The sequence below is a fragment of the Sipha flava genome, unplaced genomic scaffold (assembly GCF_003268045.1).
Source record: "Sipha flava isolate LNK unplaced genomic scaffold, YSA_version1 64_pilon_pilon, whole genome shotgun sequence".
NCBI classification, from domain to species: Eukaryota; Metazoa; Arthropoda; class Insecta; order Hemiptera; family Aphididae; genus Sipha; species Sipha flava.
Window position 1 is genome coordinate 301674 of NW_020273604.1, and position 72089 is coordinate 373762.

Consider the following 72089-nt stretch of genomic DNA (forward strand, 5'->3'; position numbering starts at 1 on the left):
TATACTTACTCAATGTCTACAATAATTTTATTCGTATGAATTATTAAGTCGTTAATTTTAATATTTCTTTCATTTAATTAATCCAAAACGTACAAAAAAAAAATAAAAATAAATAAATAAAAAATACAAAATTAAAGTTTTCTAAAATCTAAAATATAAAGTTATGTAAATCGACGTACATAATATATAACTTTTTCTTTTAGCGTTAAACCGCATCGGCGACCCCCTGATAAAATTTGGCGATCCCTACAGGGATCCCCATGTTGCGCACCACTGCTATAAAGTCACATGCACGCATTGTAGGACGGTGGCTTCAAACATGTAATTGCCACTCACACGATTACTGCTGTGTTACATACTGTACCGTCGTAGGAGACTGGTAACACGTTTATGGGTCGTACTCGTCGGTATACAATCCCGACTGGAGTATAAGGGTAATAACTTATAACGAAGCTTTGGGCACGGACATACGGACGTTAATTGATCAACGATCGGTAAAATAATTACATGATACCATCACGTCGATGCACGGGTTAGCAGTGCCTGGGGATGTTTTCAACGTTTGATTTTATTAGTTCGTATTTTAATTTTCGTATTCTTAATTTTCGGCGTCGGTGGCGGATCAAACATCAAAACACAACATTTACTTAATCGTTCTTATTTTTTCTTTCTCTCGTACCAGATAATACTATCGTAGGGGTCACTCGTCAGTAACGTCGTCGTCACCCATCGTTATAATAATAATAATAATAATAATAATAATAATAATAATAATAATAATAATTATTATTATTATTATTGTAGTCACCGGTCGGAGCGTACCACGTGAGCGCGCTAGTATGGCGACCGGTCGCGAGGAGCGCGAGTTGCCCGTGTCTGCAAACCGCTAGTTTTCTGCTACTCGGTTGAATGGACTAGTAATTTAAATTTTTGCCCGGTCGGGAATGTAATCGTATTACGAACCAGTTGGCCGTTGGCGTTGGTTAGCGTGTAACGTACCGTTCGCGTCGCTCCCGTTTCAGAAAAATATAGTGTTTTACTGAGTTTTCATACCGATTTATTGTTGTTATTGTGCCCGTGCATAACCGTGATCCGCGTCAACAAATCGTCGTATAAACCGTGTAGCGTTCTCGTTAAATTTTTTGATTTTGTACGTCGTCGTCGCGTTAATTTTAATAATTCAGTCGAAGTGAGTTCATTATAATTTATTTTTAGTGGTATGTCATCTTCGTTCTCGTCGCAGACGAATCGTACATTTGGAATACTTAATAATATGTACTCACCGAAAAATGAATGTGACCATTGTAAGTAGATAATTAACAATACCGATTGAAACGAATAAAAACTAACGACTAATTGTGTGAACCGATTTCAATGATTTTTATTGCAATTTTGCCGGTATGGAGCTAGTGGACGTTGACTATAGACAATTATATTGGAAACGATAGTTATGCATGATGTTCAATTGTCTTTACTTAGGGACATATATATATATATATATATATATTACATTAGCCCTCCCTATGCCCTTTGGGTTCGAAATTCAACGCACTTTATATGACGTGATAAATACCCGTAGATTTCGCATTTGGTGTGTGAGATATGCAGTCGCATACCCTGAACGCTAAATTGAAATTTTTTTACAACCAAATTGCATAGATTTCTCATTTTTTTTATTCTTTATAATGATTTAATTATTAATTGTTAAACACGAGTGCATTTTGTTTTTAAACAACTTGATTTGTATTAATTTGGATGTTTTAAAACAATAAATATACAAAGTACAATATCATTGTTCTGTTTTCATGCATTATCGATATTTTTTAATAAAAAATAACCCTTCAACAAGAGATTGATCATTTTAATTTTAATAATTTAATTAATAATTTTGAAAAAAATTATAAGAGCTCAATAAAAATAATATAATATTAAAATTTAAATTATGTTACATTATCTATTTTATGCTTATTTACCAATTAAATCTTTATAAACCATAAGCGTGGTAAGGTGATGACTGACCCAAATAAGTGTTGTAATGTGTTGTATAGTATATAGTATTGTAAATAGTAGTTGATCAAATTAATAAAAATAATAATTTTGGCCAGGTTAGTCTGTAGCCGGGAAACTAGAAAATTTGGTCTCACGCCATCGACACTGATTCCTTAGTTGCTCAAATTAAAACCATAACAAAGTTTAATTATATGTATCAGATCATAAATACTAATAAGCTATACAAACAAAATTAAAATGATCAGAATATAATTCCAAGGAAATTTAAACTGTGATTAATTTTATTTTAATTTGTCAGATAATTAAGCGAATTACTGGATAGACTAAAATAATTAATTATTTTAACCATAGTTTATTGGTATATATATTTTAAAAATAAGTTTTTATATTTGTTTATTTTTGGTTATGACATGTAAAAAAAAAGTAAAACATATTTCCAGACCAGTAACTAAAATGCATTATTGTTATAGTTTGAAAGAACACAGTTATTATTAATAAATATAATTTTTCATACATTATTTTATGGAATTTCAAGTTCATGAACTATTACTGTTAATATTAAAAACATATTTTTAATAATTTACTAATAATAATAAATAACCTTGAATATTATGCGAAATAATTTCAAATTTGCTAAACTATGCAATTAAAATAACCGGATAAAGATATGTATATATTATATGAGTAACGACAACAAATTGCATTTGGTACAATCAAATTATAATTGATTCAGCGGAAATTTAAATTTTTATGTAATTTTTCCGTATTTTTTTCACTAAAAATATATTTAAAATAATTTTACTGTAATATTTCATGTTGAAAAATTATTTTCAGTTGATTTTTGACAGATAGATTTTTTTTTAATTCGATTTAATGCAAACACAAATCATTCTACAGAACAGTTATTCTAGCCAGAATACAAAGAAGCGTTCAAGTTAGTATAAAACTGAACAACTGATTTGTTCTTAAAACTTTTCTTGATATATTTTATTATATATAACCCCCTGTAATTTTCTCAAGCTTATAATTTGGTAAAAAAATAACTGTTGAAATTGAAACATCATATGGAAATCGTTTTTACAATGGTAATGTAGTTTATTAACACGGTAGATAATTCTAATATAATTAAATTGATATAAACAAAAGATAAGTTTTTAGTTCAATGAAAAATACTACATTATTTTTTCATATTCTCCATTACAATAATTACTGACCGATCTATGATATTTAATAATAATTACATAAGTATTCTCATTTTACTTGGAACATTGATTTTAAATCTGATTCAACATCGATTTTTCTCGTTTTATCACGAGCAACTTTTCTTGCGTAATGTTAAAGTTAATATTATATTTTACCAGGAGCTTCCGAAAATAAATACAGTCACGTAACAATTGTATAGTAAAACCATTTTGAAAATAATTTTAACCCAAGCGTGTGTAGGTAAAAGCGATGTGTATAAGGACGGGAGTAGGCGTTTGTGTATTTCTAGAAAAACCTTTGACGATTCCTTTGATAATGTTTCATGGTTTCGTTTTGAGCGATGTAATGTGTAAGAAACGTTTTACTTGGTTTTCGAATTGTCGATAGTATAATATTAAAAGGGTGTCGGATTGGAGAATCACTACCACACACGATTCTTCTTATTGATAATTGCAATGCGAGTGTGTGGAATTACGATTTTTGTTGCAATAGTGAGGTAATTGCATCAATAAAGTACGGATAATATATACACGAAATATATTCGGTATTCTTGGAAAATCAGCAAATTTGAAACAGCTCTCATAGAAATAAAAATATATGTTCATGTACATAATTAATTTATTAGGAGTACAAAGATTAAAAATATTATTACTTCAAAGCAATTAATTAACAATTAATGTTAAGTTTGATGTCGTTTTTAAAAATTTTAATTTTTAAGCACAAATGTATACGATCTTACATTCATTAATTTTAAGATATAATATTTTATCTGTGGACTCTTAACTAAGTATAATGAGGATTGTGCTATCAGGAAAAAAAAATTGTGTAAATCTACATTTTTTTTACTCCTGTGAGATTTATCTAAAATCTTCTCATTTTCCGGTAAACCCTATATTCACATCATGAGCGTATTCGTGCGCGTGTACGCGACAGTAACGTTGCAGTACGTCAGTACGTTGCACCTGTATCAATGCACCTGCAGTACGGGAAATTATGGAAACGCGATACGTTTTGGGCCAGAATATTTGTTTGGTTAATTTCGTGTGTGCCCTCAGTAGTAATTACGGTTTTTGCGGTTATCTTTTAGGGGAAAAGGTACTGGGTTGTTCACTTGTTTGTATGAATAGTGAAAAAAAGTACCTAATGCAAAAAACAATAGATTGTACTGAAAACTTAATAACTCATCATTTCCGGTGTCTTATGTTAATTTGCAAGTCTTGTTATGTGTTGGGAAAACAATAAATAATGTGTTATTTTAATAATGACCTTGATTTTGATGATCAGGAGCTATTTATGTGGAATCGAAGCGTTCACCTCTATATGGTACAATACCCGCACCACCTCATGTAATGGTAATTATGTTTCACCTCTCACTCTTTGTGGGATAAAACTAATTATTTGATTACCTCAAAGCAATATCATGGCTACAATAAAATGTATATATTTGTGGTTATACATAGGTACAGAAATGTATTATTTTATATTTAATATAATCAAATGTAGTTTTTTCTCAATTTTTAGCATGCGCGATAAATAGCTTGTAAAATAATTTTTTCATTTTTAATAATAATAATAATAATAATTAAATTTTAAGCTTTATTATACCTAATACAACATGTCATGTAAAATATCCAATGACTACAAATCGTAATATTTTAGCCTATATAATATTTTATAAGAATATTCATTGACACTTTAATTTTTTATTAAATAAGTGTAAAAATGAGACAACTAACATTTTAGATTAATATTATATTTAAAAACTATGTACAATTTACTTCGATATTATATGGAAATATTTTTTAAAATAAATTAAAAAGTTAAATATTAATTGGATAAGGTGTGTCTATATTACTGACATTGGACAACTTGAGAATCAAACATAAAAAAATTAATTGAGTTCAAGCTCAAAGTTTTTTTTTGAATTATGATTTTGCGTTTAACTTAAGAAAAAAAATATTTTGTTGGTAAAAATAATTTTTCTACGAATAAATATTTATAGTTTTTAACAGATTACGAGGTACTCATATTACAAATTTAAAATACTAACCTATATAATTATATAATATTTTTTAGAATACAAAGGAATTAGTACATTGAATAAATCGATAGGGACATACTATTATATAGTCCACACATAAAATAAAAGTGAAAGTCACTTTTTTCGTGAATATAATTAAGCTAGGTCGGGTTAAGTTAGATTAACTTATATATTCATAACGAAGAGATTAAATTAAAAAAATAAGTTTTTCATGTTTCTTAAACATTGGCATGGATTTTTGTTTTATTACGTGATATTGGTGGTAAAATATTTTCAATCATAGTATTTTGAATCTTGGTTAGAGTGACAAAAATATAACAATATTATATTTTTTAATAATTTATGACAGTTTAATTTTTTGTTGTTTATCCTCAATAATCTCAAAAATTAACGCAATCAAAAAACTTGTTAGAAAAAAAATTATTCATAATATTGTCCGTGCTGTGTTATAATACAATTTTTTTTTGTATTTATTGTCTTGAACAATAACTTTTTAAATAATTTACTAGTTTATGATATGACTTGATTAAACTTGAAATGTTTGATAATAATGTATTTATTATTGGTTAATAATAAACATGCTTCAAATATCTTAAATAAATAAAAAGTTAATGTACAAAAAGAATGAAAATATAATTAATCTAAGATCTACATGTATCTCAAAGCATGTTTAATGATACCCAACTTAGTTTATTGGTATAAATTATATATAATTTATTTTACTTCTAGGTCATACACTGTCAGAAATTAAGCTAAACCAAAGTTAAATATTTAAGTTTTGAAATTAAACCATAAAATATTACATTTTTATATAAAATATGAACATACAAATTACATTTTTTAAGTGTATCTTTAAAGTAGTCAGCAAATATTAATTGATAACTTAATTATATAAAACTTTTAATTAGATAATTATTTATAGCAGTTATATTTTAAACGCAATGACTATTTAGTTATCAATATATTACGTAGAAAATAATATGAATATACATACTAAATAGACAATTCATATTTTAATTGATCATAACATTCTAAAACTACATTATAAATAATAATTTTAAATATATTTCATTATAAAGACAGATATTTTTACTTTTGTATTCTTGGGATTGGGTGTGATGCCTTCCAAAATCTGGAAGTATATTTATTGCATTTTGAGAAATCTTTGAGATGAAACTACCGGGTGAAAAATAATTTTTGCATGTTCTCAGAAAATGATTCGTATTAATTATGTAAAATATGTGTAATATAATAGCATGTTAAGAAAAATTATTCACTCAAAAATCCAAATTATTTCAAAAAATATTTTTATAAATTCTTAATTTTACTTACAATTTAATATTATCTTAAGTTTTATGGAATAATTATTTTTCGAACTATAGTTACATTCATTGATACCGTTCTAATTAAAATCTAATAATTTATTTTAAATACCTCATGAATGTAACAAGTAATAATAATATCATAAGTATACAAAAACACATATTTTCTTTTAATATTACTATATAGACCTTTGTTTTATCAATCATACTATTATCATTTATTGTACAGCAAGTGATTTTAGTGAATATTTGTTACCTATCAACGAATTAGAGCATGAATAAATGTAGAACTCATAACCAACTTGTATTATGCAAGGTAATTTATACTATATTTACTATTATTACTGAAGTAACTACAATGTCAGTTTATAGCATATTACCAAGTCGAAAATATTCTAAAGAATGTTGTTTAGATTCATTTAAGTAATTAAATGAATAAAGAAGTAATTCTGTTATCTTCTTTTAAAACTATTTTTTTATCTAATAATTTAATGTAAATTTAAGTATGTTAAAAGTGTTGTAATAATAATGTTAAAAATAAATAATGAGTAGAGTAAAAAAAAAAAATAACTGAATAAGAATTATTACAATTTATGTATATATGTATTTATGTATATTTGACGAAGGAAAAATTAATTTCATGTTGTCATTTTTTTACTTTCATATTTTTTCTGAAAAATTAAAAAAATAAGTCTAGTATTTTTGTTATAAATCATTATTTAGAAGTATTAATACATAATAAAACCTACACTTTTCAATCAAATTATGAAATAAATAACACTAATTTTGAAAATCTAATTGTTGTTAAAACTTATTAAAATGTTTATCTAATGTCGACTAGTGCTCTTGATTTGATATGGGTAATACCCGGGTACCCGTTTATCCGGATAATACCCGATTATGTGGGTAGTCAATGTTTTCGGGTACACGATGGTTTTTGATATACGTAAACGGTTTAGCTAAGTTTTAACTGCTAAGAGGTAATCAGTATTAAATTATACTTTACACAATTATTCGAATAAAAAATATTAAAATATTTCCTTTTTTAAATTAACAAAATTATTTTTTAAAAAATAAAATCTTTAGTATTTTATGTGAGTGTTATTTGTAATATTATTCTTCAATAATTAGTTTATTTAAGTTTAATGTCGAATAACATGTTAAAAGCTATTATAAAGCCTATATTTAAATCTTGCAGATAACGGATACAGTGGCCTTATTTGTTACCTTTTATGTGTATAGTTACGCTGATAATAAGTAATCACAATCAGTGGCGTACATACAGGGCGGAGGAGGCGTTTAATCCCACCCCTAGGGCCAAAAAAAAAAAAAAGAAAATTGTGATATTATTCATGACGTGTAAAAAATTATTATAATTGAATAATTATATTGATAGGTGTTTGAAATGTTCTGTTAACTATGCTGTTTTTATAATACTATAGTTACTAATTTACTGTAATATCAAATTAAACAGTAAATTGTTGTAAAAAGTTGTATAAAATAATATCTATTTATAGCAGTTATTTATCTGTGCAACGAAAAAAAAATAACGAAATTTATCATGTTTTAGAAAAAATATGTATTTACATACAAATCCCAGATCTAGTAATGAGTATACAAACCATAACGGGTACCCGATATTTTTTAAATCGGGTAATACCCGTAAAACCCGGGTATCCGGGTATCAAGAGCACTAGCAAATTACATTATAAAATATTATTGTTCTATTATATTTCAACGAAATTCTCATAGAATATGATTAGACAAAATTTAGTTAGTTGTTGTATAGAAATTGTTAGTTAAATTTGAAGTATCGTTTGTACATTTGTTAACATATACTTATATTATATATATAAACAAATATTTTATGTAAAGATATATATAGATAAATGATTAATTTACGGGCCAGGTGTGTAAATCAATGATAGCGCGCCTGAACACTAAGTCAATTTTTTAAATTCTAACACCTAAGTCTTAAAAATATGGAAGACTAGCTAAGTGCGTAGTGGTGTAATAGCTCGAACACTAATGGTCGGGATTGTCGGGCAAATGCTGTCGAATTCGGTAGTGTATGTTGTGTTTATGTGTGTATTAGGATGTATGAATGTAGGTGTGTATTAAAACAAATATAATATAACTCAATGAATAATGGTAACTAAATATTAATATGATATGTGGCCCTTCTGGCTTAATAGAATAAATATTATTAATTAATAATTTTATATTTATTATTATTTCATATACTTTAATTTACAAATTTATTAAATTTTTAAATTTTTAAATTAATTTATTTACCATATACCAGTACTCTAATTTTTAATTAATTATTATGTATCATGTAATAGAAACTTAAAAAAAAAATCATATCTGTGTTCTAATTTATATTTAGATAACTGACAGTCCTAAGTCTGTAAAAATGAGAAAGGAAATTTTTGTATGGGTCCACTAGAGTAGTACTTGTAAAATCGTGGGACCTAACTAGAGTACTACCTGAAAAAAACTGAAACCTAAAGTAGACTAAATAAGGGTCTTCGGAACTCAACTAGTAAACGCTGCTCTATATACAATAATACACAGGTATTACTTTGGAGAATTAATATATTTGTATAGTACAACCGGTTTCGAATTAAAAATGTATCATCAAGTTACACAGTCAATATAATCACGAGTAATTTACTAATGTTAAATTTAATTAAAAATTTTTTTTTATTTATATTAAATGTACAGCTTGTCGCTGCTTGTAAGACTCACCAAGATGCAAAAACATTTTAGTCTATTACCCGTTGAGTTAATAAGACGAAAAACCATAAAAAAATTACACATTATTTTTTCAAAAATCTTATTCAATGAAAAATATTTATTAAGATTTCAGCTAATCATACAGATTAATATATATATATGTTTTACATTTGTGTAAATGATCTGTATGTATAATAATAACATAATATGTGAGTTAAAAAAATAATAATACAATAATGTATAGGATGGGTAGTAAAAATTAAAATTTGAATATGTATTACATTTTATTGTATTATGATACCTCCCTAATTCGTTTTTTATAGAAATCCATCCAATAGTCAATTATTTAATCTTCAAATGAGCCCATAAAATAGCTTAGTGAGTTGTTAACGTAGAGAGATAATAGTCAATTCTTTTTCCGTGTGTTAGTGCATGTGTATATTGGGAAAGCCTCTTTTGATTCCAACAGATTAATTAGAGTCGCAATTAACCATGAGCTCAATAAGCGACGACTGCTGTTTATATATTTATGTATGTAGTATTTGTCTATTTTGTTATTCATCCAAAACAAACTATGAAGCATCTAATGAAATGATATGAGTGCATTAAATAAACTATACGATAAGATTAAAATCATATTAAAGGGAATAAGAAAATGTAATAAAACTGTAAATAAATAAACATTGGTAATTAAAAAACATTTATATAAATTGTAGTCTTTGGTAATAGGAAATAAGTTAATTTCGGACGTTAATTTGTGTTTTGTACAAATACATTTTTTTTTTAGCTTTACAAGTTTCAACGGTTCAATAGTTTCGTGTGTTTAGAACGAGAAGAAAAAAATTATGGTACATTATAATATTATCAGAAGTACGAATTATTACGATTGTCAAAGAAACGAAACATGTAGTTAAACCGTAGAAACGTTGCGTTACAGGAGGAGAGTAGTGTAATAATTTCATAATAGGCGTTATGGCAAATTCGCACGATTGCAAAAACAAAAACAAAATGAGTGAACACAACTCGAATAATACGCGTGCGTTAAACGTATGTAGTTACACAAAATGACCTAATAACATTCAAAATCGTGCCGCTGTTGTTACGTATTAACCGTTTTGTTAATCGTTCGCAGATAACCGTTAGGAAAGGTATTGCACTTATACATATTTATGAATATATTTCGTTTCGACGTGCGGTCGGTGTAACGATTGTTCATTATTCAATTACTACCCCCCCCCCCCCCCCCCCCGATATACGCGTACGCGCACCATAACATCGAGGTGAAGAATTGTATCGCGGTTCCATCCGACCGTACATTTGCAAGTGGCTCACGAAAACGATTGGACGATAAATATTTACGTTCATCCTTGAGCGTTTCGGTGAACATCGTCAACTGGTCGTGCGTGTCCTGTGACGTGACCGAAACGGAACGGGGGCCCAGGGCCGTTATCGGGACGGAATCCTATCCAGGCACAACAGACAGCTGGTCGGTCCGCAGTCCGTAGTGGCAATTAGTCTCACTCCTGTCCGGGTACCGGAAGACAATTTTCGCGCACAGCCTACACGTGTTCATTTGATGATAATGATTTATGTACAACGGTCTCTAATCAACGTATGTCGAATGTATGAAAAACGTGGTTTTCGTCGATATGTCCTTAAAAAGCCGCTTCTTTAGTAGCTATCCTGAGACCTTGGATTTCTGTGCCGATCATGCTGCACGGAGCCTGAGTCAATCGAATCGATCGCTGTAACGCGCGACATCGAATCACGGTGTCCGGTCGTAGTGATACCGGAAACAAATGCGTTAAATATTTTTTTCAGTCATGCATACATTGAATTATTTAGATGTTGTGATTGTTACATTGAAAAACAAATTGGGTTAATGTCCAAGAATCCCTCGACGTACGATACACAGTACGTTTTGAACATTTCAGCGAACGCAAGAAAAAATATCGGGGATAGGGGAGGGTTTTTTAAATATAAGTAAAATGTTAACAGTACCACGCTTTATTATTCATTATATATACTATTTTATATATATATATATATATATATATATATATATATGTTGATTTAACGATAACCGTGGTCTTATGTACTAAAACAATATTTCTTTTTTTTTTCATTTACATCAATAACAGTTTTAAGTTATAACCAAATTAAATTTATTGTTTGAACATTCTGACTTTCCGTCGCCTTACGTTGACCCCCTGACACGTGACAATCTAATGTTTCAGTTAAAGACTTTGACCTATCGAAGACCGTGTTTGTTTTATTTTTGATGCCGACCTTTGCGTATTGGATCCGTTACATATTGCCAGTGTCACTTCGTATAGTGGATATAGGATTTTAGTACTTTATATTTCGGCTATTTTTCTATTATTATATGTACTAATATTGATTTTTATCTATACTAAGATTACGATATATATCGTGAACGACAATAATTGATTTTTATATTGTTATTTTAATTACCATACCGTGGGTCGATATTGACATCCCTGCGTAGATGTTTACGTTTGTATAGAACTTCGCCATGATAGGTTGCACGTCATTATCGCGATTTATAATAATATACTAATTAAAATGTAATTGCTTGCATGTGCGTAGACACACACATATTCGTATAACTCGAATACGATCGAGACACGATTCGGTAAGGGACGGTGACGCGTGGGCGAACCGACTGTTGTACCGCGTCTTTTATAAAGAGGAAAATACGCGTGCCCTTAAGTTCTTTTGTACTTTTTTGTATTTCAATACAAGGAAGATGATTTATAAATTTATTAATTTATAGATTTTAAACTTCATATTGTTATCGTATAAAATATCACGAATGGTTGACATTCGATACACATTCGTTAAACGTCTCCTAATGAACACACTGTAACAACTGTTGAGAATATCGGATTATAATCATGGGCCTCGACTACTTCGTTGAAAAACGTGAGGGGCGTAGTCGCCCACGTAAACGACGACGATGATGAAAAACAAAACTACACAGCGGTGGAAAGTGTTCTTTTATGTAAGCAAACGGCATACACCTTCTTTTATGTTGTCTCTGATTCGAGATTAGCCGGGGTAAGCGTAACATCATTCGAATGGGAGAGGGACAAAAAAAAAAAAACGTAACAACAACGCCGCACATATAATATTATATTATTATATAAGTTGTATACCAACTTTTAAATACTGATTGATCTAAAACCGTATGAAAGTCATTGCAAATCAAAAAATTTAAATGATACTTACATTATAAATAAACAAAAAAAAGTATAATAAAATAACTCGTCGGACAAAATCTTGGAATATTTTTCTGGACATGTCGCCGAGTCAGATGAACTGTTAATTGATTTTTTTCCGTTACAGCGAATTGTTACTAAACAGTTCGTGTAGTTTTTTTCTTTGGAAGATTATCGATTTATCGAGAATCCATACGGTATTAATTAGTTTTAGTGCGGTGAATATTTTTTCGATACTAGTGTACGTCGTTGCACTTTAGAGGTCATGTATTTCTATAACTCAGTGCACCCCGCAGTGTGTGCGTGTATTACCCGTCAGTCAATCTTGAGAGTAGCCGATATAAGTCGACCTCTGAACACTGATATAATGTACCGGCGGGGTTTTTCGAAATAATATACTTACATTTCATCCCTGCACGAGCAATAGGCTATGGACCCCGGACAAGAGTATCAGATCGCGGGTGACCGAAGTGATTTTTATTCGCTTTTATAATATCATCAAAATAATAATTTTAATATTCTTTTTTTTTTTTTTTTTTTTTTTTTTTTATGGAGTTAGGGTACTTGACATTATTCGTGTACGCGTCGCTTGTTTTCACATGCTATTAAAACGTTCGATTTCGTCGTGTTCGCAGGTTAATGTCGTTCATCATTCACGGGGTGAAAGTCGGCATATATGATTTTATGGCCGAAGTGGCAACGAACGACAAGTTTTCCGGTCTATACATCAGCAAGTATGGGGACGGCGGAAAGCTGCAGCAGCATCAGCAACAGCAACAGCAGCAACAGCAACAACATCAACACGAGCAGCAGCATCAGCACGAGCAGCACTCTCGGGATGACGGCTGCTGCGGCGCGGCCGTCGGCTACGAGAACCTGGACTCATACATTGAGTGCGCCGACTCGTTGGCCAAATGCGGCCGGGTGTGCGAGTCGCTGGACCTGTACGCCCGGTGCTTCCGGTTGGGCCCACTGCCAGCCAGCTTTCTGTGGCACGTGACGTCCGCGTTCCTCGAACTCATCCGGCTGCAGGTCTCCGACGGCCACCCCACGGGCCCGGCCGCGTCGTCGCAACAGTGCCCGACCCCTGCGCACCAGTCCTCGTTGACGTCGCACCGCGGCCATCAGCCGCATGACCCGCGGACCGGTCCGTTCGAGTGCGGCGCTTGCGGCATGGTGCTTCGGGACCCGGTCACGTTGCTGTGTGGCCACACGTTTTGCCGCCGGTGTGCAGTCGGTGGCAAGCCGCTGGTGTGCCACAGGTGCGGCCTGTCCACGCCGTATCAGCCGCACTCGAACGTGCTGGTCAAGTCGCTGGTCGAGAAACTTTGGTCGGTGCATTTACGCTCCTCCGAGCTGTTAGACGAGGGTAAGGCGCTGTACAGACAGGAAAAATTCCACTTGGCTTTGATCAAGTTCAACCAGGCGTATTACACAGGTACGCAATGATTATTATAGTATATACCAAATATATTTTTATTCATCATCTAACCGGGTCGGTGAAAATGTCCACGTTGTATATGTTTGGAAAAAATTTGCCCTCGTACAAAATTTTAGAGAACAATCAAATTTTGAATTATTTACTATGTTGCTGTTTGGGTTTTAATAGCCACTTAAAATACCCTAATAGAAACTGTTTATCATGATAAAATAATATAAATAATTATTAAATCAATCGTTTTGTCATAGCCGTTAAAATCGTAACTTAGGCATTTAAATGTATATTAATTTTACCCGATTAAAATGGGTAAAAATTAATCTTGTGTTCGAAAATTAAGTATTGTAGCTCATTTAAAAAAAAACGCTTGCTCGAAGAAATATTATATTATTCGAGGCTTTTCTGGGATTTGCCATACGATTTAGGTATTTTGATAAGAGTAAAATATCATTAAAATACCCTTTGAGTCTATAATTTCTGATTTACTGCTCTTTTTCATGCATTTTCTGGTGTACTATTTGAAAAAGTGTTGACAGTAAAAAATATAAAAACAATCAGTCCATGTTTCATTTCGTTCAACATTTTGAATACGAGTATTATTGAATAGAATGTAACTACATCTGTACCATGACTATCTTCCATGGCGTCCTTGATGAATTTTATTTTGGCACATATTTCATACAAAAGAACCAATTTTTATTCTACTCAAATGTGCCCCTTTACTTTATTGCGCCCTTGGGCACCGCCTAATTCACCAACCTTCAACTACGCCACTGGACCACATATGAGTATATAACAAAAAATTTGATTCAACCAGTAACTGGTTAAAAAACAAATTCACCTTGTATTCGTGTATAGAATTAAGGTTCTTACATAGTTATGGTTATACAATGTTATGCAGTGAAATTAAATCATTCGTAAAAAAATAATAGTACCGTAACATCTCCTTATATACATAAGCTATTTCAATCGATACTATTTTTATCGATAACCTATTGTTGCGTGATAATTAATTTAATTAAAAAAATATTTTACTTTTGAAAAGGCCTTAGATAAAATTATTATTATTCTGAATTATCTTTATGAAAAATAATATTTCGTACGTTAATTGGGTTGATTTGGTGATTACAACCTTGGAACAAAATTGGACTTATGGAATTGTTCAGAGGTAATCAACAAATAATAATACTTGACATATGATGGTATATGTGATCGAACTTTTTTTGAGACATCACCTGTTATTTACTAATCAAGTAAAGACGTTAGTGTCAAAGAGATTACAATATTTTTTTTGTCAGGTAAAAAGGTTATTGATGTAAGAAGCTTAAATTTAGCTCGACATATTATGCTGTTATAAAAATAAAAATAACATGTGGTTTCTAGTTGAAATTATAAAAAATAAAAAAACATGATCAATTCATTTTTAATGATTATGAACCATATTTGTAACTAATCAAAAATGCCTCATTAATATCACATTAATATACTCATAAACCCACATTTAATATTCTTCTATCTAATCCATTTAGATACATGACAGTTTTCATTAATCGTGTGCACTATGCACGTATAACAATATATCGTGATGTAAATTTAAATAACTAAAATTTTGATGTGGTGCAATTCCGCACACCCATGGCTGGAAATTCCATGGAAATTGCACAACCTATCTACATTTGTATGTACTATAAGCGTTAGTGTGTCGGCATGTGATCTAGTTGTGGTTAGGTTATCCTTTTTCTTTTTTCGGGGGAGGAGAAGTCAAAGTCCTTTAGGGTTATTAGATCATCCATTATCAAATGATCATACCTTTTTATCTTTACCACTGTTTGGTTATTGGAATAAAATAAATTATCAACGTTTTATAAATTAAGTTACTACCTACATAATGTCATACAATTTCACTTAAGTTATAGGTACTTATAAATAAAAAGAAAAATCCGAGGGGATTGGGCAATCTACAAGATAACAGTCACTTATTAAGCACAAGATTTTACATTTGATAAAAAAAAAAATGTTGCTGCGTTACGTTTCGTCTGTATTTTGGTGTATGTTAAAATACCAAAAATATACATTTAAATTGTTCGCGTTCATTCCTGCTCGTGACCTAATTTTCGACGATCTTCGTGTTCTGTTTTTATACAGTCGAATGGTTCCAGAAGTAGGTCCACGTGCCATTTGAATGACACCGGTGACCCGTTTTTGTAACATGTGCTAATAATAGGCGTATAAAATATCGTATCTACCGCTCACTCGTATCGCGGGCTATTTGTATACGTATAACGCAACCATGGAGCACGAGCATACCAAAAAAAGCCAGCGGCTTAGATTCGTGATGTCTTGTAATTCAATTTAATTTTTAAATCTTTGAATTTCAGTATCGCAGCGAAAAACAATGAATAACGGTTTAAGCAAATTTGGTTAGTTAATCTTACGATCAAAAATAAGTATATGAATAAAAATAAAATGAAGTTTATGCATATTTACGAGGATAAGATGTGTAACTAACATATTTATTGATTTACTCACTCATTCATATGATATATAATATAGACCAAAGTATAAATACTATATTCCCATAAATGTCATGATTTCGAACGTGGATGTCAGGAATACTTTTATTTTACGTTCAGAATATTCTGATATTTTTTTCGGAACATCTGATAATTTAAATGTTTACGAAGTAACAATATTGATTTGTTGTCGAATGACGTCAAACTAACTACGTAGCTCTTTCGTCACATAACTATTAATGTTTCCGTTGTTACTTATCACTCATAAGTATTAAAAATTTTAAAGTCTATTGGGTATCTAAATCACTAAAAATTTTTATAACTGAAAAACAAAAATTAACATTTTAATTGAAATACATACTGCGTTTATGATGTTGATTGAAAATATCGTTCGGTATTTATAAAATATTAATAATATGCTCGTAATATCAATTTCAAGACAAATAAATCATTAACAATTATGAATTTTTTGTATATAATTTTCTGTATATTTTATACAAAATAAATATATTTATTTATTTTTATTTTGTATGTTTATTAATGTTTATTTTTTATAATTTTCTGTATATTTTCTGTATTATATTATCAATCGATGTCATTATGGTAAAATATTTATTTTTCATATGATACTGTAACGTGTTCGGGGGTAAATAATCATGTAACAATCGTTACAATACAGTCAATAAATTTGGATATTTTAATTTGTTTTAACGTAAGTTAACTTCAACAATAGTAAATGTCATCCGTAGATCAACGCGGAATTTAAATCACCATTTAAACACGATTAATGATCAACATTTTTGTGCATGTCAATTATTTTCGTATTCAGTATATGTGACACTACATTGTGTATTTACAAATGTATTACCTTTACGAATATTTACATCGTGCACGTCAATGAATCGTTGACGTTTGTAATAATATTCATAATCGTTTTTTTTTTCGGCCGTAGGCAAATGCAGTACCCATCGTAACTTCGTTGAAATTTTTTACTGTTCACATTCGTTTACAATTTTACTCGAGTTTAAAATAATATGTACATGAGAAACTGATGTGATTCAATGATCTTAACCGATATGGAATCAAACATATGCAATAGTTGTGTTTGCGAATAGGTAGGTTGTTTGTACATAAATAGCATATTATACACGTATAATACGTGTACATACGAGTACACATATCGTTTATTTCGAAGTTATTATAATGTTATATACCTCTAACTATACTTATCGTAACGTTTATTATTACATAAAACATATTACATCTACCCAGACGTTTTCATACATCGTATTTGGTTGTTTTCACTATAATATTGTATATTATGCACTACAAGTGAAGTATGTGCATATTTATACATGTGTGCGTTTACTGTATCGGAAAACAATAATTACTCTATAAACGAAGCCGAATCAGACCACTGCATACCACTCAATACTTCTCGGCATTATGTAATGGTGGTGACGATTGTGAGCAGGGGTGGATTTAACAATTTTACTACCCTATGCAAAATTTAATTTGCTGCTCTAATCCGGAAAAAAATAGCTTCTATGTAATAAAATATCTTTAAATACATTTTTTCTCTCAATATATAATATGCAATTATTTTCTAATTTAAGTTAATTAAAAAAAAATACGGCCGCATATTTCACTGTGCCTTAAATCTGCCCCTGATTGTGAGCGTGCGCTTGTGTCATTTTAATATACTATTCGCACACCATTTCTGTACACTGTGTACAGTATATCTATGAATTTCATACTATCTCGACAAAGGTGGACCCTCAACCTATAACCACGGTTCGATCGGAGGTGTTGGGAATCAAAAGTTAAAAAATAACTAAATAATAATACAATATTAATAAAATATTACGATTATTTCTGAGCGCGTAAAACGGTTTTAGCATACGCGTTTACTACGAATCCCTGTCTTTGCCCTCTCCGTCTACCAGGAGTATGCGGTGAACGCGTAGGAATTTTATAATTATAATATCGCACGCCGCCGTTGTCGCTTCGCAAATATTCCATACGGACTATGAATGTTCAATAGTATTGAAATAATTATATTTATCAATATATATGCAAGTATTGTTTGTACCGAACACTGATATGTAAATAAATGTTTGTAGCCCATGACGTTCCTGTAGTGACGTATTTGAATTAATTCTATGGGTGAGGGAAGGGCGGCGAATAAAAACTTAATTAAGAAGGGTGAGGTCTATATTTAAAAAATCCTAGATGTGCCCTAGGAGTTAAAACAACATTTATTGCACTTAATAAAGCCTTTATTATAAAGGTACTTATTTTAAAACGTATATAGGTACATCATTTTTAAGAACTTCCTAAACATTTTTAGGTCTTGAACACATAAAAAAAGTATACATCATACATAAGGTACTTAAAAATAATATTTATTTAAAATAATAATCAAAAATAGGTAATCTAGTTAAATAATAAATCTTTGTAGAGAAAATTAATAAAGTTTCTTTGTAGTTTTTTTTTAATAAATATTTATGCTTATAGATATTTTTGTAAAATCTTGTTGGCCACCGGCCAGTGGCGTAGCCAGGATTTTTAAATGGGAGGGGTAAACACTTTTTTGGGATGTTAGGTAAGAGAGGATTTGAGAATTCATCTTCATCCTCCTCCCTACTTCTATACTTATAAATGTATTTCCAGAATCTTAAAATAGTATTTATTTAACTATAATTTATAATAATACATTAATGGTGTTCAAATGCGGAAGCATCGCTGCGAAATAATATATTAAAATATTATTTAATAATAAAACGATAATGTTAGACGAGATTCGCAACAACTTCCATGATTACCACCAAAAAAATAATGATGATCACGGTAGAAGTAATACATTTATGTTTCAAAAACAATCATCCGTTATTCGTCAACATTTAGTTATTACCAACATTTTAAAATATTTAAATACCAAATGGTAGTTTACTAGTATAGTACACACATATACGACCCATGAGGTTGAGCTATAGTCCCTTTAGTTCCCCCTTGGCTACGCCTCTACCACCAGCTAGACACTACCCCGCGTATTTACTACTATTTTCAGTCACGTGTGTTCTACGCTTTTTATCGATAACTCTGCGTTGTTGCTTTCATAATTAATCGTCCGGACATTGTAACAACATTTTATGCATAATTTATTGTTAATAAGTTCAGTAAATACGTAGACAGAAATTTATTTCGGAGGAGAAAGGTGATCTAAAAAAAATTTCATTCTCTCCACCCAAAATAAGAACCTTTTACAATAATAACAAATTTTCAACAAATTTTTCATGTATATTTTAGAAATAAACCCTTTACTTTTAATCGCTTTTCATGTTAAGAGTATTTTATTTAAGTTTAAATTATAAAGAATTACGATTGATAGACGGGTACGGAAAAACGTCAAGGGAAGTGGTGTTCAGGCCCCTCCTGTAAAAGGGCCTGATCCAAAAGTTGTGGCTATATACGTGCACATATACATCACTTGCACTGTGACCGTGCGAGCGCGACGAACGTGTACGTAATAATTATAATAATTATACCGATAAATTATTTTATCCACGTGCGCATTCAGTCGGTCCGACCGGGGAAAAAATAGACGCAACAAAAACAATAATGGGCAAGAGAAGTAAATAAAAAAAATTGGGATCCGCGAGACATTGACCCCGGTGACACTCGATCGTTGCGTGTTTCTCTTTCGCGCCGACCGAATGATCTACATAGGTGTACACTTGCACATTATTATCGACTGCGGCGTAGGAACTGCGAGCATTGTGCAAGAAAGAAGAATAATATGAAATAATCGTTTTTATTATGTGGGTCAATGTTGGCCGAAAGCGTGAATTTTTCATTTCTACATAACATTGTTGTGTTATACAGGTAGGTAATGTGTACGTAGGTACCTATCAACTCGCAACTCTCGCACTTCATCCAGGTCATCGCCACAGCAACGGTTGCTTTCTCCGAATTCGTCAATCATCGTGTTATTATAATATTGTCAACGAATTACTTGATGTGACCGATATTATGTTATCGTCGTAGGGACGGATCAATAATATTTGTCGGTCCGGGAAACATAAAAGCTGTCCGTACACGCAAAACACCACACAATGAAATATGTTATAGATAAAGCGGTCCACGCGGTCATTCGATCCTTCGGAACGTTTCCCGATATCCCACCCCTGGGCCTTAGCGTCGCACAATCGTCTCCGGTCTGCAGGCTACCTTCGCGTGTTACGAAAACAAAAAGATCCCACCACCGAGTGTTTACCGAGATCAAACGAATCGGATGGAGAGCGACGGTCGATCGTCGCCGCGGTGATCTCGTCGAAAGGGTTGTACAACGCAATTTTCGGGTGTCGCGTTCATCCGCCGCCGTATAACACAGCGGTGGCTTCCTCGTAAACAACGTTGTTTTGGTCTCGTTTCGGATTAACTATGTGCGAAATGACGTCACGGCGGACGGACGACGATGGCTTTTCATGGTCAGCGAGCGTCAAGGGCAAACGCGTGTAGAAGGTACGGGGACGGTGCGATTGTGTTTCGTGTGCCATCCGCGCGCGCAACAGGTTCGCCGGGCTTGGAAGTTTGCGCGCACGCGCACGCCCCCCCCCCCCCCCCACCTCGTTCGCTCGGACGAAACGTTACGCGCTCGATTGAGTTTCAAACGTAACGCCGCCGCCAGAGCGTTTTATTATTAATACATGCGGTTCACGCTTATCGTTGTTACGCGACGTCCGAAGACGATTTGTTATTTCCCCTCTCCTCCCCCCCCCCCGCGCGATCGCCTACCGGCCTGGGGAGGTCACGTGATTGTCCGGGACGCGCGTGCGCGTACCGCCCGCCTACCGGTCCGTTTCGCAAACGTCAAACTTTGGCGACCGTCACAGTCTTATTCGATCGTCTGTCTCTCTCTCTCTCTCTGTCTCTCTCGGTTGCGCCGCGCGGCCCACTCGTCGTCCGTTACGTTACGTACGTGCGCACGCAATTATACAATACGACGACGGACGGCACGTTGTAACGTTCGCGCGCACCGACGCATTGGTCGTTAAAAATCGTAATTTATCATTGCGTTCGCATTTAATGCCCCGACCAGAGACGGGCAACGGGAGAAAACACGAACAATTGTTTGAGCGATTTGTGTCGGGTGTGTCGAAACGAAAAATGCAATATCGATTATTAGGTGGCGCGGAGTGCGTACTGTTGCAATAGTGTTACCGTTCGCAACAGATATTAAACAACGGTGCAGCGTAATTTTAGCGCTTACCACGCGGTGATAATATAATACCAATGCACCGTATCGTATGAAACGTACGAACATGTGTATTCGTTATACCGATGAATAATTAATTACGGCGACGTTACGTTTACGTGTGCGCGCGCGAAACGGTTTCGATCATGTACTAACGTGTATTAAAAAAAAAAAAAAAAAAAAATTAAAAAAATGATGATCGATATATATTTATTAATAAAATAATATAATATCATACGGTATATTTATAGACAGTATAATGTACTATAATGTACACGAATTGTACCGTGCGTGCATTTATACTTGGTCTCGAACGTTCAAACTTTAATTTTTAATTTTTTATACATTTTAGATTATTGAAACATTATCAAGTTAATAAGTGCAATTGTTAAATCTTTTTTAATATCATTTGACCACATACACGTTTATTTACTATCAATTTAGTTGATTGCAAAGAGTACATGATTATGTGAAAAATGTCCTAGCTCTAGTAATAAATCGAATAAAATATACTGGAATCCGCCGATGGTGTACAACGATAGCGTTGCAGCTGCCATACGGGGTACCTGCACTCACTGTCGATGTTATAGTTCTATTAATTTTTTATTTATTTTTTTTTCATTTTCGTTTTTACATAAGCTCTCGCACGCGTACTTACGCACAGCAGAAAGACCGACCGAGCGAGGGTTATATAAGTTTGAGCAACGCTAAAACGGATAGAAAAAAAAAAAAGAAAAAATGAAACATAACAAGGAGGTTTTGTTGGATAATACGGGTTGCCGCAATCCACTAGAGGGCGTCGATATAGGAGAGGTGTATGGCGCGCGCTCAATTGCGTCATTGACAAACTTGGTACCAATATTCTTATTCTTATTATGTAAAACCTTAGATAAACCTCTGGCGGTCTGGACATATTTACCGCGTTATGTATTGTACTCCACTCGTATAACGCACAATGTAATAAATATATACATAAGGCGTGTAATTATAATAATGGGTATACGCATTATATTGCGTTAGAAAATCGGAAACCACCGGGTAAAATCATTAATAAACGTACATAAAATACCACGATTCCGCGATCCGTTTTTTCGGGCGACGGATTTTCACGCCTCAGAGCTGCTCTAATGTTTAACGATTCGAAATGCAATATACGTCTTCACGTCGATAAAACAATAATTGTATTACGGAATTATGACGATCGCGTCCCCGCTGCGGTGTGTATTCAAATATCACGTGTAACCGACGAATGTGTGTTGTACGCGCGAAGAACAAATATTATTCTTTCCGATTGCCCTCAGTCGCCGATCTAGGGCTAAACCTTTCAATTGTTCGTACTCCACAATTGGTCTCCGATAAGCGTCCGTGATGTAATCTGCGGTTGAAAATTTCAGCCCGTACACCTTTCGAATACCGATTTCAATGTACGCTTTGGATTTTTGTAGCGCACAAAATGCGTCGTAGCGCGTGGTATACGCACAATCTCGAGCCCCGTTATGTTAACCGTATGTAATGACGTTACGATATTCTCTACCACGGCGAGTACGCCGAGAAAAATGTTTATTTAAATCGTTTGACGTAGTAGCGTACTATAATATCGACGTGCGTTATTACTACTACGTTTCGGTTTTATCGATCGGCTTGCCATGGTTATACATCCTATTATGACATAATTCAATTTATTTTAATACAGTTCTCATACAGGGAGCAATCACATTAATTAAAACTACAACGATATATATATATATAATATACTCGTATATGTACGAATAAATTAAATGCTCCGCACGATTTAAATATAATTTTTTAATAGCACTGTTAATGCGTAATAATATTATTATTCGAACGGCGAATGATACAAATTTGAATAAAAACCAATTTTCTTCCGGATCCACTAAGGTAGCACACGTAGTAGTGTACGTAGTAGTGTATGTAGCAGTGCACGATTCGAAACGAAATTATAACAAATATCAGCTATTAAACGTATTATCGTCGACAAATGTTAATAATAAAATGTATTATGCAATTGATAACGTTTCAAAGGATCATAAATAATAATGCGCTTATTATTCGTGAAAATTATTATTGTTCATTTCAGAACGATTCCAATACAAATTCTATTCGAGAACTGTTCTTATCTATTCATAGATATTATCATTCGAAAACAGTAGTTAATTTTATATTGTAATAACTAATGTGTTGGGTAATTAACAGACTGCATTGTTTCAACAATTATTTGTCGGTTTAGCAATACATTCGACATAATATTTGTCCTGGTGCATTTGTCAATATCGCATGTAATATTGTGATATGTCGAGTGTGAATAATAGAGCGATTGCATGAGGTTATTTTCAATAAATTGTAATCCTATTCAAATAGATTACAGAGGGCACAATACGTAACAGTATCGCTTGAGAAATCGTTGTGTAACGAGTGGAATGGGAAAAATTAAAAATTCCTCAAAAACTGTTCACTGAATCAAAACCGATTTTCAATCGACTTAATGCACATTTAACGATGTCATTAAGGTGTTCAATTTTAATTGGAAAATTAATTCATCGTTGAAAAAAATATTGCCTGAAATCGTGTAATAATATGCAGAATATTAAATTTGGTATGTATATATGCGCGTATAACAAACATTAACGACGTGCGAAAAAAAATATAGCAATAGACTTACGTAAAATAAGTCATTCGAGTAGTTTAATGGGTGACAATATTATTGTATATTTTACGAGTTGCTTAAAAACGATTAAAATCTGCGTTGTGCACTTCAGTTGGACGCTCAGTCGTTTGATTAAAAATTGAATCGTAATACTGTCGTATTTTTGAAACCGTCGTGTTGACGGTCAAATGAAAAACTATAGTGATGTTGTTTGTTTATATGCATTACATAAAAATGTGATATAGTTGTTTTCTTATGACATAAATCGATGGGCTTTTATCAATCTATTACTCATTAATAACCAAATCGTTGAACTATTGTCACCGCATAGTCCGTGAGTCCATAAAACGTTAAAGAACGGCTAATGACTTGTAATACTTATAAATAGTTTACAGCTAATGCGTATGAAGTAATACTTATCAAGCCATTGGCGCGTTTGTGGTCTCAAATATTTTATACAGATAATAATAATATGTAATATGTTGAGCGAAGCGTGGAATGTATCATTGGTTTTATAATTATGTGGTTTTTTTTTTTTTGTACACGAACTATGAGTCATCAATTTTTTTTTTTTAGAAATTTTCTGTATGTTTGGGCACACATATTAATTGAATCTATAAGCTGAACTAGTAATTAAGAATAAAGAAAACAATTATTAAAAATAACCAAAATTTGTTTACAACGTGTAATTTTAATTTTTAATACCTGTCATATTTTTAATATTTGTAGTTCTCCTTTTATTAGGTTTTTCTTACAGTTGTGATTCCGAACTTGCATAAATAGTATAGACCTACATAATATCTTGTATAGGCACTTAAAATTAACGGGATTAAATGTGCTTGTTGGGTATAGTTCGATAATTGATGAAAATAGTCTCAACTTCTCTAGAATAATCAAGACGTACAGGTACATCTTCTTCATCAGAGATATTGTCTCGAATAATCTAGAACTGACCTATTGTTCTACTCGCCTTCTAACCCGGTGACGACAGCCTATAAATTCGGGAGTTGGTAAATTGGGTCCCGAGGAAAAAAAGGTAGTAGGTTAAGTCCAGGAGTTGGTAAATTGGACTGTAACACGATTGCGCCCATCCTACCTTTTTATATGAAAAAATCATAACACGATTGCGCCCAGCTAATTAGCTCAATAGTACTCTATGAAATATAAGGGCTTTTTTAACAATTTTCAAATATACTATTTCAAAATATAGTCGGAGTGTAAAACTCATAGTTAAGTTAGATTATCGTTTTAATAATTTTCCTTCCCAATTTTACAGACTTAGGACTGACAACAAAATTAAATTGTTGGGTTAGTTAAAAATTGTTTCTCATAGATACATTGGTACACATTAACATAACTTTTTAAACTATTAATGCATTTGTTTTTTTAATCAATAAAATAATAACATATAAAATCACGAAAAATAAGGAATTACATTTTTTTTAAATAATAAAATTTATTCTAATATACGTATATAAAATTACAAAATCACATTTTTTTTTAATTGTAATATTTGTCTATATATACATAAAATAACTCAATAAATTACGAAGCTATTAATTATAATTTTGCGGCACAAAGTTGGGGTTCCATTGTATTCATATATTCTAGCATAGAAATTTAATTTTGTCCAAGTTTGCATTATAAATTTAAATTTGTTTTCTTGTTCTTTTTGAGGTTTGTTTATACGATTTTCTTTAATACTTTTAATTTTTAAATAAGTTTTACTTTGGATGTCTAATAATATATTAATAACTTCATGAATAACAGGCTATCATATAGTATTATAATAAGTAAATAAATAAATACATGTTGTCATTCCTATAGGACATAAAGCCTTTTGAGAAGGAAAATTGTTAAAATGATAATCTAACCTAACTTAAACTTTGAGTTTTACACTCCGATTGTATTTTTATATAGCATATTTTAAAATTGATAGAAAGGTAAGACCTTATATTTCACGGAGCGTTATCGAGCTATTTTGCTGGACGCAATCGTGTTTCGTGTTTTGCAGGTAAAAAGGTAAAACTTGGTGCTATCTAGTTAATTAGCTGGGCGCAATCGTATTTTTTTTTTACATGTAAAAAGGTAGGACGGGCGCAATCGTGTTTTACCGGGTAAATTGGGTCCTAAATAATCTTTACTCGGTAAATTGGGTCCCGGGGAAAAAAGGTAATGGGTTAAGTACATGGTAAACAACTTTTTTTTAATATATAATAATTTTTATTAGAAGTACATTTTAATATTATTGTGTTTTTTTATTACATATTCGGTATAAACTTAAAAGATACCAAATTATCAAACTCAAATCGACGTACAGTACGCAATGCACGCTACGAAAAATATAGTGAAAATGCTTAGATTTCATACACTCGTGTCTGTATGTAATCATAAGAACTATCATCAATATTGGTGTTAACTGATAACTGACATACGATATACGATTAACTAATGTACGTATATGCCTATATACGTATCTTAATTAGACATAATCAAAGTTACGACGTTACGAAGTGATTTGATCACAATGCAAACGATAACCTATAGAAAAGTGTGAATTGTCATTTGTAAAACGACTACGGCGAGGTAGTACAGTTAGTAGTTGGGACTCAATTTACCTACTACCTTTTTTTCCCCGGAACCCAACTTATCTAATATATTTTTTTTCCCGGGACTCAATTTACCGCTTTCAAAATGTACACAAAATATCGCGGACTAAATTTACCTAGCCCCACGAATTCATGTCGTTGTCACCAGGTAGTCACAATTTATTTTAATCGGTTGCGCGATTATATTATTAGTGTCCTGTCCGTTTTTTTTTTTTTTTGTATACGTTGGTTGTTGCTGCGTTTTGATACAGTCCACTTCTTTTTATTAATATTTTATATCCGGCACCAGTTGACTCGTGGTCACTCCGACCAATTTTGTATTCGGAACCCCTTGCTTGAATTATAATTTATTTAATTGACTGTGCCTAAGGCTTATAAAATAAAATTGTAATTCTAGGTTAATTTATAACTCAAGTTATAAGTTTAAGTCTCCTCCTTCGTTTTTCTCCCAACTATTTGGGGTTGGCCACCCTTGTCCTAAATTTTCAATCGTCTCGATTTTTTACATGCCTTACGCACACACCAACGGCCCCTAATTTTATTCTCAATCGCATCTAACCATCTTTTTTTGGTCTTCTTCTTCCTCTTTTCCCTCCAACGTTCATTTTCATAACAACTCTTACTGCATTTGTTTCCTCTCATCACATGCCCAAACCATCTCAGTCTATTTTCACACATTTTGTCCATTATAGACGCATTTTATTTATAACTCATAAAAATGTTTTAAGAACCAGAAAATGATACATTTTTAAATACGTAAATACCATATAATATATAGTAATTGAAAAAGACGAGTCTGAATGCTATGATTCATCATTGTAGTTAATACATTTAAATTCATTAACGCCCTACTAACCCAATTACTTTTTATTGTAGCATGTTTTTTTTAAAAAATATCAATATTATACTTTATTGTGAAATTATATGATATGTTAACTTTTATATATTATTTAATAATATTTTTAGGTGGTGAAAATTATGATTTGTTGAACATCAGATCAAGAACACTGCTTAAACTTGGAGTCCTTGAAAATGCTCTTTCGGATGCTGTCCGCGTGGTGGAAATGAAACCTAAATGGTCTAAAGTGTGTCTTTAACTTTTTAATTCCTTTCGTATTGGTTTGTGAATAATTATTTAATGTCATTATTTTAGGGTCATTTTACACGTGGAATGGTGTTATTTTCTCTAGGGAAGTATCAAGAAGCGTTGTTAGAATTTTCGTTGAGCGCAGTGCTCGGTGAAAACCAGCAAAAGTTGAAGCCAAAAATAAATGAGGTGCTACAGAGGTTACTAATAATGTATTGTAAGGAGACTGAAGTTCTAGATTTAGAAAGATGGAATCCTATTTCCCACGATTATTTAAGATCGTACTTGAATACGTTCATCAACGGTTCAAACTTATTTGAAAACAATACCAACTCCTTAATAGTGGTATGGCAACGAATGCTTTATTTATTTTTATAAATTCACGTAAAAATATTGTTTAGAAACCTGTTGAACACGATAATAACTTCTTCACGAAATCGTCATGCGAAGTCAGCAAAATAACTGAACTGGTTCGACAAATTTTATCTGAAATTATGCATATTAAACGTAAGTTCATTATATTTTCATTATAGATAAACGATTGGTTAAAAATAAATAATATTAGTATAATTATTTTTTTAAATTGTTACTTAAAAACCATATGATTTTAATTTGTTCAATTTTTGTATATTTTTAAATTAAATTAAATTAATGTATAAATTATGATACACTAACCTCGTCTTTCCAATTTAAAACGAAATCATCAAGTGTCGCTTTATCAACTCTCATCCAGTTAAGAAGTTGTCAGCTATTTATTTGTCTACTATATTAGTCAGCCTTTGTGACCGACATATACATTTTGCAATCACATTTAATACGAGTATTAGAAAGATTACAGATTGAGAAACAGTTTTAAGTATTATTTTAGTTACACGTTAATTTGATCAGTACGCTCTTTTAAGTGCACGGATCGTATCAATATTAAATCATAAAGTTTCCATTTAAAAATGTCCGAAAATAATATTTGTAAATTCATAAAAAATTTCACTTTATTGAGCCACATAGAATATATCCACGGGGCGTGGGTTGGGCATCACTGCTATGCAATACTCTCAGAAATCTCAATAAATGTAACTATGTTCTTCTAAAAGTTTCAGCACTTAGTGAAACTTAAGTTTTTCATCTAATCGATTAAAAATCATTAGATACAAAAATAAAAATACCGAATATGATGTATTACTTTTGGTGATAAAAACAGAAAAAAAAATTAATGTACAGCCACTTCGTTGGTGTTTCAATTCAACCGATCGAAATATTATAGTCTACATCGCATTAGAAATATTATTGCGCGTTGCTTCACTGCGATGTTATGCCTAGAAACTAAAGTTAGTTTAACAAAAGTGACGTAACTGTACAATTAATGAAGTTATATTACGGATAAATGATATTAAATAGATTCCGAACACAGTGTGATGCTATTAAGGCATTTATGACTGTATTTTGTAAATACAATTAATTAAAGAAATATTTGCTCTCGGGATGTGCGCATGTTATTATTATGATTCAAACATTATGTAACTGTTTCTACGGAATTTATTGTTCTATTATAGATTTCAATACGTTGAACACTGTTAAATAATGTTAATATTTAGTTGGTGTTATAAGATATTATTTTCACGAAACAATATCATGGACTTCAATTACGCGAAATACAAAGGCTATTTCGATATGTCTGTCCCGCAATAACATTGTGTATTATAAAATTATTTAGTAGTCGTGCTCGATGGAATATCAACGAGATGTATACCTATACTAAGCCGTGCGTCGTTCTCAATTCTGTTATTAGATTACACTTCGAATGTTGAAAACGACGATTGCGTTCTGAAAGTCGACAACTCGTTGCTGGACGAATCGGACTTCAACTGCGTGCTCTGTTGCGGGATTTTCAGGGACCCGGTGACGACGCCCTGCGGACATACGTACTGCATGGACTGTTTGGAACACAGTTTCGATTACAGTTTTCATTGCCCTCTGTGTTTCACGTCATTACCACCCGTAAGTATATTATATCGGATATTCATTGTACTTATAATATTTTTTGAACATTCGTCGACCGCAATCGTATGCATTACGAACGCGTCTGTACGTGTGTGGCAGCACTTGCTATAAACGATATCGAAAAGTCTGCATTGTTTCCTGACAGTGGTGTGATTGGGGGCGAGTAGGGAGTTTGCTACATCGCATGTGTTCTCTATAATAAAACGCTGAGTTCGCACAAGTATTAATTTTCAGCCCCCCTTGAAATTTCTGATTGTTTTTTTTCTTTTGGTGAAAAAAATGAAATAAATGAAATAATCATTCAGTTACGAAAATAAAATTCAAGAACAGAAACATTTTAAATCATGTGCTATATCGTTAGTCTACTAATAGAAATATAGTGTAGATGATAACAGTAGATTCTTAAATTAAAAAATTTAAAATATTCGAATAAAAAATGTAACTTTCCGATAAATGCGTTACTATAAACGCATACTTAATTCTGTGCCCTGCGAACTGCAATGATTCGTCATGCGTCTTCGTTTTTTCAAAAAACTATTGGAGAACATGAGAACGATAAATTTACCGTTCGAAAAACCTACGTTTTCCAGCGTTTATACATTTTTTTACATAAAACATTATACGAGTCGAAAAAAAACGTATGTAAACGCGATGTTCGAAGGCATTCCGACAGTGTTACAACTTAAAACCCCATAGCTTCGAGTACGTTTTTCGTTAACATTCCATACCGTGCGTTTAACCGTAAACAGTAGGTTTTCGTTGAGAAAAAAAAAACCACCTTCACAACGTTGGGGGCTTTCGCTTGCTGGGCAGCTGTCGGTCCGTTGCCCCATGTGGTTCTGAAATTTACACGACCGTTTCCAGAGCTTGGCGCTGAGCAAGAAGAACACCGTCGAGTTCGTCGACGAACTGCTCCGTTCGAAGTACTCCAAAAGCTTTCTGACGCGGACGATGAGCTTGAGACCGGGACCGGAGCACGACAACACGTACCTGCCGGTGTTCGTGTGCACCAACGCGTTCCCATCGGTGTCCTGTCCACTCCACGTGTTCGAGCCCCGATACCGGCTGATGATCAGGCGATGCATCGAGTCGGGCATGCGGAGATTCGCCATGGTCAGCCATTCCTGCCTCCCCATGAAGTGCGTGCCACCCGCCGCGGCGACGAAGGACTACCGTTGTCACGATGACGGGTGAAGACGTCGTGCGACGGGCGCACACCGCGTGACGCAGGCGTGCGCAGACACATGCATCGTGGCTGGGGGGGGGGGGGGTGCTCTCAACCAGTGCTGGGTCTAAGACATTTGAATACGTAAAATAAAGTGCGGGGTGTGTTCATGGTTTTTTTTTTTATTTTTCATAAACTTACGCGCGCCCTTACACCAACAGCGCCTGGAGCCCTGTCTTGGTTGGGTGTGGATACGTTTGACGAATTATCGGTGTGGAAAACGATCGAGGAAACGTGATTTTAATTTCTACTCGATATTTGTGATAAATCAGTCGTCCGACGAATACGTATCACTTGCATGTATTTCTCAGACAACTTCGATCGTCTACGATTTGTGCTCCTGCAGTCGATCCGTAGCTGTTACACCGTCGTAATACGGTTTTGCCCGACGAATGTTCTGAACTTTTCTATTTATTTTTTCCGTTACGATTGCTTACCAAATATTTTAGAATAACGAATTGCGCGTTTGATCCGAACACTTACCCTCAGACTCGGTGCCCCGTTTACAACATTTCGGGGGTCATTCGAGCGCATTCGGTACCCCTCGTGCGCACGCCTGTGACCGTATTACGACCACGATAACGTCGGCTCGTCATCGTAATAACGGCCCGGCCACACGGAGAACCACGCGCGCTCTTTACGCTTAGGTACGCTACGTTCGCTGCACCTGCTACGTTCAATGCGTGTGTGCCACGTGTATCATCGCATTGGTTACCCTTATAAATGTTGGTATCTGAGTTTCCTACCCCGGGAGCTGTGGAGCTCCTATAGGATTCTATAAGCCGTATACTCTCAACATAATGTATCACTACGTATATCCTCGAACCTCAAAGCACTTCGCGGAGAAATTACGCGTTTTAATTTTGGCCTTATTTTGTAACAGACATTCAGTTTTCCCTCGGACGATTAGCGTGTTATTATGTAGTGATTGTTGACGGTGCACTGTGTGTTTATCACAGTGTTTTTTTTTATCTATTTATTTTAAATTTAAATAATCATGGTTCCTGAATATTAATTAAATATATTTTGTATTTCTTTTTGAAAAATATAAAATTTCCATATTCAAACACACGATGGGAACATTTTGCCTGGCAGAAGGTTAGTCCAGTGACGTTGAAGTTTTATTATTGTTCGCTTTGCCTAAACACTACAGTAAAACGTAAGAAGTGGGTCCGTGAAATAAATTTGAAAAGAAAAGTTTTTTTTGTAAACTGCATCGTATCATCGTAAATGGATTACGAGATGACGAAATAAAATTCAGAGAATACTTTCACGATTGTCGTACGTAAAAATACTTAGGACGTTGTATTCGAGTTAACAAGACTTTATAGAAAAATATATACCATGTACGTACTTTACACGTCATAACCTAACCGTCAAATAACATGGGTAATATTACTAATTATCTAATCTTAGTGAACGGACTAATTTATGTAGATGGTGAAATATTCTAGATGCGCGCGTGGAATAATCAATGCTCGCGAATCTCGAATTTTCGAGAATGTTCTAAGCACGCGGCCGTTCGAGAACATTCAACCGTAACGATTCTATCGCATGAGTACGAACCTGTTCGACGATCTTTTGTCAATTATTAAAAACTTTGTTAACAATTAAAATTTGTCTGTTTTTAAAAAAAGTTCGGTGTATACCCCCGGACCATCCGCTCGCTCGCCAGTTACGGACAGAATTTTCATGTTTGTACAACTTTTTATTACGGCTTTCTAAGACTTAGGATCTTCCACGAGGAAAACGTTTTTTTTTAAATACACAACCGTCTCTTAGTACTTGACAACTAGTCGCACATTGCTCGAAAACATAGCTGGCGATACGTCGTGGTTTAGCCAACGTAACGAACATAGCGTACACCAGTCCGCGCGCGTCGTCGACACGAAAATAATGGTTTTTTATTCGTACGGCGAACGTATCGTGCGTAGTTCTCTGCGTGGCCCAACCTGAACACTGGTATACGTTTCTCACCCTCGAACTTTACCGTATAGGTTTGCCGAGTACGGCACCGTGTTGGAAATCAAGGATCGCATTATGATGGGCAACGGTTGTTCGTTCCTGTCCACCGTCGGTACTCAGAGGTTCAAAGTGTTGGTCACGGAGGAACAGGACGGTTACGACATGGCGAAAGTGCAGTACATACAGGACGAAAAAGTCCCTCCGAAAAAATTATCAGGTCGGTGACGAATCTTACTCTTACTATCACGCTGATGGCTGCGTCGCGCATCGTTTTCGTGCCCTACGAGAACATTGTAAAATATATTTACGTTTGTACGTGTATAGAGATAAGGAAACTCCACGACAACGTCCGGCAGAGGGGCTTATCGTGGTTCAACGAGTTTCGGTCGGAAATAAAATCTGAAATTCTAAGGACAGTTGGCTTCCCACCTGCCACAGAACTGAACTGGGAACAACTAGCCGACGGTCCAGCGTGGACGTGGTGGCTGTTATCACTACTGCCTCTTGGACAATCCGCACACGTAAGTTCATATTTATGTACCTGCGCGTATTAACTGCAATATCTTTGGATTTCGATATCATGTCGAAAATATATCTTTTAACGCTTGAAATACTTGTACTAACATACAAAATATATCGTAACGGCTAAATAAAAATATGTTCGGTTCGATTCAATGACTTTACCTCCTTTTTTTTACTTATGAAATAGTAATCAAAAATTATTTTTGTGGTGTCCTATACATGCACTGAGACTTTTATTTCCTAAGTCTGCTGTTAACAGAATGTAGTTGTTTTATGTCTTGAAAATATACTGATGTGCAGATGTTGCTCTGGACTTCTGGACACCAATTATTAGTTGCTTGAGACATTAAAAACCGTAACTAACAATGATAATATTAAATACTCTTAACTTTATTAATAAAATACTACTAAACACACACCGTATACGTTTAAAATATTTTTTTGAATTTTTAAATAAAATTGGTGTAGCAATAATTGCAGTAAGAATGTAAAATATTCAGCATACGAACCAATAAGCATAGCTTACACGATATTTCTACTTAAAAAAAAAAATCCAATTTTTTATTAACTTGTTCAGCTATAAAAAAGTATTATTTAATGGCAAGTTTTGACTAAACTTTTTTTTGACTGTTGATTTAACCATCAAGTGATAAATATTGTTTAAAAGAAATTGGCAACACACCAAATGACGTCCTATTCGAATATCCTAACTACAATATTAGAATAACTTTTTATTAGAATTATATTATATAACGATATTAAAATGTATTATTACATAAATAATTAAATTACCGTGAAACAAATGAATATACAGATCGGTTAATCAGTTCTACATTTTTACTTTATAAAATTATATGTGTAATATGTGTACAAAAGATTACAAATATTTGATAAAATAATTGCATGCTATAATTGCTTAAATGGTATTTAAAAAAAAGATTAAACATAATTTATTACATTTTCGAATCAGACAGTTATAAATAAATTATTTTAATAGTCCTGTATTATCATTGTTATAACAACAATGAAATCATCTAAATTAAATATTTGTAGTGTTTTACTTAAAGATTACATATAAAAAATAACTTTTTTTTATTGAGATTTTTTTTTTTTTTTTTGAAAACCTAATTAAATTTACTAAACTAATTTTCTAAATCAAGTAAACAAAATTTTAAAAAGGCTTTTGTATTATTTGATCATCAAATTAAGGAAAGCGTTTACTATGAATTGTAGTCTAAGTTATCTGAGATCAATATCTAAATGATACATGGTCTATTATAAAAGTTAATAAAATAAATATCAGTAGAATTTATTAATAGTTACTTATATAAATACTATATAAAAGCTAATAAAACTAATTTTATTTGAATAAAATACAATAATGGGTATAGTTATCAGCAGATAGATTAAAAAATATTATTTTTATCTATCGTATGTTGTAATTTTCGAGAAAATGTGTTTTCGAATATGAAATCATCACGATGACCCTTACGTTTATGAATACCCGTAAAATGATTGAATGAAATGGCATTTCATTATCACGGCCGTTTACTAATAGTGTTTTCAAACACTATGATTTATTTAGCATAGAGGGTCACGTAAAGGTGCGCTGTTTTATTTTCACTCATATTTTTCGAAAAATATTTTTAGTCGGTTAGCACTGATGCAATTAGATTCATCAGCATGCCCTCCTCTTGTTTTGGTGAATCTCCCTCAGCGTTTGACAATAGCGGTCGGCATTGATTGTTGTACCGTTAGGCAAGAACTCGCACAACAATAGCCTTGTAGCTTTCTGTCCTAAAAGATGGTCGCCATCACTTACCCAGCAGTGTTCGTTTGAATTTCCGTGAAACTTCGGCAACTCTGGACGTTTCCACTGACGGGAGTTGTTCTTTCGTTTCTGGTGTCGTACAGTGAACCCAGGTCTCGTCCCCAATGAAAACGGAGTTCAAGAATTCTTTACCATTTGCAGCATTATCGTGTTACTCACCCATTGATGCGACCAAATGTACAAAATACAAATTAATAAAAGATTATGATTTTAGAATTGTATTGAAGTACCACATTGGCAATATTATTCTTTCAAATTTCAATAATTGCAGTTCAATTTTGATAAATCTCTATAATAATAATTTACAAATCAATTGACCAATGTGTACAGTTGATCGGTTTTTCTTAGATGGACAACTGAAAAATTAAAAACTCAATAATTGGAGGAGAGGATATTATGACCACCTTACACTTATCCCACGCTTGGTCCGCTCATAAATATAATATACATAATAAAAATGAGAAAATTAGGAAAGGCATTCATTGATGAAACCCAACATGAGTATTAGTGGAACACATTAAAATATGAATAGTTTAAATACTGAAATAATTAAAACTACAATATAAATTAAAAACTATTAACTAGTTTCTACTCGTAAATTGATATAGAAATAAATAAATGAGTAAATAAAAGCTTAGTTAGGAGTATTATTATATTTGTGAAGTACGATTGGTTTCGAATTAAAAATTCATCATCAGGTTTGTATAAAGTTAATAAATTAACGACTGAATATTAAAAAACTAAACTTTTATTAATTAATTAATTGAATTTAAATAAATTTGTTGTTAAAGCATCATTAATATTTCAAACGGCGTCAAATGTGTTTACTTACTGAACATAATTTCGACAATCATTGATTGCAATGAAAGCAAAAAAACAAACCGACTTACCACATAAACGAGAGTATATGTCGCATATGTTACATGTGGAATTACTGCTATTCTTATTTTATTATGTATGCACCAACTTATATCATAATACCTGGCGCTTATGTAACTCGTGTTTTACAAAACATTCAACACATGCTAGCTGAACCAGCGTTTTACAATGCGTGGTAGATACTTTTATATCTATCGGCAAGTATAGTATTATTATAATTATTGGTATATTTGGCTGCGAGTAATCCCCCGCCTCTCTAGGTATTAGATAAACTATGTACGTCGTTCACAAAAATGTAGTACATATAGATTATATATATATATATATATATATATATATATATACAGTATACGTACATCAGTAAATCATACGGAGTATATCAATAAGATACACATTGCGATTCCTCTTGGAGTCCAGATGTAATGAAAAAAAAATCAATTTCAGTTTATTTTTTAAGATTTGCGAGGAAAATGGTTACAATTATTCATATTTAGATTACATTTTTATGTTTTGAAAATAAGCTTAAGTGTAAATAACTTTTTATTTTATCATTTTCAAAAATTGACAAAAAGACAATCCCTTAAAGAGTTTTGGTAAACATTAAAAAACAATAATTTGATAAACATTTGAAGATATTCTATTGAGTTAATTTTACTGAAAATGATGACTTTTCAACTTTTTATTTTTATTCACATCATGGTTTTTAATATTTTTTTTCCTCACGAAAATAAATGGTGTATTAAATATAACGTGTTTAAATATTACCTTATCTCGTTTTTTGATGATTTCAAGGCACTGTTTTGGTAATAAATAATATACTATTTTTTTTGTAATCTAAACAAATACTATAAGTCACGAGGTTAATGAAAACAGAAGGATGAAACGTCATCATTTTCAGAAAAAATAACTCAATAGAATATCTTTAAGTGTTTAGAACATAACAGTATAAAAATTATTTTTTTAAATTTTTACCAAAACAACAAAATGAAAGAAATAGGAATTTTGATTATCTTTATTATTTCAGAAGATCTGAGTGTTTATACATAAAAAATAACGGCTAATTGAATTTCAGTATTTTAGTGTACGATAAAATTACTTATAGCATGCGTTCGTTCAAGGGTTAGGATTAATAATAAAAAAAAAAAAAAAAATAAAAAAATATTAATACCTGTTTTTTATTATTACATAATGTTGATATCATTAAATATGATGGCATTGAATTAATGAAAATGAAGTCATGTACTTCTTATGCGCGATGCGATTGAACATAATAACAATAATAATAATAATATCAAGTAAACACTAATGAGATAGGAAACATATTCGTGTGTTAACAGTATGCAATTAGCTGTAGAACGTGAAATGTATAATTATTATTTTTGAAGGGCCTCTATACAGTCGAAACGGTGGACTGTAGTTTGGAAACCCCTGGGTTAACTGATAAGAACGAAATGTGTGTATCGTTGTGTTCTAAAACGAACACGCAAGGTCATTTTTCAACGTGAAACACTCGTTCCCTCCGTCAACTCTCGTTTGTTAATTTTTTTCGATTTCATTTTCAAAAAATACATTCTAGCGCACCGTAATAATTACGAGGGATACGCATTCGTGAACACGGTCACTCCTCGGCTCCTCGTCAGCATGTGCGCACGCACGTGGCACGTTATCAGCTTCACACGTCCGTATTGCTTTCGTTATCGTTGTTTTTGATATTTTCCGCAGAACAATCCGTAAAAACAAAATGATACGAAACCGTAGCCCGTTCAAAGGTGGTTCGTCCGTCCCTTCCGTCGGAAATCAGTGAGAGAGGAGAATGGGAGACGGAGGGAAAAAACAACGACCGATCGGAGTCGATGAAAAAGTGAAAATCAAAAAAAAAAAACGTGCCGGTCGAAAACGAATAGCGTTTGTTGTGCAAAATCGTCGCGTGATCGTAAGTCGTATCGGCGGCATGGCGACCAAACATTACGACCGATCGAAAACCGTAACAAATGGAATCAAAATGGTCGCCCTCGGACCCGTTTCACCCGGGCCACGTCAGAATTTTGATGAAAACGCATTGTTTTTAATCGAAGCGTTCACATGTCGCCAAAAACGTGTTCTGTTCCCTCGGAAAGTGTACATCGACCATTGGCAATGCGTTAAAATATAGTATTGTGTTTACACGAACCTGGATCATGTATTGCGCACGCGCCATTCAGGTAGACGTGCGACGCAAATCTTTTATCTGTGGCACCATCATGCAGAATATCGTGATGCGATTACAAGCGTTTTTTTTTCAATTCTACGCTCGATTGATTCAAATCCTTGCCCAAAATTTAAATTTGTTTTCAATTGTAAATCGATAATAAAATGATTTTCACCGTTGTCGATAAATTACTCATTACTCATCGAATCGGTAAATATTGTTTGTCTACATCGATGACGGCTGATGAGTCGCCCCGTTTGGACTTGATCGCGTAACGTGGACGGTTACCGTCGGCACATCACCGTGGTCATCGTGTTCGGCTAGCGATGGACGATCTGAATCGATCTATTTCATCGGATTAATCGATGTATATATATATATATATGGAATCGATCTTCTCGGTAAATGCGATTCGTTCCCGGAAGAATCGTTCTGTTTTTTTTTCTCTAGGCTTCAGCGGTTCAGTTTCAATGTTCACCTTCGCGCAGCCTTAAATCTTTTGCTCACCATGTTTACATTCACGGGGTTTCCGAATCGATACATCGGGTCGATCATTCGGCCCATCGATCATGTTTAGACCCGTGGCTCACCGCGTTCGATGTCAACGATAACACCTTTTAGCTCCTTTTTTGTTTCGATCCAAACCACTCCGCCGCTACTGCGAATCGACCGCCGTTTAAAAATCGGAACAATCGAACGTCATGCCGAACGTGTTGGGTCCGCGCACCGGTGCTCCGACGTCCCGTGCACGCGTGCGTCGCGTTTCGGTCGTTTACCGACATGGTAGGTGGGACCGGAGGGAACGGGTGGGCCAGTCGTGCCGTCTTCGGCGATGGTTGGTAGGGGGGGGGGCGATGTTGACGTTCTCCCAGAAGGTCGTCGGAGCACACGTGGCGTATCGTCAGAAATCGTTGTTTGCCCGGCGGTGCGCAGCAGCAAAACAACAACAAAACCGGCACCGTACGCCCACGAATGAAATGCGAATTATTATTATGACAGTCGTCGCTGAATTTTACGTGAGCGGTCAGCTGTGCAGCGCCGGACACGCGGAAACAGACTTGCAGAGACTTGCGCGAAAACATCTCGAAACCCCGTACGATCACCCCCACACGTAACCCTTCCCATCGCATATCTCGTCACGTCGTTCGACGGCACCCGTCAGTTTTTTTCGCTCTAACGCAACACCCTTGCGTTTTTTTTTTCTTACTCCGAGCCGCTTAAAAAATGTTTTTTAGCACTTTCATGTTGAAAATTAACTTTCGTCCGTTATTGTGGAACTGGTAGTGTTGCCGAAATTGTCAATAAAAAGTATACGTTTGGGTAATACATTTTTGCACTCAAAATAACCATAATTTCTGTGAGTTTTTTTATCTAAATTTGTCCATTTTTAACACCATAATAAAAATTCCGATCCAATCTCTTTTTCAGAAAGACGATCTTCATAAAATATGTTTAGATCGTTAAGTTTCGAAACCCTCGCTCTTCGCGATAAAATAATATTCTAAATTCAACCGTTGTACAATGGTTTATTCTTGTGCTACGATTCAATAAAATATTTTTGAATAACAAATTATTCGGATCTCGTGGACCTCCCTGAATACGCGGCTCCGCATAGGAAATATTTCATAGTGACCCGCTCGAATGGTACCGCGTTAACCTAAATACAGTTTATAACCGGAATGTTCACAAATAATTATGCACGGTAAGTGGCAATTTAAGCATCGTTGCTTTGAAGCGTATTCATTTGTAATCAATATCATTACACGGACGTTCACCATAAATTTCGTAACTTATATTTTTGTAAACGGTTCGAGAACGTTGCAAACGAAAGGAATTTTGAGAATGCTTGAATCTTGTTTTCGATCCGGCAACAACAAACGTTGATAAGATCTGACTCGCCCCGCGAAGGATATCGGTGTCGGAACAGGTAAACATCGAAAGACTAATGATACAACTCCGTGTACAAGGAGTACGACGAGGAGTAACCGTGATTAGCAATCGAAACCGTTCGGAATGTTTGTACCGGAACAGTGCGGACGGCCCCGAAAACACGATCGCGTGTCGACATTAAGCTGTATCGATCGGACCCGATCGCGAGTGATTGCATTCGAATTCTGTAACGAGCGTAACCTAACCTAACGATCCAACCCGGCCGGCCCGTCGATTCCGTCCGGTTCAGCTGTCGATTTGTGTATCGCGCGCGCGCTTGAAATCGGTTCGCAACGCATTGGTCCGTGGGCGCGCGTGCACGGGAACAGGCGCGAACACCACGTTCGCCCGGAGCGCCTACCGTCGGCAGCAACGTGAACGCAACGTACGCCCTGAACCCGCGCCGGAACGCGTTGCGTTGAACCGATATCGCAACCGTTCCACGTGCCGGTTACGACGACCCGTCACGACGGTTGCAGCGCGCGCGCACGAAAAACAATTCCGCCAAGGTCGTCGCGAAATCGTTAATTATATAACTCGCGCTGTTCGAATGTGGTACGCACGTGCGTTCGCGTTTGCATGTTGACACACAACGCGTCCGAAAAATCGGAATCGGTTATTCCGCGCGCTTAACAGCTCACGACGAGTGAGAACGCGTGAACGGGGGGGGGGGGGGGGGGATAAGAAACTGTCGACAAAAAGCCGCACGAAAAAGAAAGCGACGGGTTACGGGTACGTTAAATATGGTATTCAAACACGATAAATCGGTGGGCAGTTCATAGTTCAGACATTATCGACGCGTGTGTGTTCGCGTTGCCCGATTCCCGCTTTACGACGAAGCGGGAAATCGATATCCCGAATTTTTTTTTTTTTTTTACAACATTACACTTAGATAAGTTGTGTAACCTACGTGTTAAAAAAAAAAAAAAAAATCGCCCTTGGGTGGAGGCGTTGAACCGTTCGATTATTGTTTTATCTCTGTGGAGCGGCAAAACGTAACCTCGGCCACTTGCACGTGGAAACCCTCCCGCTCACGTTTTAACACTTGCCCGAAGAAATATTCGACGATTTATGGGACGCGAGCGTTCCCTGTTCGCCGACAGATCGGTGTACGGTCACCGTTGTTCCAGGGGCGGGAGCCGCGGCGAACGCACGACCACGACGTGACGGCGGACGGGTGTTCGGATGATTTCGTTGAGAACCGAACTGAAATCGAAGACGAGATGAAATCGGTTCGGCGGCATCGACCGCATTGCGCGCAACACGCGCCCGATACTGCTGCGATCCTGGTACCGCGGATGACGTGCCGGCCGGTGTTTGCTCGGAGAAACGAACACCGGCAGCGTGCCGTGCGCGCGGCACATGGGACCCCGGTCGACGAAGACGCGAGTGTGACGCAAGAGCGTTTACTTGATGGGAACCGAACGCGTCCGAGGCGAGGACTAACTAGGGCGGGGGACGAAAAAGAAAATAATATGACAACGTGGACGATTAATCATATGAATTTGGTCCGTACCAGCATGGTTTCACGCAATTTTTTCCCCGTTTATTTCCCGTCCGAGCACTTTGACGTGCCAAAAAACGTGGACGATTTTCATTACAAAATCCTTAACATCGCGTCGATCACGATAAATGAGATATTTATATATTGTTTTTACGTTGGAGCTTTCAACTTGAAGCCCACTTCTGCTTAATACTGTTGTACGAATTAATTAATTAATCTGTTTCGGTGTTGTTATTTTATTTATTTTTCGTTGTTAAGCCACTTTTATCGTATTGTAACGCGACTGTTGGGTATCAGTCAAAGGCAACGAGTGTCCCCCGATAGAGTTATCCAGTGAAATCCCTACAATATATTCTTAAAGTTAATTATTTATAGTCCTGTTGCGGGTTTTCAATGGGTCGTCAAACTCGTAACATATGTATATAGTTGTCAAACGAGCAATATGTTTATCGCTTGAACGTAAAATATTATAAATGAAACGTGTACACCTGATTAGACCACATCGTTGAATAATTGCGGTCCGAATGACAGGCGGAGATGTCACGCACGACGTATTATCCTTCGGATTATTATTCGTGAAAGATCATCTGTCAACCGTTGTTCTACGCATTGCAATTGACCCTTAACGGCTCAAACGGTTAACTTACACCTAGGCAAACTTAAGTTTTGCTGCCCCTTACGTGTAAATACTTCATCAAATATTATTTTTACATAAGCAATATTAAATACAATAGACATAATTCTGAGTTCATTATATTTATTCATGAAGAGTTGACAATTTATTACCGCACATAATTTCATATGAGTAGGTTATATCAATACAGTAATATTTTTTTTGAAAATTATTCTTAGTTTAAAAATGTTAAATGACGCCTTAAGCGTGGGACTATGTCGCCTACCCCTACAGACTGACCTGCGTATTTAGACGTACGGCCGATTTAATTAAATAAAATAAATAATTTAAGCTTGTGCGAGTCGTTTTGTCGTCCTGCGTCGGTATTCAAGCGTATTTCATAATTACGTGTTCGGCATTGCGACAATATTTTAAATATAATAATAATAATAAAAATAATATAATATATATTATTATGTATTTTATTTATATATATATATTATATATAATATTATTATTATATAATAATTTATATTATATATGATATTATTATTATATAATAATATATAATAATAATATAATAATTATATAATAATATGTAATCGCGATAACATTTTTCGATTTCGTCTATAGGATTTAAATATTGCCCACACGCGGCATCTTAGTTCGTTATCGCGCAACAGTGTATCCGCGTACTCCCTCGTTAATTACGTACAAGAGAATTTTTTTTTTTTTTTTTTTTAAACATTTCTGATGGCTTTCAAAAAAATCTACTCGGTCAAACCGAACTGAAACGTACCGGTGATGACATAATAATAATATTATAACAATAATAATCTGTACCAGGGGCGGTTCCAAAGCCTTGATTAGGGGGGGGGGGCTAAGTTATAATTTTATAAAATCTTATAACACAAACAACAATTTTTACAACACATATTCAAGTCGTCTATTTTTAAAATTGGCAAAAATATCAATAATATGATCTATTTGATCTAGAATATCTACTTTACGGGTATGATATACATTAATTAGACATAATGCTGATAGTCTATCTTCAGTCATCATTGAATGAAGCCTGGTTTTTAGTTTCCGAAATGTGGAGAAACTCCTTTCAACCGTCATACCTCTATGGCTGTATCTACATACTTGTGCGTGTCGTATGGTAGTACATATTATAATATGCATTTTTTGTTAACAATATACATTTTTTTATAAATACGGTACGGGCTTGAGAGGGGGCCACGGTCCCTAAGCCCCCTTGGAGCTGTCCCAGATCTTTACTGCTTTGTCGCGGTCAAGATTTTTTTTACGGCGCATATTATGTAATATTTATTCATAACGTATTCGTTGTATATCGGGTTTTTCGGTTTAATGTATACATAATTGTTATGGTGCTATGAGATCAACTGGTAAAATCACTTACCCTTGGACGTTCTGTGGCGCAAAAGTTTCGAAATAATGGTGAACCCACAAAAGGCCGTTGTGTGAAAATGTACAATCAAAATGCACAAAATTATTTTTATTTTTTATTTTTTTTTAATACGAAACGTAATATAATATTCAATATAGTCGACTGATCGTAAATATAGCCCAAAGTATTTAGTCAATGTAAATTATAAATATTTATTTCCCACGTAGTGATTGGTATGCAACGCTCGATCATTGTGTATGGTTTATAAATATCTAACAACATATTCTCAATGTACAAGTTTATAACCTACCTCAGTACCTTGTTATGAGACGATTTTTATCGGCTATGATGTGCTGTGGGATGTCGTTGGTTAAATAAATTTAGTAATTTAAATAAATAAAAATTTAAATAAATGTAGTAATTTATTTGCGGTATAAATTAAATCTATGATACTGTAGATCGTTAGTGCCGTATATAATATATAGGTGCGTTCAATTTAACATTTGCCTGTTTTTGTTGTAAAATGGAAAACGAATTCATTGAACATTTAAACGGTACTGTTTAATTGAATACAATAGTGTTTTATATATTAGTAATTAACATTTTTCTAATATTAATAAAAGAATAGTTAAAAAAATAAGTATTTCGTTAACAACTAATTTTTTTTTATTATTAATAAATTAAGCTACTACGCCCCTACCACACTAAAGTAAACCACTAAACATAGATGGCTAATAATTCTAGCCGTTGAAATACCTTCAAGAATTAAATTAAGTCAAATGTACATATGAATATTTTAGTTTTCTTAGTTAATTATGTTTTGATGGTAGGATAACAGTAAAATATAAAAATATGTGTTCGGAGAATTAATCGAATAAATTAATTAAAATCGAAAATATTAAATGAATTAGTCGAATAGACTTAATATTATGACATTTTCAATCCGTAGGTTAACATAAATATATATAAATTAAAATATGTATAAATTCTATTAAAAAAATCATCCATAATGGTCGAAAGATTTAAACCGAAATTTCATGCTCGCCTGACCATCCCATGCATATGAGATCAAATATCCATCCAATGTTTTCCAAAGTTATTCGAATTTTTATATTAAGAATTCCTGTACGCGGAAATCATCTTTTGATACGAGGGAGATAGTGTCTCACGATATTCACTTATTTATGATCACTCGTTCTCCTGTAGGGTCCGACACCGAAACCTGTTTGTTTAGGGCGGTTAACATGTATTATGAACATACTGCGAAGACGTGGCTATAACCGCGTTCTTGTCAATTATACCACAGACTTGTACAAAAAGGAGTGATCCGTTCACCATAAAAATGTTGATTTCGTCCTACAACTTGATCATTATTTAATCACAGCGCGCCCTTCGTGTACGTTGTTATACCACTGCAGGTCTTGTACTGTTTTGTACACAAAATGATACGGCATACTTCAGTATATTTTTTTCTCATATCCAAACGTACATTCATGGAAAACAATTACTTAAACAAGCATCGTATGTGCGCGTTCGCAGTGTTCGGATTTATTTATTATATTATTATTATTTAATAATAATTATGTACTACAACAGCTAACGCGTACGAAACTAATATTTACTACGATTTATTTTATTTTTCAGGTGAACCTCATAGCAAACACCAGCATAGAAGTTCGGCTGAAAGTGATCAACAAAATGCTTAGCCACATCGAACGATGCTCATTATCTCGAAGAATCACTTAGTCACCGCGACCGCCGTCGCACTAATAATAATAATAATAATAATAATAATTTTAATCTTATTTATAATTAATAATTTAACGGTTGGACTAATTATATGTTACAATGCATTATTACATCGTGTATGATTTTAATTTATAAACAGTCCGTCGCGGTTTGCGCAAGTTTCTATTGAACATCATCTCGTATAATATTTCAATATTATATATCATACATTATTATTATTATAATTATTACTATTATTATTATTATCGAAGAATATTTTGTGATCTCCGCATCTGGTCAATTCAGTCGATGATAAATTATATGTACTCTAGGATATCGAAAAATGTTCGCTTAATTTTAACATAACTATTAATAATAGTCTATTATACGCGCTCAGGCCTCTGGAATCGGACGAACCAGCTGCTATTATAATACCGGATTATTTTAAATTCAATACTTAATTTAAGTGTTTAAGATTAAAGGACACATTCTACGTTTCAATTTTTTTCCAACTTTAAGTCATTCTTGGAACGTTTTTGAAGTTACGGATAATTTTCACATTTCGACTATACCGGATTCTTGTGATATGTTAACGAATTTAAAATTTCCTATAAAAAGCCTTTAGTAGTTATAATCATTGTGATATTGGAATTAATTGTTTTTTTTTTTTTTTTTACAAATATTTTATTTTCCAATATGTTTTACGTTTATCTCCCTTTGAGGACGCAGGTACTAAAAAAATAATTCTTTAATATTGTAATATTTTTTTTTCTACCTATATACTTTGTTAGACAAATTATATTATTTTTGAAAAATTATTTTTTTCTTATGTCTTAAATGTTAAGCATATTATTCAGATTGTTTTTATTACCATTATCTATCATACAGACTTAATATGTTACTAATATAATACTGAAAACAAGTACTAATCGCCTCCTGCGTTCCCATTATAAATCAACACTAGTCTCATAATACATTAATTTTCGATAAAATTGTAAACCATAATCCTCTTTTTACATTTATTTTGTTTTTTACTGTTAATTTACCTATTTGCATTATATTTTTAAGGAACTTAAAATGTAAAATATTATTTTAATGTCTCGTATATGTGTATTTTATTATATACACATGTATTTATAATTTATTTAAATTCTTTTGTGATTGCCTTTATTGTTTTGTTTCAATTTTTATTTGTAGAATATTAATGGTTACATGTTTTTTTACCTATGTGTAATTGTTGCCCAAATGCCGATTTTTTTTTAACCAAATCAGAATTAGTTAATTTTTTTATTGTATAGACAATTATTTTTATTATTATTTAATATGTATAATTGTTGCCCATATATACCGGATTTTTTTTAGACTCAAACCAAAATTAGGGAATTAGTTAGAACATTATTATTATATTTATTTGATTCATAATTTAGTATTTATATAAGATTATTTTTTAATCAATTCTAAATGTAAACAATTGTAGAAAATTAAGAATTACAATATATTGTACCGAGTAAAAATTGTTGTTTAAACGAATGTTCACAACCTACCATTTTGTTTGTTAATATTCGCGTACAAACTTAGTTTGTTCGGATCTACCACAAACTTCCATCAACATTGAAAATAGCCTTTCTCCGACCATTAATTCCATCTTTAAAATGTTTTAGAATCGTTTTAATTTGTTAATTTTATACGGTTACACCAATTACAATTTTCTAATTTTATACCATTTAAAAATTAGTAATAATTAATAAGACTAATAAAATGAGTATGTAATATTGTATTTATTCGAAAACTAATAAAAATACAAGACTTCTTATTAGATGTTCTTGGTTCAAAGTAAATAGTAGTAGGTACCCAAAATATCAAAAAAAAGCATACAATAAACATAACATACAATAAACGCGAAAAAAGCAAAATAAAATGTCGTGCATTTTATTCTAAGTAGTATAAATCATATTTGTAGCTGACATAGTTTCGTATTAGAGCAATATGAAAAAAAATGCCTTCAAAATCCGTACTCCAGTCATCACTATGTTAAGCGCCAGTTCAAATCCGACTCAATGCAAAAAATATTCTGTAGAACTTTCCGTAATCTCTCACCCCTGCCATCATTCTGGTTGCCTACAGTGTCCCGCACCGGATCCACTCCACTGGGAGTGAAGTACGCATATGTGAAAATAATCTTCTCAGAGAATTGGGTACAAGTGCTACTGCACTCAACTATCCCTGCCATACGAAAAAGATTTCGATAAAGATCCTGACTGGTCGTTTCGATAAAACAGTTTTGAAAAAATAAACTATGTTGCATGCGAAAGGGTGCACATCCAACATCGTAACCAACCAGCGGGTGCTTCGTTTCACCATTGGAGCACGTGTCGCTCGCCAAAGTCTTCAGCGAAACCTGATTGATTTCCTGTGAACACTTTCGTACAACTGCGCCGAAAGACCTGATGTGTTTTTCACAACGTCGAATGTCGGACGCCAATAGCGTTTCGCGGAAAACGTTATTTCTCGATTTTCTTCGGTTTTTCCCTCGATTTTGACTAAAAAATTCGAGGGAGGATTTCACCAAGCAAGCGCATATTTGATTATGTTTGAATAAGTAATCTTTCGTGTTCTCGTCTTAGTATACAATACAAGTACTGTTATATGTATTGTGCGATAAATAAAAAAATTTAGTGAAATCATAATCTTATTTCAATTTTTTTACTCTTAATTTTTTCTATGTCTGATAATGTTTTTACAAAAAAATACCCTTTGTTCAATATTTTGCGTACGTTTTGGACAACGTATAAAATTGTTTAACGAATTGATTCGTCTTGATTTTTATTTCAAGAATTGTCATTTTATAATATGATAAAATATATCGTAATATAATAGATAACGTGTACACAGTATTGTCCTTAGGCAACTATCGTAACCCGCGTCCTCGTAGTATTTTAGCTATAATAATTAATAATATATTATATTTATATATAATATAATAAATAACTTATTTTAACAGTATTTTAAATACTAGAATACTAGAATAGTAGAATAGTATTTAAAATATAATTTTGAATGCGATTGTTTGTAAATATTATTCCTTGCTCCATTTATTAAGCGATTAACAGGTTTATATCGAGAAATAAGGTCTTTTATTTTTAAAAACAATTCTTTTTAAATAATGTCTTTTTTTTCGTCGTGTATCTAAACTCTCTTCCTCCGTTTGCTAAAGTAATTACAATAATAATGAGTCTCTTCTTAATACTTTATTATATTATGCATGTTGTAAAACAAAGCCTAATATCCAATTTTTCCAACTTGGAGTATTTTTAATTATGCCATGATCGTCCACTGGTATAATCATAAATTGTATTACGTATAAGTTAATTTAGTATGTTTTCGAACAATATTAAACGTTCAGTGTAGACACTGAACTTTACAAATTTTTTTTTTTTATTATCTCCTTATTGAAACGGTTCAACGTTTGCTTAAACTGTAAATAATTGTAGTTTGTGTTTTTTGCACGCAACGGTTTGCCATTTTCGGTAGTACATTTCCAGTAAATAAGTACATGTTATAATCCAGGTCTCTGAGTTAACAATTGAAGTCGAGTGTACATGAAATATCACAAGAGACCCATCTACCGGTTGGCACCGTGACACATGTTCTCGTGGACTGCCGGCCATCAGAGAGCACTGTACGAATAAAAATCGAGTACAATTCACGAAATTGACACGTGATCGAGTAAAACAAAACGTTAAAGCCTTGTGAAAAATGTTGTTGTGTGACTAGGGGGATACTTTTTTTAAAAAATAAATTTGGATTCCATTTTCCTTCAAAATTTTGTTTTGACTAAAATATTAAAATATTTAACTAACACCTTTGCTTGGTAAGCTATTTTTATTCATATAAATTCTTTTTTGATAGTTATTTAATTCGCATTAAACATAAACATTTCCTATTTTTATTTATAAATCCTTATTGGAAGAAAATGGTAATTGAAGGGAAATGGTCTAGATGTATTATATTATATTTTTATTTCTTTAAAGAAAATGGTCAGTGGGGAAAAAAGAATTTCATTTTTGGAGGAAAATTGCTACGGCTAACCTTGATCGCGAAAATGTTTTTCATATTAGTAATTAAATCATATAATTTTACGATTGAAAAAATGTATTATCTAGTACACTTTGATCGAAAACTTAATTTATATTAATTTACAAGGTTAAGGCGAAACAGTTTTATACTGGCAGAGATGCTCACCCTGTTGGAACCCAGGAACGGTGCCAACGGAAATAAGGGGGGATCTAGCCCTCCCCAGAAAACAGTTCAACCTCTTCATCAGCCCCCACCTACTGAAAAATATGTCTGATGTAATAAAGTCATTAAACATTATTTTGAAAAGAGCTACATCAAAAAGTTTATGAAATGTACTTTTTAAAATTTGTGATTTATTTTTATACACTTGTATATTCGAAGATTTGCGTTTTAAGTTTTTAGATAGACTCTGAATTGTATACATTTATTTTGGCAATTTACTTATGATTAATTCCATTTATTCGTTTTCATCTAATTGTGATTGTATGTTACGAAAATAATAGTACGTATATATTAAGTTATATGATACGAAAATATTTATATTTTATTTAAATTACCTCAGTATTTGTTGATAAAACCGAAGCCCATGTAAAAAAAATATTTGCCCCACTCTGCCTCCACTGGAAAAAATGTTTAATGCCGTACCAGCTGGAACCGACACTGCTGTCAAGGTAAAATCGTGGCCGAAATCAGTGATTTTCATGTTAAACAGCCATCGGTTAATATACGGTTGCCATTCGTCCCGATTTCGCCGGGAAACTGCCGGTTTTCAATACACAGTCCCGATATTTTTCAATTCCCGGCAGGGGCATGAATATTCTGACGAATGTGTTGGGGGAGGGGTACTGGCTTTTAATTTCTTATAAATTGCAAACCTAGGTTAATACCATGACTAAGACTATAATTTTACTATGATCGAACAATGATAATCGGATCGTTGTCACGGGAACGGTGCACTTTACTCGCCGAATATGACGGATTTTGTTAGTTAATTTTTATATTTTTTCCTCACTGAAAGTGTTGAACTTATTTTATGTATTTGAACTCCCACGACTATAATGATATACGGCCAACCTGCATGGCACGTTTGATTAAATAAACAACAATACTGTAAACGGGTTCATGTTGAAAAACAAAGTAGTTTCATCAGCGGAAATAAACAGATATGAATAATAATGCCTGACCACGGTCTTAACGCGTGTGAGGTACTAACATAAAATAAAAAACTGTTAAACGGCGATGGGGTGATAATAATACAATTATTCACGTTTTTCTTTTTCTGGCTTCTTATTTTTTTATTGGAACGTAATCAGCATTACATTAATAAATATATAATACTATAATGGATTGAAAACATATGTAGGTATCCAATAAAAAAAAATTTAAAAAAACTACTGATTAAAGAACTAATTAGTATTTTATAAGTTTACTCTTATTTCGGTCTGAAAGAATCGTAAATATTGCCACTGAAAAAAAAAGTGTATGGTATTAATAACTTTCATTAAATGTGAGATTTGAAGACACCAAAGCAAAAAAAGTACTTCAAAACATATACCTTTATCATTATGTTATACATGATCTGTTATGTATTGTATAATTCAGCAATTCTCAAACATTTTTGGGTCTTGGATTTCCAAAATAAAAAAAAAATTCAACTACTTTTCCCATGAATTATTTAACCAACATTTTTGTTTATTTAAATATAATCAAATTATAGTTTATCTAAAAATAAATATATGATAATGTGATATACAAAATAAATATTTGTCTTACACCTCCCAAGGGAGGCGTGCCTCACAGTTTGGAAACCATTTGTCTAACTTCTGATTTCTCATTTTTCAAGAATGCAACAACGTAATCATATTATAATTTTCTTTCCAGATTTTTACCAAACTTGTATGTTACATTAAAATATATCGCCATGGATTAGCCATGATATTAAACGAAAAATTTTCTCGTATATTTATTTGAAATAATTATAATATTTTCGTTTTACTAATAGAAATTGCAATCACATTTTCTCATGGTTCAAAATGTTATATCATAACAATTAATATATCTACTAACAATTATAGAAACCGATTGCGTTGTGCAATAGTACGAATAACATCTAAAGTGAAAATATCTGATTGTTATCGGGTACTTTTAGAAAATGTTGTTTTAATCTATTTTGGTCATCATCATATATCGCCGGATTTTTTTTTCTCAAATGCTAAGCCCAGTAAGCAATGTGTTTTATTACATCGAAATCGAAATAATGCTATTATTATTACCTGTTAAACAAACATTACTAGAGAAGGGAATTTCGATTCAACTTAATGATTCGATTTACTTGACTCTTTTCATTCCAATAATTTGATTTAGTGAATCACCTCTTTTTTCAACAAGGTCTTATCGACTAAACGTTTTTTCGTTTCAGATAATATTACTTATGGAACTGATAAAAACTACGAGGTAACACCACAGATATATACAATATGTCTATATTCATATACAGTTAATATTGAGTTATTGAGTCATTAAATTATGGCACACTGATTCAACTCATCCAGTTCACATAAAAGAGTCGACTCTTTGAATCAACTTACTCACGAACTACCCATCCTTAAACATTACCCATCGAACAACTCACATGGAATAATACGACGATTTACAACTAAACAATTTATTTATCATACTGTTTTGGCATTTAAAAATTAATGTTTTGAAAATGTTCAGATAAAGTATGCAACAGTATTTTTTTTTTTTTTACGTCTGCATATATTAGTGTCTTAGGATATAATAATATGTAATAAACACGTTTCCAAATCTAGATCTATCAATTATTTGGAATTTTTTATTCGGTTCAAATACAGTGATGAAAATTGTTTTAATATTAATTTTGGAATAGTATCGATGGATTGAAAAAGTGAGAAATACCCTAGTCACTAGGGCCTAGTGTAATATGATATGATTTTCATTCGAAGTATTAAAGTTTTACAGAATTATTTTAAATAGTACATAACATGGTGTATGTGATTAACAAATAAAAATAATCGTACATTTTTATTTTATATATAACTAGTTGTAATTCTTAATTAATTAACACTTCAATGTATCAAATTGAAAATATATTAAAGATTGATGATCGAACAATAATATAACTAACATTTTCAGAAAATTTGGACTCACCAAAATAAAACTACAAGCGGTTCTAAGATCCCAAACCAGAAATAACCCAACAAAACGTTTGTTAAACGACTAAATCGATCCAAAGACCAATCTTACAGTTGAATAAAAAAAAATAAAAACCCCAACTAATGTCACGTTATTATATTATTATTACAACCTAAGTCGTAATGAAAAAAAAACAAAATATAAATAATTGACAATAGATCAACTGGAGTTTATGTTTTTTTTCTTAGACGTTTATTGTTTAACGTTTATACAATCTTTGATGATAATAATAATAATGTAATTTGAAATGTGAATTCAATTTTCACTTTATCATGTCATATAAATTTAAAATTGTTAGATATCTCATTTATACTTACTGTGCCGGCTGTGAAGTTTGAAAATATTCTTTTGTCAAATAATCAATAATAATAATGATAATAATAATAAACTATTTTCGCATTGTGTTCAGATGCACAAATAGATATTGTGAAAAAATTGTTTTCTCATTAGTAGGTTACTTAAACTAATCGCTAATTGGCTAATATTATTGAATGAATTGTTTGATACTTGTAATGTAGGTAAGTATTTCGAATGCACAAAAAGAATATTTTTGTTCCGGTAAGGGAAAAAAATAGTTCTCTATAGTACGGTCTCTATATCACCCTAAAAACTCTGGAACAGATATCGGTGTATTTGAAATTGCACTAAAACGTTAGTTTTAAACATTGGTTATATTTTGCCTAATTTAAATCTAAACTCTATCTAAACTCATTCAGTCGAAAACCCTTAGTACGGACTACTTCGATCTTCGGTACACGGGGTTGACCAATCAATTAATACAATTATTGCTACGGTAAAACTTTAAACAGTGGCAATACTTTAAGGACATTGGATGTTTGACGAAAACGAATATAACGTATAAAAATCAATTACACGACCACAATGACATACATTTTATGATGGATGAATTTTATTACGCATTATTGAATTCAAAACGAAACAGCACAATATTCATTTATGCTGTAACAAAATTGGATATTACGAAATTGTGTAGTTTTCAAAACATGTGGTTTTGTCGAATTTAAAATACATTTTTTTTATCATAATAATCAAATATAAAATGATGTGTATATTGATTGGTGTATCGTATAGGTACCAAATCCCCGAAAGAATGCTTTCATAATAATATAGAGCTGTAGAGGCTAATATAACAATTACAGAGTTTTACATTTTTAAACTTAAGTTTTTGTAAAGGTCACAGTCCATTATTATATCGTAACATTTTAGACGTTGATAGTGCTGTTTATTTTGACACTGGTTCAAGGTTAATATATATTAGACACCCACTTTATAACTTTTAACGAAATAATATCATATATTTTGTACACTTATAGTAATTCATAATAATGCATCGCGGACAATATACAAGTCGTACGTAGTGACATACTGCCGACAGTTGCCCGTTTTGAATAAACATTTTAAACATACAAAAATATTTATCATACTCAGAACAATTCTTCGTTCTTACCGTCTTACTGTCTGTCTATCTGTATCTATCTCTAACTGTATCTTGAGTTTCTTAATTTTATGTATACTAATTGTATTGCGATACGCGTTTTGAAATCAAAAAATCTTAATATTCCTTATTAGATTTTATTGCTGTTAAATCGAAAATACCCTAAATGCATCTCGATTTTAATTTTACTCTTTCTATGAATTAAATAGTTACAAATTATTATATTAAGATATAAACTTATTATCTATATGATTATAGGATTTGCTGTATTAATGAAATCATAATAAAAATAACATTTCTATTGCTCGTAAACTGTCAAAACAATTTAATTAAAAAGTTAATAAAGAAGATATGATGCGAATGATGAAATAAAATTGATTGGAAAACGCATAGTTTCTATTCTATTGATTAAGAATTAGATTCGAACAAAAACGATAAAGTGAACGTAGTTATAAAATCAAATTCATGTTATATTGACTGGTGTTATTTTTTAACATACCTTTCCGATTAATATAATTTATACGTTTTTAAAGAATTTCAACACAATTTAATAAAACGATAACATGGAAAATTCGTTATACTATGTATGCAACTGAACACAGTATTATTTAATTTGTAAATAATAATAATACAATAATACAAGCGCTATGAATTATTATTTGAATAATATATTTTATGATTTAAATTCGTAAAATTACGTCAAACTCTGGTATTTACATGTGCAAATGCATGTGTAAGTGCAAGTATGGAAGTACTTGCATTATTCGAAGATAAGAAAAAAAGAAATTAACAAGGAGATGCAAATAAAACGTCAGTTAATGTTTGCTTTATATTTAATATATATGTACATACTAGTTGAACAATCCGGCTTCGTATGGAATTGTCATGGCCGGGGAAAGAATTATTACAACAACCGTAAAATATTTGACTTCGTTTAAAGTTATATGCATTTTTTTTAATTTTTATCCCTTAAATTTCGCACAATTATGCAAGTATACCTACTATAATTTAAACAAAAAATTATTGTTGTTGGCTGTATCAGATAATATAATCTATTAATAGTATTGTAAAAAATATACTGGTCAAAATCAAACCAAATGTTGTATTATACAAATCAACAAAAATAAATCAGATTTTGACATTATATAAGCTAATACGGTACATAAATTGTATTCAAAGTATTCCGGTATACGTCACTGAATTATTTTTAGGCTTCTTCGATTTTAATTTTTACACGTATGAATAATGAGACAGGATTCATTACAAGCCTACGATTATATACATATAGTATGGTAGTATATATTATTAAAAGTTGTTTAGTTAACAATCAATTTGATAGTTAATAGTTAACAGCTAAGTTAAATTAATTACATCACTATAACTTAGTAGTTAAATAAATGATTTATTTAGACGTAATTATCTATAGTTAGAACAGAGTGATAATAGTTAACTGTAGTTAATATTAGTTAGCAGTAGTTTGATCATATAATTAAATGTTATGATAAGCTAAGTTAAACTTCATTATTTATACTTACCTCGTTGTTGATTGATTTAGTCTACGGTTTATTTAGTAATAATTATAAATATTTAGCACTAATTAACTGATGGTATATATTAGTTAATATTTTAACAATATCATAGATTAAATAATAATAATAATACTAATAGTGTATTTAATCTATGATAATAGTTAACTGCAGTGGGTAATAATAAAATAATAAAGCTGTTGCAAAACACATTATTTAGATTTATTATCTACCTACAGAATTTAATTCAATATTTAGTATTGAATTTTCTCTGCAAGAATTTTTATCTTATGCCTTACCTACAGACCTACACCAGGAAAACCTATTTATGTATTAAGCGTTTAAGTCTTCGAGACATTATTCATATAAGGTTGAGTAGAAATATTACTGTAATAATGGCATGACAATTAAAATGTTTATAGCTAATTACTTTAATTATTCTTTTGTTTTAATGCAAATTTTATTGACGATACAATTTAAATACATTATCATAACTATTATATGATGATAATCAAATCGTAACACAATTATAGTGTTGTTTTGTTTTAGTAGAAATCGGTATTTATCAGTATTTATCATTTTTATTAACTTTTATTTATCTTATCCTATTATTTTTGTTCATAAATATAAATATACTAATAAATCGTTCCAAATTGTATTTTATTTTATTATAAATACACTAGTATAATAAATTTAATAATTTTTACGAACTATGAACTATTTGTAATATTGTAATTATAGACTATTAAATTATTATTTATTATAATTTCTTTTTATACATTTTAATCATAATTATTAAAAATATATGCGGCTCGCAAGTAATTTTAAAAGTTATTATTTGACCCTTTCTAAAATCCTAGTGGGTACCACTGAAGTGGCTCTTCCTCCGATATTTTTGGCTCAGAATCGTTTTTCAAAATGAATGGTAGATACATTGATATTTCAAATTTATCAGAACATATTTATTCACTGATATCATTATTATCAGTCACTAGTTCTCATAACTTACCCGAGTGACTTCAGGTTTTTTTATATTTTAAATCCCAATAATCACGCTCTTTAAGTACTGTGTATTAGGTACACAAAATTTAAATTTAAATAGGTAAGCCTACAACATGTATTATACGCATAATATAATATTATTGTGGTTGTATATTGGACGTGTACATAAATATCGAAAACCATTAGGGTCAGTGAAAAATAATGTAACAACAGTATATTATACCGGTACGTAATTACATTGAATGTATCACTCTCAAAATTACTAATATCGAGAACGATAATCAGTGATTTTTTTCGTATCCCATTCTTATACATCAAGGATGGGTAACTGGCGGACCTTTTTTATTTAGCCCATGCTACATATTCAAATCATTTCATTACATTTTAGCGGTTATCGGTAAGTAATATTTTTACGCAGATCGTAAACTTTAAACATTATATTTCTCTCTAGCATTTAACTCCAGCTATTAAATGTCTTAATTGTAATTTTTACTTATGTCAACATAGCTAACTTTCCTGTAGATATTAGGCACTTATTTTATTGTATTGGTTCAGTTTTAAAATTTAATTAATTAAAATAAATGTTATCTCTTTTTCATTTTTTCTTTCTTGACTATAGTCCGCTAGATTTTAAAGTTCTAAAAATTAGCCTTCTAGTAACTTTGAGTTGCTCATCCCTGTTATATATAATGAGTCGACGTGCGAACTGTTATGGATTTATATCAAATTATTAAACACATCGTTTTCTAACGTAAATTCTCAATTCTCGGGATCTTCTTAAATAACTAAAGAAGTCTTCGAAATATATAACTCGGGACATGACCGCATTGTCTGTGCACTCGCCAAAGCGATGTAATTTAAAAGCAAAAATGTACAATTAAATTTTACGAGTGTACAAATATTTGAATGATAATTTAATAACACTTCAGATACATCTGTAATATGTAATATATAATTATAATCTAATACATCAAATATTTGTATTGCATTCATTAATCGTATAAACTTTAATTTTAACACACGCCAAATGCAGAAATATCAACCTACCGAATCGTCAATTTAATAAGTTATTTTTGTATAATTACCAAATGTATATCCTTTAATAATATTATCATAATCGATATACGTTAATAATAAAGATTAGAACTGATTAAACGATTATCATAATAAAACGATAAAATAAAATAAAATCGATTAAAGAACAAATTATTTTGATACTCAATCGCAAGTCCCCGCGGCCTTGAGCTATATGATTTGTACGTAGTCTATTTAGTTGCATGAGTAACATATGTAGGGCGCTATCAGTTCAATATCATAAATGAATTTCATCGATGTTACGTAAAACACACAGTTTAGTATTCCAATTGGAATCGTAACCGTTAATCGACCATTACGGAGTTGACAATATAATTAATGTGTTGAATCAAAACATTTTTTCCTCGGTCTACACAAGGATAGTAAGTCATCAATAAGGGTAAAGTCATTATTTTATGTGCATCCAAGAGCGTGCAACAATCGAGTCAAACGTCGTATGTCGGTGCGTTACACCCACTGCAATAGAACTGTTCTTCGTACCTCGTGCATTGAGACCATTCGAGGTTAAATTTATTAATATATGTGGTATACCGTAGTCTATTGAGAACGCTTACTAAAAAAATGATATCATTGTTATTTGTCTGAAACTAAGACGCTGAACAATCGTTGAATAATGAAAAATGATTCGATTGAAAAATATCAATTATAGCGCGTTGAAACAAGCACCGATCAAAACATTAAATCATATTATTGCTTTAGATATGTTTCACGGTATATTTTGTCACAGTCTATCGATTGAGATAAATAACAATATTACATGAATTAGTTACTAAACATTAATCCATATTGTGTATTCACAATAAGGGAAATGCGGTGAAGAGTATAACTGTATAATAATCGTGTTGGACAAAGACGACTTTTTCACTGTAACGTCATCTCATTGATAATACACGACGGATTTGTTTAGGAGAAAAAAAGAAAAAGAAAATTCAAGTAATTGTATTTATTTTCAAGGACGATTGAATGGCACCAGACAATAATCGAAAACATTAGCAGCATAATAACGGCGAAATAACAAAACCGATTAAAAGTGTTAAAAACAAAATGGAAAAATTCGAGGGCTGTACAATTAATGAATATATGTGCACCCTACGTGCTGAGTCACTGTAAGTTTTTCCGTGAAAACTTTGTTTATACATTAATTCGATATCACTTTCTACATAATTATCAATAAAACCTGAAGCGAATAATTAAACATATCAGTTATTATAATATAATTCGATGATTCATATCATATTTTCAGAGAAATTAGGTTTTATTTGTAAAAATAATCAACACAGCAAAAAATATGCAATACCGAGTACTTTTGCAAATCATGTATCATAATACTCGTATAATAGGTATGTACTAATGTAGGGAACGTGACAAATATATTTTTATTTTTTTTCCGACATAATTCTCGTGTCGATATAATACGATAAAATATAATAATCTCGAGCGATTTGTTTTTACGTCTGTTGTAACTTGTTCGGCCAAAATCATTCTTTCTCTGCGGGTGCGTTTAATGAAAACGTTTTGAACTCTCCGAGATACGCGTAACTTTTTTGGCACATCCATCTGCTTAAACGTTTTTAGCTAACTTGAAGCTTCTACTGTGGTTCTAAGAACATCATAACTAGGAAAAATACACGTGTAAACGGAAAAACGAGACGGTTTGTTTCGAAACGTTGTCGTCGTTCAATTTTTCTTCACTCGTACCGCGCAATGAACAATAACATTATCTTAACATCTTTTCTTCGTGCTATCGTCAGTCCGGACTGCGGATTAAAACTACATTTATTCGTTGACAACTCGGTTTCGAGACGTTTTCGCGCAAAACGAAAATCGTTTCACGTTCGAAAACCAATCGGTACGGAGCGAACGCTTTTCTCGTTGGTTCGCAAAAAAAAAAATAAAAATATTATGTACTCGCCGCCAAGAGTGATTGCCGTAGCAATAATTACTGCTCGTGTGACACAGCGTTTGTTTTGGCGGGGCGGAGCACGGGCACGAGCATTTCCAACTGCGCAATTAGATTCGAAAACGAGGACCGTGTGGTTCAATAATTGTATTGAAAATCGCAGTGGATGATTAATGCGAAAAAGCGTTGAGTACCGCTACGTTTACGGGGCGGACACCGGACGATAAAGTCTAAAATACAATATACGGTTTTCGTGTTCGAAAAAAAAAATAATAACAGCCAATGAATAAATAAACGTGTACCTGCGCGACGTAAAATATTGACGCTGAGATCGTGTTGTAATCTAATAATGGTCGTCAATCCGTAGTTGAATAATTAATTGTTATTATAAAACGTCTCCATATTCAGTCCGTCGTTTCGATGTTCTGAATAAAATCGTTACGTGTAAAATAATAATAATAATAACCGCGTGCGAAGTTCTATCATCAATATTACTTAACGAGTAGCCAACAACAATCATTAATATTTTTGCAAGGTGTTCTCGGGCTTAATGATTTCGTAACAACATACCTGTACACGGTAGTACGAATATTTCATTCGCGACACAGTTGACTTTCTACAAATTATCCGCACACGAGCGTGTGTGTACACCGGACGAGAAAACGTTTAAATATTACAACGCGCTATGTTTGTGTACGTACACTTGAACACGTTTCGCTGTCGAAATGTTTCCCGAAAACTTTTAACGGTTTCGTTGGTCCGTTTGCCGCGTCTTTTCCCGATTTCCAAACGACATCCAGCAACAACGCTTATTTGCATACGAGCATTAATCTAGTTAACCAGTTACGTGTTACGTAGAAGTTCGGCGAAATCCGCGATAGTTGTGCCGCGGGTTAGGTTATTTCATATTTCACTGTACTGCGTCTCCGTCGAAAACGTTCCAAGAGAGAATTACGGAAAGTTTTCGCGCTCCCTGTACCGGGGTCATCCCGAATAAATAAATAAAAAGAAAACGCGTTCGAAACCCCGTGGAAAAATGTTTCCGTTCCGGACGGTTTCGGTCCTTTTTCGTCGAGCGCAGTCATCACAACGTACCCATATACCGGCACGCAACAGCACCGACCGTACGGTCAAGACGTCCAACACTTGGTAATATTTCAATGATTAAATATTATTAACGCGTTTCCAATCGAATCACGACCGTTTACGCAAGCAAAACGAACAATCCGCCGCCTCGCGCGTTCGGAATCATCTCCAGTCGCCGTTACGATATTGATATTGCCAGTGGCGTGCCGAGATAAAATTTTTTTTGATGCCAATTACAAAGTCTAGATTACCATCCATCCACCCATATTTAAATTCATCTTATTCAGAATTCATACATCAATATTTATCTACCTAAATACATACGATAATTATGTGATTTACAAATTATTATCCAACAACCACCCACCCCTTTTTAACTTGATGCCTGGGCTTCATTTAGACCTATATTCGGCACGCCACTGGATATTGCAGTTTGACAAACTACAAACATAATCATACACAACGCGCACCGGTGCACAGAAATCGAGATAAGGACGTCCGACGCACGCGGGATTGTTGTTCGATTCCCAGTGCGCGTAATGTATACGCCGTATAATACGGAATTGCATTATAGGCGATGGCCGTCATCGATCATGGATCGTTAAGAACGCGTTAAAAGCGTATTAAGTTTTCAGACAACACGATCCGTAAGCGTAACCGCGATTCGGACACAAAGGTCCATCGGTCCGGTATCGCCTTGTTAAGATATCGTTAAAAAAAAAAAAAATCTTTCCGAATAATGTAATATGTGATCATCGCAATCCAAAGGTGAATTCTCAAAGTTTCGTCTCTACGTTTTCCTAAACTACTCGCAACCGTGCAATACCGTTCGAAATCATCTGTAACCACGAAGAACATAGCGACATACCGCAAACGCTCCCAAACAACATTTTCCCATGGCGGTCGCACGTTGATGTCGCTCCGGCCGGCACAGAGCGTTCGCTGGTACAAATGCATGTTCATCGCGCGCAGGAATCCAACAAGGACGTGCGTGAAAATCGAAAATACGAGCCGCAATATGAAATCAAAAATATTAATCCGAACAATGTACTAAACACCGTATAAACAGTGCGTTTCGCGGTCACGTATTTAAGTACACGGGCTATCTGCAGGCACTCGTAGATAAATATACCATAGGTAGGTACATGAAAATGCTGGCGCACAACGCGTTTCACTGTAATTGTATTCGCGTACAATACCGTTCAAATTATCACCGCGCAGAATAATAACGGTGGGCTAAAATAAACAAATATGACGTACGCGTGCGTAATACAATAATAAAATGAAATTTACCCAATTGACGTTTCCGCTGCCGGACCGCGTAGCGTTCCGGAAACGGCTGAAATACAGTTTTTTTTTTCTACTGCATTATAGACGTTTGTATTGTACAGGGCTCGTACGAAATTCCTAAAACCTGTTCAAAACCGTAATCTATTGTACACGGTGTGCTTAGCCCGCGTTGCAACGGGTGTTCGAAAAATAGTTGCACTACCCTGCGATGATACAGCGCGTTCAAATGCGTTTCTCGCTGCACAAGTGCACCTTGGGGCAATACACATCGTAATGCGTCGACGCAGCTAACGCTGTTAGGTGATAATATTGAACGTTTCTCGTTAAAAAATTAATAAATCAAAAATCTAATTACAGTAACAACAATATAATTATTACGATTACGTGTACACGTCAAATTACGTACGCGTAATAAATTAAGTCGTATTGTGTTTAATACGGCCCGGATTTAATCACTGATTGCGGAACGTGTAGTACAGACAATATCATTATCATACTATATTGATTCGCACGCGTGTATAATGTTTATATTTTGCGCTGTAGTACTAATATTACCATGTCATAGCGAATGTATATTTATAATGGTATAATTGCCAAAGTTTTAACGGAAATTCGGAAACGCCGATTTCACTCGTTCTTCAACCCATCATAATAACATATATCTTTGAATATTGTATTTATCAATCTAAACATTGCAATTATCTTTAGTTCTACTTTCTAAATTAGTACAAATTTTACGCAATTTGAAATTTTCTACTTATACCGACCATACGTATATTATATTTCTGCTAACACGCACATAATATATTCGCGTGTGCGTACGTATATGATGACGTATATTACTCCGTCGCTTGGATTTTCTCCGATCATTACTGCGTTGAACTTGTATGTGCATATTTTCAAATACTCCGACGTCGTGGACACGAGGTGCGTGTGGGCTATTTGAAAACGTAATTTTCTATCTCGCAGACAATTTGTTTGATGTGCCTGCTTACGTGTAAGACACAACACGGCCCCGCGCGGTGTTAAAAGTGATTTAATGAGTGTTCACACGTGCAGTGTTATGGCTCTGGAGTACGAAGGTATATATGTGGTACACGCCTATTGTCAACACAAGAAGATAATATCAACAGTAATTACCAACTCGGATTTCAATCAATGTCCGTCGAACTCTTTTTTTCGCAGGCCGTTGCCTCAAAGTCCTTACACGTATTAATAATGTTATAATAATAACCTAACTATCCAACAAGGTCTCGCGAACTTATATATATAAAAATGTTGACGTCGTTATTGTTATTACAATAATTATGAGCAGCCATTTGTATTGAATTCATTGGATTTCCGCAGTTGCGATTTCATAATAATAATAATAATAATAATAATACAAGCCACGTAGGCATACATAGGTATATGTTTATACGTAATAATGTTCGAATATAAAGTACTGACATGGGCAATTTGAATCGATCTTTTTTCATACGACGAATCGATTATTTGAATCAATCCATGATTCGATCATTTAAAGATCGATTCGAATCGTTAATCCAATTTTTATGACAATCGATTCATTATAAATTATTTATCCGATTTCCGATATTTTCACATTGCTGAAACAACCATTTGCTCTTATCGCGAACTTTTCATTTCGATTTAAGTATATTTCTTTACAAGAATCGCCCATCATTAACAGACATATCTGAAAAAAGTGTCATATACTCGTATTTATTAAAAAAAAAAAAAAAAACCGCATATAAAGTGAATCGATCTTTACATTCCAATTTAAATCGATTCATTTTTATGTATTTTTCTATCGAACAGATCACCCCGATGGTACTGCACATGCCAGTACCGCGATCTTAATATCCACCATGTTATTACACTAAAAAAAAAAAAAAAAAAAAAACTGTCCCTGTAATATGAACCCATCAAACTAATTAAGAGGTACTGTTGCTGGACGGTTTTCCCCCCTAAATATATACATGTCATGTTTTATATTATATATTATCAAAGGTACTTATTGTACTACTTGTTGTATAAATTTTGAATATGCATTTTAATAAAAATAAAAAAAATATTTGAGTCATTTTATTGATGGCGTAGAATAATACCGATGTAAAACCGCGCATAAAACCGAAAGTGGAGACGTGTTGGAATGAACACAACGATTACCTTCTGATCTCGATCCATTGTCCGGCATTCGATCGAACTGTATTGTATCATAATCGCCAACCGTTTGTCGGACGATTCTACCAACAAGCTCGACGTCGGCAAACTACTGGAAGTACCTACACATTACTTACATTTCATCGCGTTTTATTTTCGCGCGACGTTAACGAGACCGGTCGGACGGGGCGCGACCGTGTTAAATATTCTCTAAAACGTTTCGAAACGCACGTGCTTAAATGCGACAAAAAATTGGGAAATTAAAATAGAAAAACAATTATTTACCGCAGTAGACTGCGTTAATATTTGCCGATACGACTAAGTGCACAACCGTCCGAAACCCTGGAGTTCGTACGACACGGATTTGCAATCGCGTACGAATCTAGTACAAACACGTACTGTATTTTTAACTTATCATGTTAGACGGTGCCACGGCGAAGAATCAATCGATATGGCCAGCCCGGCGTACTGCAACAAAACCGTGATGGCGGCACGACATTTTGGCATTTGAAGGAAAGGTTATACAACATTACGACTTTCTACCGGTGACCGTTGCACGCCGTCAAGGCGCAAGGCTCGTGGCACGCGGCAAAGGAAATACAAATCGATTTGTCCGTTCATGATTTTCACGCTCACGCGAACAAAACGTTTTACAAATTTTACCGCCTAACGCTGAGACTGTACAACACGTTAATATTGTAACGTAAACCGTACGGCCGAGTTAGGTTAGCCTACTAACCTAAGGCATTTTCGCGTAGATGGTTTTCATGTACTTTTTTTTTTGTTTGTTTTCGCATTGTTCGAAAAAATCGCCGAAGAATTGAAAAGCGACCAAAATGTCACCGTAACGAACAGTATTTTTGCGACCCGTAAAACCTTTCCCATCATCACTGGAACCATAATCGCGCGCGCGTTCAACGACTCACCGATTGTTCTTCTTTATCCGTACAAATTATCTATGAGTGTCATCCGCCGCTAGCGCGACCGATTCTCAAACGGTTTGTTTAAAAATTATTTATATTCTTCTCTACGGGTCGGATCGGATATCCGTACAGTATACAATTATTATTATTATTATTATTATAATCATTATGTTCCCCTGTTAATATACGTATACAGTCCGATTAAGTTTCTCTCGACTCGATTGTCTCCGGAACACGTAACTGCACGGAGGGTACGACCGCTAATGAATGGGCTACGATACAATTATGATTTGATTATGTTGATCATTGCTCGTTGATCGTGACGATCACGATATGTGCTTACGATTTTTCCGTTTTATTTTTTCTCGTGAGCGTTTTATTGTAGTGTAATAAATTATAAATATATATAAATTATTGTTATAATATTATTGCATCCATTCTTCTGCCGTCATCGGTTTTTTCGTTCCCGAAGACTTCAACGTCACCGATAGCCGCAGGTGACCGGGTCGCGGCTTATTATTATTATTATTACTGTTGGATTGTATTATATATATATATATATATATATATATATTTTTGTTCTCTCCGTAGGAATTTTCCAATTAATGTTTTAGGCCTCGTTGACGATTTCGTTTGTACGGTTTATAGTTCCATTCATTAATGAACGACAAGATGCAGGTCCGTTTGTATCCGATAAGTGAATCGCAATAGATCGTTTTAACGTGTCTTACGAGCAACAATATGGTTGGCAGAACAAAAACGTTTTTCATTATATAATCGTATAGTATTCAAGTGTAGGTAAAACGAGCATGCGCACTCGTATGTGTAATGAAATATGTAATATTACGGATTTAACGTATTTTTCGAACGGTTTTACACTTGACGACGATAACAAACCGCCCTGCAACATCCGTGTACACCGTTTGATTTAAAATCAAAAATCTAAACCACATCGCATTGAAATCGTGCCCGTTTGGCTCAAGCTTATCGTGGTACTCGTGGTACATTAAAATTAACGTATCGCGTACCCGTACGCGAACGGAATTGTATTATTTTTTTTTTATTTAGCAATGTCGGAAATTATCCGGATATCCGCCGCGTTGTCGTTTCATTTTTCGGATTTCCTAGGTAATTAAATATGAATAACGATAATTATTGATAGTATACGCGCGGCACTCGGCTCGCGCAACTCGACGGCCGCGAACGACAGTTCGCGTGTTACCATCGTCGTCACACGGCACCGTCTGGCGGTCAGGGTCTGTTGTTCGTGCACGGGATCGATGATTTATCGTCTCGCGAACAATTACGCTGTGGATAATTTTCGTTCACATGCGTTTGCGTACCGGGAGCGAAAAAGGGGTCTCGAAAAATCTCGAGCCACGAGTCAAAACTCTGTTTGTCCGTCATGATAACAAAAATGTTTATTCGTAAACAATATTGTTCGCGTAACGCAAAGAGCGAAAAACGGAAACGCTAATGACAAGACGGACTGACGCGAAATCTCAGTGTTTCGTGTATCCCAACGGATCGCGAGAACGACGAATAGAAAAATAAAAACCACAAAAAAAAAACCGCGTCGAACGTTGTTTATTTTCGTACATGTTTGTGTGTCGCACAATATTTCGCGTACGCAGTTTACAAGTAATCATTATTGTTGCTCAATGGACGGTTCGCAGTTTATTGTAATGTGTGCAGAATAGTAGCGATGCGAAACAGCTCCGGACCGTCTCGACTATTCGGATTTCGGGTTGTGGTACTTCGGCAAATCCGGATATGTCCCCGTCACTAGTAGATAGTCGCGTTCACCGGTGTTTTTGGACGTTTCCGGGGACGCGATGACCGCGGTTTTAATATGCGATGGCGCACGGTACACCGGCAAAGTCGAATTTGACAGTTGTATTAGAAAAATTATTTTATCCTCATTGTTCCACCGAAACATCGCGTGTCCGGTCGCGCGAATGGAAAACGTCAAATCGCTTTTCGTTTCCGACCATTTGCTTGTTGGCGACGGTTACTCGTACAGCACAACGTAACGTATGCACTAATTATATATACATATATGTGTGCCTGTGTGTTTGTGCGTGTGTATGTGTGCGAGCGTGTGTTACGGATGAAAAAACCTACAGGAATCGTGCGCGCGCGCGATATTGACGGCTTTGAATTTTTAGTTGCTTGTACAGATATTTTTTGTATTTATTCATGTACGTATGCACCAATCGGCTTTTACAATTACCATGTACCGTTGAAGGACTAATTGAATATAAATATAACAATAATATGATATCAGATACAATCCGAATAAAAAAACTAAAAATGTAGTTGTCAGTTAACATCATTATACAACCCCCCCCCCCCCCCATTTTAGAGTCTTTTAATTTATATTTTTACTAAGAATGCAGTCATCTGTTCTATAAAAAGTTGAACTGACTTGAAAATTCATACATGGTCGTCTATTTTGTGTTATAACGATGACGATTTTCTCGATTTGACGCACTTTTTTTTTGAATTTTCGCGCCTTTTCCGCCTGTTGTCGATTATCGTTTTAAGTGCAACCGTCGAACGCATTTTTATTGACTAATCAGTTGTTCAGACTTTTTTTGACATTTATCGATTTTCGATCCTGATATCTTTGACTGTCGATATTTCAACGTGCGAACTTATACGGTCGAAGATTATTTCCGAACAATAACAATCTACATGCCGTACATCGATTTGAGTAAAACGGTTTGGGTAACTTTTGAAAGTTTCATCAACGAAAATTGTTTTAACATTGCTTAAAAACGTTAAGTTTAGAATAAAATAATAAAATATTCGAGTCTTTAAAATCTACCAACAAAAAGTTTTCATTACGGTTCGTTAATAATAAATCACTCCTATTGTCTAATGTCTTAAATACAATTCCACCAAATTTGTTGGTGATTTGGGCAAAATATACGATTGTTCATGATGGATATTTTTTCTAATCAATTGTAAATCATATGCAGTAACGTGATTTCGGAGGTTACACCGCAACGAAGCGTCGAAAATACCACCACAGGGTTCGTAAATGTTTTTAATGAATTTATTCGGTTTTCAGCGTAAATGTTTGAACTTAAAGTTCTCGTATTGAATTGTTATGCAGGCGCACGCGCTACATATTGACGTCGATTCCTGGTGTATTCCGAAGGTTAAAGTTGTGTTAAACACGTAGTCAGAGCAGTGATTCAGTGTTACTAGACGTATTAATATTTATTTGTTTTGCGTTTGGTTTGATAACAAAACATTGACGAGCCTCACTAATTCGTGCGGAGGCCCAGGGTTACCTTGAACGTTTATTCTGAATAATATACATTTAGCGTTTTAAAACATAAATTGACAAAGGAAACGGAATTTCTTGAAAACGATTTCCATTCAGTTATTGCAACACGCTTTTAGTCGTAGTTGTGTCGTATTCATACCGTAACCGGTGGAAAAGGCAATTTTCGAACGATAACGATGGTAAATTAGTCACATCGCCGGACATCTCGCGTCTGCGTTTACATCGTTGAGCCTAGGAAATGCAGTTTTTACCGTGATATCGTAGCTTTCGTGCGCCTGTTTCATTATTAATCGTTCGCGGGGCGGTTTCGTCGATCCGCGACGAACAATATTTCGTGGTTCAGTTTTGCATAGAATCAACGAGTGCACACCGCGCAATAAATTTATTGTACAGGTGTATAATACTCGGAAACATTACAGTCACGGTACGTAGTGCGCGTTCTGCGAGCTTGTGTGACGTGATGCGATTAATATTATAGCCGGCATTATGGTCATTCAGTGGCGGATCCAGTATTTTCTTCGGGGGGGGGGGGGGATCTCGAGAAATGTTTTCCCTTTTTATAACATTGCATTCAGTGATTGATAATAAATTAAGATACTAGTAAGTAATATAATACACTAATTTAAACCGTTGATTACTAATTTCTTGTACGAATAAAAATACAAAAAATGTATAAAACTTTCCCTCATACATTAAAAAAATATATATATATTTTTCTTAATTTATACGATTATTGATTTTTAATATATATTTTTCCTGATTTTTGGGAGGGGTTAACGTTAACTCCCCCCCCCATCCTGGATCCGCCACTGTCGTCATTATTCGATAACGTTGTTTCAACCGTTACTGCCGCGCGGTAGAGATTTGTCGGATTTGAAAATTAAAAATCAGTTTCTACACGGCAATAACGTAACAATCACAATTCCGCCGCAGCACGCGCGTTCGATTTACCATACAAATTTACCGATTGACTAACGCGGTACACCAACTCGTAACATGCGTAACATAAATCATCGTATCCTAAATGTTCCGGCACGCGTGTAGCTCATTGAATACGCGGACAAATGACATTTTAAACGACGCATATGCGCGGTGTGCATCAAAGCTTCCTAAAACGAAGTACCGTCGAACACGGATACGGTTTCGTTGTAATTTCCTCTATGGTTTTAGGTTGATGTTTTCTTTTATTTCTAAGTTTTGGAATTTTAAAAATGTAAAAACAAAAAAAATCAATAATAATCCAACGCTTATGGGTTATCGATGGTAAAAGTTTTCTGAAGAAATTATTTAGGGAAATCGATCGTTTCCGAGAGCTTCTATCGAATTCCGTGATTTTATACAGTTTTTGAAAATGGAGACACACCGTTGTTATTATGTTGCTCGGAGATAATCGGAATGGGAAACACAACACGTTCAACGTCCAGTTTCTGCCTGCAGTGCATCTTGTCGACTGGTCTGTCAGCTGTGTTAACAATTAAATGAAATTAAATGTTCAGACAGGTAGTAATTATAAACGTCTTATTATAATGTTTATCTTTCATATTTTCTGGTTGGTAACTGGAATTATACGTGCTGCTGAGATGTTTCGAAGAAATTAATTGTCGAATTGGAATGATTAAAAACTTAATTAATTAATTTCTAATAAAAATTTACTTAATATATTAAGAACTATTTGTTGGCTTTGTGCGAGCCAAACGTAAAAAGTGAATTTTTCACTGTACAAAATATACAATAAATAAAATCAGCATAGTTCATGCGAATAAATCAACGGTTGCAAATGTATGGTACATAAGAAATGGTTATTATGCGTGGGGAACATCTATTTGACGATCACATCGTTAGCAAACGTATTACAATGAAGTAGATGGAAAATGTGGGGGCACATGGAAATGAGCAAAACAACAATAGCGGAGAGAGATATGTGGACGTGGAAGTTGACAACTGCGAGTTTAAGGTCGGAGAGTTAACAGGTCGTATTGATAATGATCATAGATCTTTGCGAAGGTTAGCTGGGATCGACCAGGGAACCGAGACCCTTGGCGATTGACATTTTTACTGATGTACGTATTACATTATTATATTCGCACGTGTAGCAAATTCAACGCGTAAAGTGAATATTTTAGCGAAACTTATAGACTTTCACCAAGGCTCTTTCCCATTGTTCAAGAATTGGTGGATAACTACATACGAGAGCACGGTACAGGACTTTAATGTAGGAAGAACAATTAAACACAGCGTTTTCATCCTTTTTCAAACATTTTCGAGAAGCAACGTTTGTCATCAACCGACTGCACGTTTTATCGCGAACCTCTAAAAAATGTTTAAAAATACTCGAATAACAAAAAAAAAGCTCATGACGAACGGCTATGCATAAGTAAGTATAATATGTTAAAATCTTCTTCTCTTCTCCATCTGTAGCGCAGTTTATTTTTCACGCGAATTCTTTCGTTATGATTATTGAGAAAAAAAAAAGAAAAAAACGTGTGAACGTTGCGGCGGTGTAACGAATCCAGCGATTATGATTTAAGACGTGTAACCGTAAACACTACGAGAGCGGCGCGTGTTACCTTTTAGCCTTCGAATTGTAAATAAATTATAAATTATTGTAATAGGAACGACGAGTTGAAAAACGACGGTCGTGTGTCCGGCGTGATACGTCTGTTTCGCAAATCCGCGCGAAGTGCTACATGATAGATCGTAACACATTAAAATTCTTTTCGATCGATCGTTTTCTCCGAATTATACTTCGAGATCGAAGAGCAAAATATTTTTTCATTTTTTTTCTCTTTCGTCTTCGTAAAACGTTCATTTCTACTCGAGAACGTATTACGCGATCGACTTCGCACGGTTTTAATATGATGTGTAGGTACGCGCAGTAACACACGCAATACTTATGAGCGTATATGTGCCCACTGGTACAGGCGGTCGCACAACACGGTCAAACGAATAATATAAGAGTTGTTCTGGTGAAAATAATGTTCGATAACCTCGTAAGTAATAACGTATTTTATCGTACGTACTTGTATCGTACAAACACGTGTTTCAAAATATGCACGTAAATCTGACTTGTACGTGGGTGCACAGTAAAAATGCCGAATCCTGATGTATCTCGGTTCGTTCGTTATGATGCACTCCGTA

At 33.4% G+C, this 72089-nt stretch overlaps 1 protein-coding gene across 1 annotated transcript; it reads left to right on the forward strand.

Annotated features, from left to right (window-relative positions):
• Positions 1 to 866: 866 nt before the first annotated feature.
• On the forward strand, positions 867 to 46961 carry LOC112691530 (LON peptidase N-terminal domain and RING finger protein 2). The gene is made up of 10 exons (XM_025565805.1): positions 867 to 1304; positions 13193 to 13995; positions 28006 to 28124; positions 28193 to 28471; positions 28528 to 28633; positions 29913 to 30121; positions 30989 to 31263; positions 33347 to 33531; positions 33639 to 33835; positions 45836 to 46961. Exons 2-10 carry the CDS (start codon positions 13197 to 13199, stop codon positions 45935 to 45937), a joined length of 2271 nt encoding a protein of 756 aa, XP_025421590.1. The 5' UTR covers positions 867 to 1304; positions 13193 to 13196; the 3' UTR covers positions 45938 to 46961.
• Positions 46962 to 72089: the final 25128 nt, after the last annotated feature.

Coding starts and splice junctions, on each gene's coding strand:
- LOC112691530 (XM_025565805.1), top strand. CDS start 13,197: ATGTCGTTCATCATTCACGGGGTGAAAGTCGGCATATATGATTTTATG. Junction 13,996..28,005: donor CAACCAGGCGTATTACACAG/GTACGCAATGAT, acceptor TAATATTTTTAG/GTGGTGAAAATTATGATTTG. Junction 30,122..30,988: donor GTTTCACGTCATTACCACCC/GTAAGTATATTA, acceptor GACCGTTTCCAG/AGCTTGGCGCTGAGCAAGAA.